Here is a 67,680-nt window from a genome sequence, read left to right as displayed (position 1 = left end):
TCAAACCACGAAAAGAGACAGAGCCACTCTTTACAGAAGTCAAGACATCCTCTCCCCAGCCAGAACCAAGAAAGATCACTGCCATCTCGACAGCCGACGATGCCGTGGATGTTCTGAAGAACCAACCCGACTATGATAGTCTCATCTCAGTTTTAGAGTTTCTGACGAGTACCAAACCTTCATCCGATAACTTTTCTCTTTCAACGCCTAGTCCCAAGAGCGCATTAATAGTGCATTTGCTCGTCTCCGAAATTGCGCCAAATTACTGGACTTTATTACTCGAAGGAAGTTTCGATGGTGTTGCCCAGTCAGCAGCAGCGCTCCCTCGAGATGCTGAGCTATTTGTTGCCTGCATTCAAAGTCTAACCGGTCTCAACGCTGTGATCACACAGATTAAAACACTTATCCAGGAGTCGCGGATGGGAGGGAAAGAAGAAAAGAGAACTGATTTATCTCTAAATGCCAACATTCTTTTGAGTGTGCTGTCTGCTATTCTTGACGGCCATGGAGCGATATCTGCAATCTGGAGTGCATCAACAAAAGGCATCTCAAACGCTGCTCTCCAGCGAGTTCAGTCTCAGAAGCTGGGGTCAATTCTGACAAATGGCCAAATCGTATCAACTTCCGCTGAAGCTTTAGAAATCATCGGCCGTGATAGAGAGAGGGACGAAACCAAGTGGATTGCTGATGGACTTCAGTACAGCAAATGGATGGGAAATAGTATTGTCTCATGGGTCAGGTCATCTCCTGAAGCAGACGCCATGACTTTTGCTTCTGATCTATTCCAGAAGTCCTTGTCCCTGCATCACTCAGGTAAATTTTACAACATCTTCGATATCAACCAACATATGCTTACTGCTCTCTTACAGAAACGCTCATTAAAACTGTCATTAACGGACTCCTTCTTTCTAAGGAGAGCTCGGTGCAGACGTTCACAAGAGTTGCCCTTAGCCAACCACGGTCTTCGAAGAAAGTCATTCATCTTTTACTACACCACCTCTCGCGCACATATTTGAATCACCTGACTCTAGATGATAATTCCCCGGACGGCAATATTTCTGCAGTAGCTGGACTGCTGAAAGAGCTAGCGTTGAACGACCAATTCAGGAGAGACATACTCATAGAATGGTGTGCGTCCTCCTCAGGCGCAGGCCTTGGAGATGGAGTGGGTATTCGCCGTGCTGTAATAGCTACGCTCTCTCAAGACCGAGAAGCCATTACATCTGTACTGGAAAAGAGCCTTGCGCAGTTTGGAGATGAGTTGTATATCAGACACTCGGCGATGCTGCAACAGGATGGTAAGGGTTGCCCGAATATCTCTGGAATGCGAACCTGCTAACGCTCTGGTAGTGCATACCCAGATCCTACTCTTGGCAGCTGGCTATATGCACAGAATATCTCCTATGAAGCTGACTTTACTTATGCGAGTTGGCACGTATATGACCACAATTTCTAACCGTATCGGTGCGACTCAATCAAAGGCACAGTTCCTCGGTCTTGTCGTTGGTGAAGCACTCTCCTCTCTCATTGATGACAACAAGCAGAGGCTAAACTTCAAGATGGAGGAGACGGATACAGAAGAAGCACAGCAGTTGAAGGGACTCACAAAGATCTCCGATCCCGTTGGGCCAATCGACCCTATCCTATCAAACATCGCGATCGAGCCAACTATACAAAAACGAAAACCTACGACATCTAGCAAACCTGTCCAGAAGAAGGCTAAGCAAAAGAAGCCCATCATCAAAGAAGTCAAGCCAAAAGCCATAATCGAAGAAATCGATTCTTCAGAGGAGGATCAGGATCTTGCTCCTTATTCCAAAGATTCAGATCCTGAGGATTCCGACGACGACGCAACTCTGGTCCAACGCAACAAACCCAAACCTCCCGTCTACGTCAGAGACCTTATTTCATACTTGAGAGACTCCGAAACCTATGACAAGCAGTTGCTTGCTCTTCAAACTGCCCCAGTCCTCATCCGACGCAAGGCCAACTATGGCACTGAAGTCAGTTTCCATGCCGATGAGCTGGCTGGGCTTTTGGTGGGTATTCAAGACAAGTTTGAGATTGAAAACTTCCAAGACTTGCGAGTGCAAGGTATGGTGGCGTTGGTGATCTCCCAGCCCAAGACAATGGCCCCTTGGTTTGCACGCACGTTCTTCGAAGGCGATTACTCCCTCTATCAGCGAACGTCAGTTCTCATTACACTGGGCTTGTCAGCTCGAGAACTGGCCGGCTTTGCGATTTCACAGTACGAGTCGGCTGCTGCCTTTCCATCAAAGCGGCTTCCTGAAAAGATGGAGCAGTTATACATTGGGCCTTCAGACGAGAACAAGGCACTGCCATCTTCTCAACTGAAAGCACTTCCGGCAAATGCTCTCGACAGTATTTCACAGTCACTAACATCGGAATTCCTCGCTCCACTAGCTGCAGAAGCTGCTGATGCGAACACGGGGCCTGATGTCCTAAAGCTTCAGACATTCACTGCACGTTACAAGTCCAAGACCAAGGCTAAACCCCGTGTCCGTGCTATCCCAAACACGACAGCAGCCCTCCTCGCTACCTCTTTCTTCTCGCCGCTTGCTGCGCACTTTCAAGTTGCTCTTCGCTCTGCGAAACCCATCATTCTCAACCACGCACTTCTGGCGCTCTATCTACAAACACTGGGTATCATCGTTCATGCCGCAGGACCTTCGACACTTTCCCTGCCGCAGCTTACATCTGAACTGTGGGATTTGCTGCTCGGCGTTCGTGTACACGTGTTGGGTGATCTCGGCGCCACAAAAGGTTGGTTGGCTGCCATGGCTTCGCTCCTTGAGGTGAACGGCGGCGACTTGAGACGGCTATGCGAGAACCAGGGAAGAGAAGTAATGGAGACAAGGCAGTGGGTCTCCATGGTGTTTGAGAGAACAAGGGGGGAGGATGGAGGGGAAGAGAACGATGTCAAGATGTTGGCGGCAGGTGTACTCATCAGGATTGGAGAGGCTATCGAAAAGTACCAAGCTTTACTTATGGGAGACATGATCGGATTTCAGTAGACACAACATCAAAGTTGACACGAGACCTGATTTTATGCTTCCTTTTCGTAATTAACCATTATGATCATACATCATTTACATACCAAGTAATTTCCGTCCCCAGATCGATGTCTCCTCCACTGCTAAATCTATCACAAATTTTGATATCACAATCTCGTAGCCCACAAGTCCAAGGGTGTATGCCTATACCAAAGCTTATCTACAATGGAGTCTCTACCGGTTCTAACCTGGTCGTACTCGCTCTTCGAAGCGGCAGACCCGACAAGCACGCATTTGCATGGCTGAGGTGGTCACTCAAGCTCATAGCCAGACGTCGAAGTTCTTCCTTGATATCTTCTGATGTGCCCTGTCCTTCCAAAACCATTGGAGCAGGCGCCGTAGGCGCAGGTGGCAGGAAAGATTGCTGTTGGAAAGAGCGTGGATAGTCATCCCGAGCTGGTGGTAGATCTGGCAAAGGCTGAAGTGGAGGAGGCTGCAATGCAAGTTCAGGAGCGGCCAGTGTATTAGGAGCAAACGACTCAGGATCCGTATCCGCGAACTCGCTAAGGGAGTATGGCCTTTCAGTCAGTGTAATTCCATTGGTCGGAGGAGATTGCGATTGGGCTGGGGGTTGTTGATATAGCGGAACCTGAGTCTGCTGGTAGTTCATCTGAGGGTCGTTGAGCGAGAGGTCCGCGACAGCGGTCGCATATTCAGAGTCGTCAGATACGTATATGGATGGTTCTCGTATACTGTTGGGCATGACATAGAGAGAAGCGTGCTTTTCCAGCTGGAAAGGATCTGCTCCCCCTATCTCCGAGCCGGCTATAGATCCTACATCAGAGTGCGAAGTTGATGGTCTGGTGTAGTCCCCCATAGAGATAGGGTCCGCCAGACTCATATCCAAGTCGATGAGACTGCCCGATGATGCTCGGTTGTTTCCAGGTGAGGGGACTGCGAGGTCGTTAAATTGAGCTGAAGGCTGGAGAGGCTCTGTAGGTGGGTGAATAAGACGACTGGTGCTTGGTCCTTCATCATCGTTGAAAGGAAACCTGAACATCTCAGGATTCGCGGAAGCGGGTGGTGCGGCCATCGACGGAAACTTCCAATCTCGTGTTCGACGGTTATTACTCATATCTGCTGGGTCGCTGAGTGGTGGTTTGTTGTAGGACACGTCGCCAAAGTCATAGTCTGTAGATGCTCTCGGGTCGCCTGCCCGAATAGTATTCAGGTCGACGAACTCGGAGAGATTACTGCCATCAAGGGACATGTCAAGGTCGATGAGAGATTCTCTCACGCCAGGAGATTGGGATGAATCGTTCCTCAATGGCAAATCTGATGCTGGGGGGGGTTGGGAGGGTTGAAAATCAGAAACAGGTGGGGGGAACGGGCGACCATAGTATGCTCGAGAGTTGTCCTCATAGTTTGATATCGTATTTGGGTCAAATAGTTTTTCCAATGGTGCCTTGACAGAAGGAAGATGAGGTGGTGGACGTCGACGTCCTTTCGGCTTTTGTGTGCGCGAAGCATCGTCAAAACCGTCGTGCCTGAAGTCAACATTGGAACCGTAAACATCAAAGACGGCTTGAGCGTCGCCGGTTTGAAGAACTTGCTGGTCGAATGCAGCAGTTGTACTGAAGTTCCACTCGTCATTATCCAAGAGCTGGAGACCTAAGTCAGAAGGTCCCTGGGCTCCTCCTGCAGAGAAGAGAGACTTGCGAACACCACCTTGTGCCTCCCACAACTTGTAGCCTCTAACCAAGTGTGCAAGATCTGAGGTAGGATACGCGTCTTGAGTGTTGTGTATATACCGGTGCCGTTGGATTTTTTCAATTGGGGGTCGTTGTTTGGGGTCGTCGACCAAGCAGTACGCCACGAGGTCTTTTAGGCCCTGGGAATATCGGTCTCCTTCGAGGCGAGGGAGATGCTGTTTGAGATAAGAGCCCAGCCTGTTGAAATCCATCATACCTGCAGCCACACTTGGGGGTAGGCCTGATGCGATCTCAAATACCATGGCACCAAAAGCCCAGATATCCACCTCTGTACCGTAGGAAGTACTGTTGTCGAAGAGCTCGGGGGCCATCCAATGAGGCGTACCAATTACGGTCGAACGCTTGTCAAATTTGGTTTCAATGACACCAGCAACTCCAAAATCGCAAAGTTGCACGTTTCCCTCTTCGGTAACCAAAATGTTGGCACATTTGATATCTCTGTGAATGATACCCTGACCATGGACCCAGTAGATGGCCTCTGCCACCTCGCGCAAGATGGGAATAATCCATTTTTCTTGAAGACCGCCTGGCGAAGTTGGTTTCATAAGAGTAGCGACACTGCCTCCGGCGCAATATTCTGTGATCATCCACATAGATTGACCAACAGGAAGAGCGTCGATGACATGGTTAATATTCTTAGCGCCGCTATCACTAAGAAGTTGCAGGGCGTTAATCTCCTTGAGCAAATCGCTGTATGTATCGGCAAGCTTGGGGTTGACGGTATCACTCTCTTCAATGTCGATAATCTTGACAGCGACAAGTTGGTTTGATGTTAGAGAAGTGGCCTTGTATACACGGCCAAAACTGCCCTTGCCGATGAGCTCTGAAAGACGGTACTGGGGAGGATCCTTTCCGACTTTTAAACACTGCTCAGCGACGAGCTTTTGCATTTTCTTTGCATCTTCAATTGCCTTTTGCTTGCCGACTGCAGAGTCGGGCCCTCTGGGTTGAAGCGACGACATTGTGGTGAATGAATAGTTGGGCGCCTGTGTTTTTGGGTTGGAGATGCTCAGCAGGGGAGGGATGCAATACAAGCCAACTAAGCTAAGCTAGCCGACTGATATGGAGAGGAGAAAGAACTGATGCGTTTGTTGATTACTTCATGATAATTTCACGCTGTGCAAGAGAAGGGAAAGAAAACTTGGGAGGAGCGAGAAGGTCGCGACCCTCGAAACAAAACAAAAAAAAAAGAGATGCGAAGCGATAAGCTCAAAGACAAGGAACCTTTTGGTGATGTTGAAACCACAAACAGCTTGAGACTGGACTGTTGCGAAAGGAGAGACCCCTTGACACTTTCCCCGTCGACAGCGGAGAGCCAATGAGTGGGGATAACCAAGTTGTGGCGGTGTACTCTAGACTAGGTAGGTAGTGGCTGACGACATAAATACATAAATAGCCCAGGCATCAACACTTCATTCTTTTGACATAGAGAATGAAATAAATCCTTCCTCGCACCGCTGGATTAACCAGCGAGAATGCAATGAAAGAGTAGTGTTTGACTCGAACAAAGGAGCCAATTTGCATCGCTTGGAGGCAGTGTGATACCAAGGACACAGTGGAGATGGTTCACCAACGCAAGCGCAGTTGTACCATCACCAGTTGATCAAAAATTAGGTCAAGAAAATAGTGTAAAGGGTTTAACCTATACAAGAACAGATACTACACTTTGATTCAAGCCAAGATGGCAAAGGGAAGTTAAGGAAGAAAAAGAAGTGATCAAAAGTTGGGACAAGACACCGTTTTTATAGGCAGCACATACCAAGACTCAAAGCCTTACAACTGAGGTCAAATAGGCAACAGTCCAGTCCAGCAAGGATGATGGCAGGCAGAAGTTGATGCTTCAATGACTCATTGGATCTCTATATCAGGAACTCTCTAGCCTCTCAAGCATCTTGCCATGGACTCCTTTCCATCCAGCCTCACAAGAGTTCTTGATCATGCCTAGCATGAGCCTTGAGCATGAGATGGTGACATTCTCAACAATCTTTGATCCTCCATCAGTAGTCTCTTCAATCTCCCAGACAGTCTCCAAAACCAAACCCATCGGGCCTCGTGTTCTCACAAAGACGCCCCTCTCCAAGTCAATGAACTCATATGTGCTGACCACGTCAGAATCCCAAAGTCCTGCAGGCAGTGTGTGAACTCTGTCTGTCACAGAATAACATTTCGGTTGCCCAACAGGCTTGAGCTCAAGCGTGTCAGGGATCGAAGGAGCAAGCTCTGGCGTCGGTAGAGCCTCGTATTTGGTCATATAGGGATCGCATTGTATGAAAAAGACATGGTCATGAAGCATTTCGACAGCTTTGGAGACTGCTGTCCCTCCTGGTACAGGCGATATGTGCTGTATCTGGGCGGTTGATCGAAACATGACCGAGGAATAGGTAATTGTAGTTTGAAGTGATAAGATGATATAAGGTATGTTTTATGGGATATCTAGTACTGGCATCGATGTTGAAAAGAGGCTAGTTGGGAAGTAGGTAGTTATTAGTTCCAAAGGGTTTGAAGATTGATTGTCGCCTATGAAGACATGGGGCAGTTCCTGTTTCATTGGGGTATCATGTTTCCAGCCGACCACCATTACATATTTTTTACCTGGAAGAAGAAACCAAGTACGGAGTATTCAGGTGATGTGTTTCAGGACATTGAGAGATTGACAGGGAGATCTACCAAGATCATAGACTCTTCTGATCAGCAGTGGCCACAAAGAAGCTCTAATAGCGTCACATGACAGCGCGATGGACCTGACTTTGCCACCTTCCGCGCTCGCGTTAACTTAGTACTCGGAGCATCCCACTTCGTTTTGGAGGGATCTATTATATGCCACAACCAGCTCAGTCTCTCCATCTGGAAGAATCAGAAGCCAGGACTTGCTCATATATTTCTTGTAACAATTGCTATTTCGAATATCCAATACTGAATTCTGTACAATACCCCAACTTTCACCATGGTTGCCCCAAAGAGACCGAATCGATCACATACACCAAAAAAGGGTTCTTCGGTTTCACAATTGCCCAAGAAGCCTGTCAAAGCCAATCAGAGTATTCTCAGCTTTTTCAAAAAGGCTGAGAAATCTGAAACCTCTCTTTTCCTGGGGGAAGCACCAGCTACTGCCGAAACCAAAGATCTTTATTCTGCCGATGACGCTGACAATTCGACCCGACACAATGAAGCCGATTCACCGAACAAACGGCGTAAACTGAGCCAAGAGCCTGAGCTCAAAATCAAGCCGGAAGCTTCGGTGAAAGTCGAAGAGGTATTGGTAGCCAAAGACTGTCCATCACCTGCCAAAAGCGACCAAGAACCACTGCGGAAACCGACGAAGCCCAAGATCAAGACTCCCTTTGTGGACTCTGACAGCGAAGACGAATCTGACGATGAGGCCAAGGCCACAAACAACAAGTCTGAAATACCAGACCAATGTACGGAACTTTCCCCGCATGAAGAGGTCCGGACGGACGGGTTGACTAAGGACCATGAAAAGAAAGAGACAGATACTAGGACCCCGGCTTTGAAACAGGAAGACTCGACATATCAGCATTTTGACAATCTAGGAGACATACCAGACGAAGAATCCCCCGATTTGAACGACTTGGAAGGAGAAGAGATGCGAGTAATGCGGTTAATGAGAGAGCAAGCACGATTAGAGGCGGAGGAAGCAGGAATATCGATCGAAGACTTAGCCGAAGACCCCCTTGACGATGATTCCATGACCGAGAGCTGCCCGATCTGCAACGGAAGTTTAGAAGGGATCTCGGTAGATGAGGCGACACGACATGTCAACTCCTGCCTGGACGGACACCCAATCCCACTGCCAAAGAAAGAGAAAACACCAGAGAAGACATCACCCGCCAAGCCTACCCCAATACACGAAGTCGAGTCAAAAGAAGTCGCCACAAGATTTGCACGGGCTGCCGTTCCCAGACCTGGCCAATCCAACCCCTTGGAGATAAAAGGTTCCGACTCTGCTCCAAAAACAGCATTTTCTAAGCTCATGTCCAACAATGCTGAAGATTCCGCATGGCAGGAGGCTGCTGCTGCTGAGAACGCTTCGCGAGGAAAGCAAGCTTACGAAAGGACGTGCCCTTTTTACAAAATTATGCCTGGTTTCTCCATTTGCGTCGATGCGTTCCGTTATGGTGCCGTTCAAGGCTGTAAAGCGTATTTCCTAAGCCATTTCCATAGCGACCACTATATCGGATTGACAGCAAGATGGTGTCACGGGCCTATATATTGCAGCAAGGTCACTGGAAGCCTTGTCAAGAATCAACTTCGTACGGCAGCAAAGTGGGTTGTCGAGCTTGAGTTTGACAAGCCCTACGATATCCCAGGGACCGAGGGTGCAACCGTCACCATGATACCAGCCAACCACTGCCCGGGAAGTTCTCTCTTCCTCTTCGAGAAGACGATGAAGCAAGGGTCCAATAGTCGTGTTCAGCGGATATTACATTGTGGAGATTTCCGAGCTTGTCCTGCGCATGTCAAACACCCTCTTCTCAAACCAGACATCGTGGATTCCATTTCTGGAAAGATCAAACAACAAAAGATCGACATCTGCTACTTAGACACAACATACCTCAATCCGAAATACTCCTTTCCACCTCAGAACGATGTCATCAAAGCTTGTGCTGACCTCTGTGGGTCTATGTCTCCTGATCCCAACTGTAAAGACGACATTTGGGAAAAGGCCAGTGGACAGGGCACTCCAGCAGTTAGCAAGTTTTTCCCAAACACAAAGTCTGACGAGAATGACAACGTCGACACAAAGAAAAAGCCCCCTCAGCGGTTGCTCGTAATTTGCGGCACCTACTCTATCGGTAAAGAGCGCATTTGTATCTCCATCGCCAAAGCTCTAAAGTCCAAGATTTTTGCAACACCCGGCAAGATTAAAATCTGCAAACAACTTGACGACCCAGAACTTTCTGCTCTTTTGACATCTGACCCCCTCGAAGCACAAGTACATATGCAAATGTTGATGGAAATTCGTGCTGAGACGCTCCAAGAGTACCTCAATAGCTACAAACCGTATTTCAGTCGCATAGTTGGACTACGACCCAGTGGTTGGAACTTTAGACCTGCAGGTAAATCATTCGGTGCCAACACTCAACCCGGCAGCATTCATACCCAACAGATCCTCCACGACAGCAATTGGCGCACAAGATTTGGATACAAAGACTTTGTCCCACAAAGAGGCAGCACCAAGGAAGCCATGTGTTTTGGGGTTCCATACTCAGAGCACAGCAGTTTTCGAGAATTGGCCATGTTTCTCATGACTTTGCGGATCGAAAAGATTGTCCCGACCGTCAACGTGGGTAGTGAACAGTCAAGAAAGCGGATGAAGGGGTGGATAGATCGTTGGCTGTCCGAGAGGAGGCGAGCAGGGTTGGTGATACCGCTCATTGAAGGTGAAGATAACGGCCAAGTAGCTGAGAAAGAACTGTGGGATGGTAAACCTGGCACGGCAGGCAAGGCGTTCTGGTAATGTTGAAATGATAAATGGCATATTCTGTATTGTAGTGAGAGATTATATGACCTTTTATGGTCTTGGACAAAGTCGACATGGGTGATGATGAATCAGTACATATCCAATTGTCACACCCAGCTCATCTTAGCATTAAATTATTCACAATGCTCAGCATATTGAAAAATAGGAAAAGAACAGCATTTCATTATCCATATCAGAAGCCAACGCCTCATGAGTCCTCCCTTTTTTGCCATCTCATCTTTGATGCAGTTCGACCTCTAAAAGTCTATCCCACATGGTTCGCTCTCTCTCTCTCATCCATCCACTTGAACCGCTCATTTCGCCTTGGCCTGTTGAGCAGCCGCTTCTGTAAAACACAAAATGTCAGTTCACCGGCCTTGCATGAAAAATCTTAGATAAATGAAGAGATCGAAAAAACTTACCTCTTCGGGTGGCGTCCTCGAGTAGCTGCGTGTCAACTGACGCACCAGGCAGGTGAACGTATCTCACGACCGAGCCTCTAATAAAGACATTCTTGACGGAGCTCTGCAAAACAATTCAGTTAATTCACCGCCGCTATATCATTGAACTGAGAAATCATGGGACTGCACGCACGAGATGGGGGTACTTAAGCTCCTCCACAACCTGAATGTCATCGAGCTTGATGTTGAGGTACTGATCCACACTCTTGAGAATGCCCTTGAGCTGAATATCGTTCTTGAGCTCAACAGTGACCTCGTGGTCAATAAGGGTCTTGAAAAAGCTATGTAGCAAAGAGCGTCAGCTTTGAGAACATGGGTGGGTGTTGGGTAGTGTGAGGTACCTGAAGAAGAGCATTGTGTCGGTGACTCTTTCACGATCGCAGCGCTTGTCTTGGACAGAATAAACGTAGTTTACGGGTATCTCTAAGGTATTGAGGTTCAGAATATCAGAGTTTCTGATAATTAATGGGCGTAGTCGTCGATGGAGGCTGTTTAGATCGTTGGTGGTGCAAGATCTCCATCATGATAGCGACTAGGTAAGGCGCTGATTGAGTATAGTCACGTGACCGATCATGGCTTGCAAGACCACGTCCAACCCTCAATACTTCTTGATCTACAGATGTCGTCCTTCTCTTTTGCAATTTAGTATAGTTATCCTCAGTATTTCGGTTCACTCAATAGCTAGTAAGTAACAGGAATGTTGGCCCAGGTTTTGAGTACTAAAATAAATGGCTAGAAGGCTGTTCAAAGGTAGTATAAGTTGGCCTACTAATTCGTCTCTTTACTTGTCCAACAGCCAACTTTCCTATTACCTTGAAAGATGGTTCTCAGTTCGGTGGGGGGACTGGTTCTTTTACAAAATCATGGTTTCAAATATCATGCCACAGGTCGCAGTGGAAACTAGCTGAGTGCAACACCTATGAATTATAGTCTTCAGCGCTTGAATTCATCGTCTGGCGCGGTAATTTACGTGGAGACTAGCAATAGCAAATATGTAATTCTACGCCTGTCCCCGAGTACCTTTCCCGCGTTCCTTTCCAACACTGCTGCAGTGTCCCATATTTACACCCATGCTTTGCAGATAAATAACAACCCTCTGCAATTTCAACGCCGTGCAAACCCGGGAAATGCCGATTCCTTTATTTCGTGATTCATGGGATTATGTGATGATAATCTGTACGTTTTATGCAACATAACGGTACAAAGATGGTGCGCCATCTTCATCAGGGCGTTCGAGGTATTCTCTGGCGATAAGATCTTCGATACGCTTTTTGATGAGGGAGACCTCAGGCTTGAAGCGACCCGACAGCTGGCTGAGAACTTCGCTGGTCAGCTGAGAATGAGAGAGCTCCTTTCGAGATCTAGGAAAGTTAGTGTCTGAAACTGAGCCGCAAAACAGGCATATGGAATGCATACTTCATGATTCTCACGATTGCTGCGTCAACAATGTGGGCTCTCGTCTGGTTGTTCTTTTCCTCAGTAGTCTTCCTCTCCGTCGTGTCTTCAACCTTTGACACTGCATTAATGATGGGTGCTTTGATTCGGATAGTCTTGCTTTGGAACGATGCGTTGAAGGTAAACTTGTCGCCCGGTTTGACTGATTTGTTGGCTGGATCCTTTAGCAGGACACGAGACTTGGGCGCTACCGCAATGGCCGTCAGCGTCCGCATGAGGTCCTGGTTTGAGATGTTCGTCTTGGCCTGAATCTCCTCAAATGTCAACGACTGATCATCTTCCAGATGGTTGAAAAGAAGCATGACGACCATGGCAAAGGTCGGCACGTTGATTTCATATCTGCGCTCTCGTGATAGAGGACCAGACTTCCCAGCAATGGCCGGGAAAGTGCACTTGATATCAGAGCTACCAGTTGTGCCAATCCAGGTAAGTTTGCGCCCATTACGATTAGTTAGGTAGAACTGCTCGAAGCTTGCCTGCAATCGGTCCAGCTCAGGTGGGTACGTGCAAGTAACGCGAGAACCGTCGCCAATCTGCGCGGTGCGTCCCATGACCTCGGGTGGCCAGTAGTTTGTGGTGAGAACGTTAATGTTGAGATCGATGGTCTTACTACCGTCTCCAACGCTGCGGATGTGATCACGGTAGCCGGTAGTAAGCTCCGTGGACGTGACCAGATCTCTGAACATGCCTTCGAATTTGCTGGTGAACTGTTGTCCAAGCTCCTGCTTCATCCGAGAGATGATTTGTTTCTCAACATCGTGGCTTTCGGACTTGCCATGAAGTAGTCGTCTAGCCAGATGTCTCTGGTAGTATGTTTGGAACAGATCCCTGTCTTGAAGGTATCTGATCAGAACAATGGCCTTTTCAAGAACAACATCCACCTCCGCTTCTGTCTTGCCCTTGATACCTCTTTTGAGGTTGTCGTCGATAAACAGGGAGACATATTCAGAGCTCCGATTGAACATGTTAATGAAGTCGGAAAAGCTCTTGGTCAGGGCGCTTTGGATGATGAGGTCGTCCTGGAAGCAACGGGTCCAGAGATTGTCAAACTTGTCCTTTAGACGAAGAACATCATCAACCCATTTTATTGCAGCAGCAGTCTGCTGCGCAGCGAGGTTCAAGGTCTTTGCCTTGTCGCCTTCGCCTTCTTCTCCATCACCTTGACCAGTCGAGAAGTCAGTGTTCTTCAGGACCTTTTCAATGTCTAAGCCAAGCTCAACCACACGGCGCTGTAGAATTTCCCGCAACGATGTCTTTGTAGAATCGACTCTAGAGACGAGCCTGTAGAGGATAGAGAGCTCTTCTACCTTGTCGTTGTCAATCATCCACTTCAAACCACTCCCTTCGAGTGCTAAAAACTCGCCCAGATGCTTGATTATAAGCTCTTGATCAATGGTCGACGTGACCTTTGGCAGTGTCTCCAGCTCTATTGTGGTTCCGCACCGATCGATCTCCTCATTCAGCCGCGTTTGGGTGTGTCGCAACCAGGCCCCGGCGTCCGATTCGCGTAGTAGCTTCTCGCATTCGGCGGCATAGTAGGCTTTGCTATTTTCAAGAAAACGGGGCTCGAAGACTGTGGAGTATAGCTTGTCGCTGTCTTTCTCGTCTTCGGTTTCGTAGAGACTGCTGAGCATTCGGGTGCAGCTTCGAATAAGATTTCTGTCTATGATATCTCCTTCGCGCTCCATGTTGATCTGCTCGAGGATAACCGATATCAGGACATCGATGACCTTGTGGTTGGTATTTAGGGATGATCGAAGGATATGCTCTCGGAACAACGCGATGGTGGTGGCGAAGATGGGGATTCGCTGTGCTTCAAGCTGGGTATAGCCACGGTCGAGGTACATCAGAATATCCGCCGTCATGTTCATAGACATGTTGTGGTCTTCCCATTTGTCGCGTAGACCTTTGAGGAATCTCTCCCCGGTCTGTCGCTTCTCGTGAATCGATCTGCTTCCGCTGTCAAGCAGACTCTTGCTGAATAGCTCTTTGATTTCAGGGATAACATGGTCGTTGAACCACTGTTCCTCAAAGCCTTTCACCTTTTCGTAGAGAAGCTCGCCTTTTTTCTTAAGGACGATTTTGTAGGCCGCTCGGTACAGTTCTTCGAAAGATAACTTGCTGCAGTTTTTCCTGTGGATGTCGTCGAGTGCTTCCCTAAGCATTTTCCAGCATACCTCAAAATCGGAACCCTCGCCAGACTCGGTGGCCTATATGCATAGTTGTCAGCCCGAACATCCAGCGCGCGCTGTGATACGAGGCTCTTGATCCTTCCGGGGTATACTTACACGCACAATACGACGAGGGGGTCTGATCCTCCCCCGAGTGCCAGCTCCTCCACGCCCCGAAATCATGATTGCTGCGAATACAAAATCTTGCCTGGCGACGTCGCCGAGTTGTTGTCTCTAAATAGGTACTAATGTTAACCTCCAAGTTTCAGGGCGTGAAAATGAGTACAAAGAATAGAAGTACAAATATTAGGTCTATATATGTACTTATCATAAACCAACTTACTGAATATCTGTTCGTAATACCCTTAGGGCTGTACAGAGCATAAAAAATAAAGTTGTCGAGAATGAACGAAGAGCTTCAGTGACCCTCTGATTGATCTGAAGGAGAAAGATGGTGGGGTAAATGAGGCAGCAGGTTACAGCTTCCAAGGCGGGGTGCGCAATGAATACTTCGCAAGAGGACAGCAGAAAGAAAACGTCTAGCGGAAAGAACTAAGGATTCCAACCCTGGGCCAGTCGAGAACAAAGGGGATGGAGAAATCCCCAGGCAAGAGGCAGGAGGCGAGCAATGAATGATGACATACTCAAGTTGGCGAGGCTGCAATTTATGGTTGCTTGTTCCCCAGCGTGCCTTGGTGAATGAACCGCGGGTCCTCTTATCGATAAGTGATCTTTTCCCCAATGGGCCACGATCAAAACAATTGTGGAGGCTCGTCCCAGGCCCTGCAGTTATAGGCCCCTAGGTCGGCTACTGTATCAAAAAAGTTGGCGGCTAGAGAGCATGGTAGACGAAACTAGTAGGTCACTGACCTCACAGTTTGGGTAAAACTTTTGGTTACTAATTTTTGAACCCAAAGCTCCTAGACCAACCTTTCTGTCACACAATAGAAGCCAAAGATGAAGACAATAGAGTATAAGGAATGCAACAGTAAATAATAGGATAGACAACTGGACAAGAGCTCTCCTACATCAAATTCAATGAAATTTCAATCGAATTTGTTTTCATTATATTTAATCTCGATATCTTGATGTTCAAAGCTTTGGGTCGAGGTTGGCATCCTTACTAACTTTCGAGATCACGTGCTGTTGCAGAAGCTCCGAACCTCGATTTTTCCGACCGACAGTTCAGGCGGTCGTGGTAGCCAGCCTCTCAGCCTCACGCCGAATCGATTTCACGACGACGCGCCCATTAAACTCCTACTTCACCACCACCACCACCAACACATTCCGCGAGTATTTCAAAGCGCATAATTCTTCCCAAGTCGCCAAGATGAAGCTCGTCAGGTACGGACAATTCCCACCCTTTGCGCTGCACCTGATTTGTGCTGAGCTTCTTTTTCAACTTGGAGCTTTTGGGCTAACTTGATTCTCCTAGATTCCTCATGAAATGCGCCAACGAGACGGTGACAATTGAGTTGAAAAATGGTACACAAAGCCCAACCCTTATCTTTTGAGCTTGTAGGAATGTAGCAGCACGCTAACTCGTTCTCAGGAACCATCATCCACGGCACAATCTCCTCCGTCTCCCCCCAGATGAACACGGCTCTTCGCAACGTCAAGATGACCATCAAGGGTCAGGAGCCCATCTCCCTCGAGACCATGAACATTCGAGGTTCTACAATCCGATACTTTATCCTTCCCGACTCACTACCTCTCGATACACTACTCATTGACGACGCGCCCAAGCCCAAGAACAAGGCCCGCAAGGAGGCAGCAGACCGTGGTGCCCGAGGAGGACGAGGTAGAGGCGGTCCCAGGGGACGTGGACGCGGCGGCGGCGGTGGTCGCGGCCGCGGAGGACGACCTTAGAAGCAACAACGCAGGAACAGATAGGAGGCCAGGCGAGAAAGGAGAGAAGGAGGATGGAAGCGTAAAGGCGCATCGTTCGTGGAGTGGCTACGATATCGAGATGATATCACATTTTAAATGGAACTTGGCGTTCGGGTTGTTTAGCCATAAAAACTGTATGAATCTGAATCCTCTTGGGGTGGGTATCGCCTTTTGGTAGGTATGGAAAGATATCTGAATACATGCATGCTCTTACAAGCCTCAAAGTCATGGCAGCAACCCTTTTTTTCTATATCTTCTTTTTTATTCCGCAGCACTCACATAGTCTCGCCATATCCGCACGATCTGCAGCTTCTCCCATCCGGCCTGCTTGCCACTTGTGCCAACAGTTTGAGCCCGCCATCCAGGTCCAAATGCCTCGATCCGACTCTTGACTTGGTCAGGCTTGTTTTGTGCGCATAAGAGGAGATAGGCACAACCACGACGGGATAGAGTTCGTGGCAATGCCTCAATCAGCCTGTCTGTTGTCTCCATGCCGTCGACACCGCCTGCGTATGACAAAGCCAGGAGGTATGAGTCGTCATCAAATGAGGTCTTTGCGGTAACTCCCAAGTCGTCTGCAACAAACGTGTCTGGCCTGGCGGGCATCTCAGGTGTTGGCACATATGGGGGGTTGAAGATGAGGACATCAATGGCGCCCTCACACAACGAGGTTGTGAGATCTCCCATACACGAGCCCAAGTACGAGGCATGAGTATCAGGATTGTCAGACTCTGCCTTTGCTACAGTCCCGACAGTCGCGCGGCATGCAAACGCATTCATGTCAACTCCAGCTGTGAGGACCTGGCGTGTGCCAAAGAGCTTTTGTGCATGCGCATGCACAAAGGCGAGGACAACCCCTGAGCCTGTACCGACCTCCACCACTAAAGGCGCAGCATCTGGGAAGGCATTATGTAGATACTCGGTCTCAGAAGCGGACGAGAGTGTGTCTAAAAGGAGATACGAGTCTTCAGCTGGTTCGTAGACCCGCTCATATGGGACGTGAGAAGTATCTGGTGTGGGAAGCATGATGTGCGGCGCGGAATGGGTAAAGATGATGTGGTTGTGGTGAGACTTCATGGATTTACAGCCGGAAAACTTGTGATGGCTCCGTGTGGACATGGCACGTGATATATCTAGCTAAAGCATGTGAGGCTAAAGGATAGATGGTAACAGGACCCAGATGTGAATCAAATTAAAAGGCAGTTGAACTCGTGATGGATCAGTAGATATGAAGGGTGGTTAACGTGGTATGGCATTCAATAGGGAGAGACCTGCTGTCCATAATCGATGTTGTTCTCGTATGTCAACCTTGAATAAACCACTTAGACCAAACGTCTTGTCGAATCCGCTCACAAAACCCATTCATCACCACAGTCCCTTATTGAATCACACACTTCATTTCACAACCCCAATCATCTCTTCCTGGTCCGACTCCCCATTTGATTCCCCATCCCATAGCCTCCACCATCCGAACCAAGTTGCGATCGTATACGCCGTGCAGTTGGCATCGCGGACAGGGCTGGCTCTTTGTGTTGTAAAACTTGGGCGGATCTTTGGCTGTGCCGTCGCAAAAGGTCGGGCAGGTGTTGAGGCCTATGTAAGGCATGCAGGGCTCTGTGAGGACGACCCAGGTGTGTTTGCATTTTTTATGCTTGAAGTAGGTGACTGCACACATATTGCGAGTCCCAGCTTGGAATTCGATGTCAAGTATCAAGAGAGGAGATTTGGTGGATTTGGGCGTAGAAGCAAAACGCGAATGCTTTTATTATTTTGTAAAGGTTTGCGGTTTGGTGGTGTAGAGGAAATTTGTTTCTGGCAGCGCTACTGAATCAGTGTTGGAACAATACCAAGCGAATAAAATGCAAAAGCTGCCTAGCTGTCCAGTACTCGTTACAAGCGTATTTCTAACATGTAATCAGACCTAACCTTGCGTAATGCTCATGACTCTTGGTCTTCCACTCTTCTAAATGAGGACTCTGCCGTGTTCTCCCCTCTCAATGTGCCGCTCTCCTCCAGCTCCGAGTCACTGATGGCGTCGTCAATAGATGGTACTAGGCGCGACAGCATAGCCTCCATGCGCCGTATCGACTTTTCCATTTTAGCCAATCGATCTGATGTCCCCTCAAACATATCATTTTCGGAGAAAGATCCACGTAGTTTCTGTGGTGGAATGCCTGGGAACATGGAGTCTCGTCTCGATGGGCGTCGGCCTCCAGGATCAGGACGAGCGTGGGCGTGGGCTTGAGGTTCAGGATTCCGCGGCTCTATCTCATTTGTAGCTCCACGCGTGAACTGGCGACGGATGAGATGGTGAGTGAGGTCATCGTCGACAGCGATATCGTCGTGTACGGTGTCAGGTGGTGGGACTTGGAACACAGCACGTAGATCTCGATGGACCGTCAACCGCCATTTCTTCCAGAACTGGCTCTTGGTCGGCGGCGGAGCTTTGATCTCGCTAGGGTCCTCAATTGTATGGGCAGGCCAGAGCAAGCGACGCTCAGCAACGGCGATGATAAGAAGCAGGGGCAGATTCAAGATCTTGACGGCTGCAACGTGAATCTTGTGGAACCAGCGCGGGCTTACAACAAATTTGAGAGGGACGAACAAGAACACAGCAAGGATATTGAAGGGGGGTTGGTATGCAAACACAGCGTCTGCTTTGACGCCTTCGAGGGTGAGCACAGCTCGTCGGAAGCTGATCTCTTGTATAGCGTTTGCAGAGATGTTACTGAAGGTGTTGGATAACATGGAGACCAGGATGGTAAGGAAGAGGGTGTTGCCTAAGAAAGCAAACGCAACCATAACACTGGGTCCCAACAGCCAGTGGAACTCGGTCTGGAAGAGATCAATTAGCAATTAGCAAAGTAAAGGGAGCAACAATTACTTACTGATCGTTGGATACCCGTGCCATCTAACCCAAACCAGATGTATATCATCCATTTCGATATTGTCCTAGTACACGTTAGTATCACGTTGCACACTGAGCGACACAATGAAACATACAGAATAGGGTGTGCTCCCTCGCCAAGCCAAAGTAGAGAAAGCAAGAAGCCCAAGAAGCACCAGGCGGAGAGGGCTGTAAGGAAGAAAAAGTCGGCCACCATTGATCTGAGAGACAAGAATACCAAGTTGTCGCTGAGCAGGTTAAAAGCCAGACGTGGAACTAGTACGGGAGCTGCGAGCGCAAGCACATCAAATGCTTGCTCGTCCAAGTTGGTATCGCCCAATTTCCAACCTAGGAATCGTAGGACGAGATATCCCCAGTAAATGAGGATAAAGGTTACATCGAGGAATGACCAGAGGTTTTGGGTATACACATTCCTATTGATAGATGTGTTAGTAATACTGAAAGAACAGAGGCGATGTCGAAACATACCATCCGTGTGCCAAAATAGTAGCAAACTGATCCAATCCCCATCCAAAGGCAAAGATGGAAAAAGCAGCTTCAGTTGGCCCATAGCGGTTCTTCCTTCTAAGAACCATGACCGCAACGTAGAGAGCGAGCAGCGTGGCAAATTGGATGGACTCGAGAACATTCCGGGTACGAGGGACGATCAGACGGTACTGGTTGAGGAGGGGCGAGTCGCGAGGGTCATAGATAGAGATGGGCTTCAGCTTGTAGTGATCGGGGATGATGTCCCAGAACGTCGAAGGAGTATAAACAATTCGACCTTCGTAGATTGCGTTGACGACCTTTTCACAAGTCGCTGAGCTGAGGAAGTGCTTGCTCTCTGTGACGATGGCAATCTCTAAAGAGGGCAGTGTCTTATAATCAACCCAGGAAGTTGTCCTTTCTGCCTCGTCCCGAATCTCGTCAGGGGCATTCTGGAAGGGTTCGAAGCCTGCAACGAGGATATGAGCGAGTAAGAGGAGGCCGTCGTGGCCGTCATCGTGCATTTCACCAAAGCGGCGTAGGATGCGCGTAGCAATGAGCTCACATAGAGTGGCACGGGTGAAGTTAACATTGTGGCGATTGTTCAGGTGAGATTGCTCATCCAGGAACTGTGCACGATTGACCAGCAAGCAGTAGACTGAAGTGGTTAGTAAAGGGTATCTACAGTCCAATCTTCACTTGTCTTTGTCTTACTGATAGAAATGTCGTTGAGGCCGAAGAACTTATCAACCAGTGGCCGGACGACTGTCACATTAATTCTCAGGTCCTGCAGCTGGGCGAGGCTCAGGTAATCCTCAACGACGCTGATGATATCGCGACGGATACGATGAATGTTGGTATACACGGGCAAATGGCTATGGGGGTCTGTCATGCAGCTATACAGGGCTTCGCGGTTCTCTGGGCCGACGCCAGTACTGAGCCTACTCGGTAACAAAGGACGGCGTTCATCCGCTGAAGGGTCCGGCAATGTGATGCGCCGGCGAGTATTGCCCGCCATGAATTGAGGCGTCCAGTGAGTGAGTAAGTCAATGTAATGTCTAGGTCATAAGGAGTAGTAGGTTGGTAAATAGGACTAGGACCAGGACTAGGACCAGGCTCAATTGTATTGAAGGATGTCGCGTTGTCGGGGGGGTTTTAGTTAAGTTAAATCAAGTTTTGGCCCTTTTTAGCGTTAGCGAGCGATAAGCTTGATTGATGCCCGCTGCTGTGTTGTAAAACGATCCTCCAAAAGATTCGCGCTATGGGGCATGTATAAAAGTGTCTATCATCAGTTGGCGGTGAAGACAAGATGGAGTTTAATTGACCAATCTGAAAAACGAATTAAAGTCATGTTATCAAGGGAAAATGTGTTGATCGCAAAGTCTAACGTCATAAGCTCTCGACTCCTGGCTATTGGATTTCCATGTTTCAGATTTGAACCTTGGGGTGTTGCAACCCAAAACACCAGCCACCACTTCATAGATACGAGAATAGTAGCCAGACTCAAGTACACAGCAGGGGACTTTGTAACCTGTAGCTGCAGTGGCACAATCATGTACTCAAGACAACCGTACGAGGCATCAAAGCAAACATCATACATTACGCTGTGATACAATAAACATCCTACAACTTTGCCACAGTCTCATCAGCGCCAGCCTCTTGAGCCAGAGCCCAGGCAAACTCGGCCAACAATCCCCTCGTCTCAGCATGCTGTCTCGCCTTTTCACTGCTCGCCTGCCTAAGCGCATAACGCGCTGCAATGCCCTGACACACACCCGCCAGCTTCCAGATGCTAAATGACATGCCCCACGGCACCTCCGGCCGAGCGTCATAGCCACTTTCCTCTGCGTACCACTTTAGGATCTTCTCCGGCTGCGGAAGACCATCCGTCTTGTCGGGGAGGAATCCTGATGCGTCGTATGGAATTACACCGGGGGACCTGGCCGAATAGAAATTGGTGAGAAAGTTGCAGATGTCAGAGAGAGGATGACCAATGGTAGACATTTCCCAACTATAAGTATCGTTAGTATCGCCAATCTCATGGTAGGTATAATAAAGGAAGGGAAAGCATACTCCAATATTCCAATCACTCTCGGCTCCGTCTTGTGAAACACCAGATTGTCAATCTTGTAATCGCCATGCACAAGCGTTGCCCGATCCTTGGGCTGGTGTCGCTCATTCTTAAAGAAACGCACAGTCTCTTCAAAGTGCGGCAACTTCCCAACTGGTTCCTTGGTCTCGATATCGACAGCCTTTTCCTGGTTTCCGCAAATCGTCACCCAAGTATTGATCTGTCGAGGATAGAAACCCGACGGTTTACCAAACTTCTCCAACCCAACCTTCTTGTAATCAACTGCATGGAACCGAGCCAGGGTTAACACAGCATCGCGCCACATGGCCTCACGCTCTACAGGCTCTACGCCAGGCATCGTGAAGTCCTCAAAAATACGGCCATCGAGAAACTCCATGATATAAAATGGTGTTCCGATAACTGAGTCATCCTCGCATAAGCAGTACGTCTTGGGGACAGCGACATCTGTATTCTCGAGAGCATGCATGATGCGGTACTCGCGCTCAACTTTGTGAGCTGTCTTGGAGAGAAGCTTTCCAGGTGGCTTCTTGCGCATCACGAAACGCTGGCCATCGGAAGTGGTGATTTGATATGTTGGGTTGGACTGACCAAAGCCAAACTAGTCTGGTGTGAGATGTAGTTTCATGTATAGGGACAAATGGCCACTCACTTGTTTGAGGTCAATTGGTGTTTTGATCTCAGGTACATTTTCAGAAATGAACTTCTCCAGCGCCGCCTCGTCGACGGGCTGCCGAATCCTGCCAGCCATGAGAACAAATTGATATGAAAGTCGACAAGATAGAGATGGCTGAATGTTCGATGAACAATTACGCGTTTACTTATAATGAACAGAAATGTAGCGAGGTGTTAAATGGCAAATTATTGAAATGTAGTTTCGCGAATGAAAGAGAGAAAGAAAGATGTCAACTACCACTCCGTAAGAAAGTCAACATTCAGCCCAAGGTTGCAATATGAGATGCCGAGGTTCATGTCTGGGGGATACCGTAACTAATTAGCTCCTAGCCTCTGCAGCTCATGCGGCCCCTCTTCCCCAATGTGTCTCCACAATCCCCAGTTCCGTCCCTCGGTTCATGCATTCCCTGTTAACAGTATCGACTTTCAGCTACATAGTACAGAGTAGGCACTGAATATAAAATGATTTCACTCCATCAACCAACACAATCAGATCATCACGCAATCGGTAAGCATATCACAACAACTTTCAACTTCATGCTATAAACATTGAGATCCTTCCTTCATTATCAGGAAACCCGAAGCCTCTTTGGCCCAAGTATGTCATCCCCCCAGTCATTCCCATTCCCATTCCCCATACCCCTACTGGGTTCGATCCGTCTCTTAACAAACTATCGGCATGCACACATAATCGAGGCGCCATATACAAGCTCCCACCACGGACCAGCCGAAGCAGAATACCGCCATTCAAGAAACAAGCAAACGGTATATAAAAGAGTATTCCTCCCTGCTCCCTCCCTGTCTTACACCCTCGCCGACACAATACATGATATGGAGTAAAACACTCATGCCCAACAAGAAAAACCCAGACAAATGAAACGAACAAGGGAAACCATGGTGACAAGCCCTCCAAATAGCTATGTGGCCCAGGGTCAAGAGAGCAGAAAATTCCGTGGTATCAGTATCCATAACGCCAAGCCCTTCCGTCTGATGTGGTCGTAGTACATGGATCAATATATGTCGAGATGTTTTTGTGGTCTAGAGTCGTATTGTCGTTATAGATCATTTACCAGCCCTTCTTGCGAGCGAAGCGCTTATTTCAACAATGCCAACACCTTTGGTACGTTGAACTGCACGTATTCCAGGTCAAGGTCATCTTGGTTATCTTTCTGCATTTCAAGCAAATCATCCAGCTTGAGATCCAACTCGAGCAATCCTCTGTTGCGGCCTGTCTCGGGTTAGTGTTATTACGCATGACTGGATTCCGGTGCAACTTACCCTTGTAGTGCAACGAGATAACAAATGTTCCCGGCAATGGACTAGTGAAGTTGAAGTAGATGTTGGCCCGTCTGTTATCGGGAACATTACTCTTCTGAATGACACCCTCCTTCTCGAGTTGCTGATGAGTGAACTTGTATGGACCAAGAACTTGCTGCTTCTGCTGCTTTCTCTTGGTACCCTCACTTTGTGATCGGACGTTGTGCAGGTAGCTCTTGTAAGTCTCAAGCTGTCCGTTGAGATACACGTTGTGGTCACGGATGGTCTTGTAGACCTCCTGCAACTTCGAGGTTTCCGCGATCACACCTTCCTTCAGGGAGCCAAGATGCTGAAGCTCTTGCTCAACTTCGTCGCGGAGGAGGCTAAACTGGTCGGTTTTGTCTATAACATGCATTTCCTGAAGCTGAGAAAGCAATTCCATGGCACGGATACCCTTGCGCACCATCACTGCATCACTGCGGTTTGTGGCTGCAGCATCAGCAATGCGTTCCAGCCGTAGCGGACGCCTGGCTACGCCACTCGTTGATGGAATCGATCGCATGACTTGGACGAAAATCGACTTGGCTTCCATGAAATACACTTCCTCTTGGGTAATATCCAAAGCCGCCGTAAGATCACCAATGGCTGATTCCCAACGACTGAACAAGGGCAAGTTGATGACTCTGTTCTCTTTGCGTGGTAGCTGAGGAGGTGATGATCCTAGTTCCGACATGATAATGGCGAGATGCGAATTGTCATCCTTCCACAGTTCGCTATGGTGCTTGTCGATCAGCGAGTGCATGGCATAAACTTCATTGAGAGTGATCTCAAGCTCGAGGTCCTTCTTTGAAAGAGCGACGTAGTTGTCCATCTCGAGACTCTCGTAGAAGTCCTGTACTTCGCAAAGATCAATCATGAATTTGTTGATCCTGTCCTTGTTCTGGTGGATGAACGGCTGGAGCTTAGCCATGTACGGCTCCTTGGCGTATGATGGCTTGTTCGCAAGGTTCTGAAGCATCTTGGCGATATAAGTCAGAGTTCGTCGAGGTCGCTCGGCCGGGGTTCCATCGATAAGCATGTACGACTTGGGAGTAACAATCGCAGGGTTGATAAAGCGCAGGAAGAAGAATCCGCCGATTAAAGTACAGATGACCTGGTCATTAGCATCAGGATACTTGCGTTTAGTCAAGCTCCTAATCTGCTTGCAAATCCAGCGGATACCATAAGGCGCTTCCTCGAGGCCCTCGATGATGGTGGTCAAGAAGCCATTAGCAATCTCGGTCAACATAGTCAGGCGGGGCTCGATGATGGCCTGGACCTGGGGGTTCTCAGCAGCCTGCTCGCCCGTGATTCCCTTGGGAAGATGAGGGGGCAGTTGGCCAGTATCCTCCTCAATCTGTTCGATCATTCGCTCATAAACTTTGAGCGGGTTGATTTCGAGATCAAGATCCTTCAATTCGATCAAGCCATTGATTCTATCAGCAAGTACCGACTTGAGGAAACTTTGACCAGGTCCTCTTCGAGTGTATGTTGTCATCATTCGGGAAACGGGTGTGTTGGCGCGAAGCAAGGAGGAGTAGTCGGGAGTGTTGTCGAATTGATATGTCAAAACGGACTAAACTTGTGAGAATTCATTCAATAGCTTAATGTGCGATGACTTCTAAACGTACCTGAAACATAGTAAGAAGAAGATGTTCTTCACGACTCTCGTATTGGTTTCCGTAGATGGTGAACATGACTGTCTGAAGCAGTGAGTCAATCTCGGACATGGAAACCAATCTGCAAAGATGAGCAATATGTCTAGGCTCAGACTGCAGAAGAAAGAGAAGGTTTCCGTATTTTTGCGTCTTATCGTCGTTTGGGAAACCACCCTGCTGCATTTCAAGAGCATCTTCAAGATGGCTGGCGACTTCATTTTGCTAGTGGCTTGTGAGAATTCGTTCATTCAATTGTCAAAGTAAGCGTACCTCTTCCAAAGCCATACGGTTCTGGATAAGCAGTGCGATTCGGGAGTCCAGGTACCGAACATCCTTCTCCAAGACGAAGTTCTTCTTGGATTGTGATGAAATTTTCGATTTGAGATCTCGCAACGACTTTTGAGCTAGAAGGGGAGTCAGTGGCTCAATTTCTCACCATGCAGAATGGCTGGCACCTACCTTTGGCAAGTTCATCTTCGATTTGGAGGTCTCCTTCATTGGCAGAAATCGACATATACAATGCCGACATAGAATAGCGCTTCGACTGGCGCGCAGAGCGCGAACCGTCGTAGGAAGACATGGTGTTCTGGCGTGATATGGGCTGGAAGGAAGAGGAGGAGGCGGTAGAAGCTCGAGATGGTGTTTGTAACATGACTGACATAGTGTGTCTGCTACAATTCGGGAGGGACAAGGTTCAGGCTCATATGCCTGTTGAAACCCAGATAGGGCTTCGTTATTACAGTCGTACTGAGCTAATGTTACTCAGCTGCCCCAGACAGTCGAAGGCGTGCCAGTTTGTTCTGACTGTGAGTCGAGACAGAATCCGTTGGTGGTAATGAGACAAGTCGTCGAGTGGTGGCGGGTAGCCAGGCGTGTGGACAGCGATGCCTGTCTATGTGTTGATGGACTGCAGCAATACGATCAAAAGGGCGGAAAAGAATCGATCTTGCGACAAGTAGGTCGGGTTCGTCGGCAGTTATGAGTTGTGAATGGCGGTTTGGGCGCGCAATTAGGGTACGGTCGATCGGAAGAGCCAAAAGAGGAGAGGACACAAGCGATGATGGAAAACGGAAAGCAATGACAGTGACAGCAAATCGATGGGGGGCGACAGTATGTCGCGAAGCAAAGTCCTGGGAGTAAAAACCTCGATCTCACGAGGAGCGCAGGATAATACGATCAAGCAAGAAAGAAGCGCAAAATAGAGGACAAAAAGACAACGGATTGATCGATGGTGATAACGAAAGTGGAGGTGGTAGCGGTGGTAGTGGTAGTGATAATGGTGGCAGACAGGCAGATGTTTGGAAGGGGAAGGGGGGCCGGTGATAGAATTGTACAGGTACAGGCGACACAACAACGAACAGACCAAGTACCTGAACTAAGGAGGTACCTGTCCTGGGGTGGTTCAGGTAGTGGAGTGCAAGGTACCGGACAAGGGTGTAATCTGTATCGTCGGGCAGATTTATGCACGGCTGAGACGCGGACTTCAGGAGGGAGAGACGGCGCGTGGGACGGTCGGTGGATCGTTGGCGTTGGAAGCTGCAGGGACGGACGTGCGTTGTGGGTTTTAGGCTTGGGCTTCTTGTGTGTCTAGTGTGTGTGTGTGTGTGTGGGGAGAAAAAAGATAGGAGGAGATGGAGGAGGAACAGAATAGTAGAGAACGCGAAACAAGCGATGGTGGATGTAAGGATGGCTGCTGTCCCTGTATCTGAATCGTATAGACAGGTACGTAGATTGATGTTGATTGATGAGCAGCGATCGCCGTTGAATAAGGCGTTAGAAGCGGAAGGAGGAGGTTATCGAGAAACGTGACAAATAACATGCGCATGTGGCTTTACAGTGAGTGGAAGCAGGTACTTAACTGCCTCTTACCTCGCAGGTATCAATTTAAAAAAAAGGCAGGAATCAGGGGTCAAGTATTATCTGAAAGTCAGGCACAGATAATGGAAACAAATCAGGGTCAGGAGTGGGAAGCCACAGATACTATCTTAGGCAGGTACAGCACGGGTTGGTATTGTCCCTTATTAGCTGAGAGGCAATAGTGGTGGATGATACCCTGCAAAGGACATTTATAAGTGATGGTTGGCGTTGGTTATATTCGTCAGAATATCTAAACTACCTACCTCGGTAACGTGGCCGGAGTTTTAGTCTAAGTATTTGACAGACTACAGTGTAGTGGATGCAGAAGTCTTGAAGCTAAAACGTCAACCAAATGAACTGTTGTTGACAGTAGGCGAACCTAGGTTGCTATTGGATACTTCGACGATGACCTCGTAACCAAGGCGCGGTGGTGTTTAGCAGCAACATAATATTATCACAACCACCCGCAGCATCCTTCAACAAATAGGTGCCCTTGCTATTACAATTCTGGCTGTTTCCAGACACAACATCCACATGCATACAAAAAGGGAAGATAAGGGGACAGGCAGAACACCAAGCCCGGAAGGGTTCCATAGACTGGCTGGGATCAGGGGGGCAGAGAGGTAGAGAGGGACGACGAAACCTCGCCGGACCTGGAGACAGAGACAAAAAAAAACAGAGTGGATGTGAAAACATGATCGTTTTTAGACCGGGCTCTCGCATCGCAGCGGGAACCGACAGGGGCCCATGACAGATCAGCAGCAACCTGCCATCGTTGTTGGTGATGGTACGGGATATTGCAAGGTATAGAATACCTCAACGGTCACGGTAAACGAGACCGTTGGAACGCTGCAGACGAGCAACAAAGAACCCTCTCGTTTAATTACCTTGTCCCCGTTTTGATGCCAGCTTCCACGGATATCGGGTTGATTCTGCGCTGCGATACAATTATAACAGAATTATAGCGCCTTCAGTATGTGTGTCGCTAATAAAGAAAAAGGACCTGAGTAGTAGTCCGGACAGTCGCCTCTTGAATCTGTGTGGAACGAAGGCGTCGCAAAGGCGGGCGTTGGCGGGGTTTCTTTGACAGAAGGTAGCCCAGTTTGTGGTGGTACAAACGACTAACCATCCGTGCTAACAAATCGTCTATCTCGTTTGAACTTGAACCCAAACTTCTCAGGCAGGGTCTGGGTAATGATTGGAATTGATCATCCTGTCGTCGCCAGACCGCCACAATTATTTAAACTTGTTCTGGCTGATCGGTGGCGATGATCTATGTATCAACCAGTGCCGTATGGTTTCGATATCTTGGTCCTTGAAAGGTTTGGTCTTGTGTGCGTGTGTGTGTGCTGTACTAGTTGGGTCCCTGGTCCATGTTAGGGATTTTCCTCAAGCATGACCAGCCAAAGAACAAAACTCTGGGTAAACTCCCGTTGTTTTGGAACTCGGTCAACTGAAGGGTCCGACCCTCGACACAACAGCGCTAGGTTAATTACCAGCACTTATCAAAAAAAAAAAAAAAAAAAGCTGTGGCTTTGTTGGTATCCAAACTAGCAGGTTGAAGCGAACAAGCACAGAGCTTCATGTTCAAAACCAAACCCAGAGGAGACAAGTCAAGGAGGGTGTCGGCGATCACCTCTCAGTTGTTCTGCTCTGCTCACTGGACAGACAGTCAGAACCTGGAGGCGCCAAAGGCCAAACCAGTCCCCGTGCCTGGATAAGTTTTGTTGCAGTAACTACATACGTAGTATCAACTAGCGGTTGTCGAGGAAGAGCGAAGCGAGAAGAGAAAAGACAAGACGCCCAGAGGGGCCAGAGGGACCAGAGAGGGACCAGAGGGACCTTAGAAGAGGGGGGCGTCAGTCATTCATCCTTGCGTGCCAAGCCAGGGGTAGATTAGACCTTGGCCCGTTTCGGGCTAGACAGAGAGACAAGGCACAGGGCTCAGGCTCTACTAAAGTGCCTGCACCTGCTTATGCATTCACTGACGGGTCATGGTGGATGCCCTCCAAGTCCATGATGGAGGGGGGTCTATGATGTGTGTTTCTCCTCTGTAATTGTTTTGTGTAGTAGAGATATCTTGAGGGATGGTCTTGGTCTTGTAGTGTCAACAGCGAGTTGTTCTGAATTGCTTCACAAACTCTTGGATATTCGCCAATTCTTCCAAGCCTGGAATATCATGAGATAGCGTTTAGAGTCCATTCATCGGAGGTCCGCCCGTGTGACTGTATGAGGTCATAATACTCTTTAGCGAGAGAAAAGTGACTTGACTTTGATAGGGAAATGATGAGAATCACATCAGCTCCAGTGAAACCCCGATAATAGCAGCTAGTAGTATTTAACCCAGTTTTTATCTTATAAAGAAAAAGAAAAAGCAAAAGAGATTGAAGATCCTCAATCATCTCTGTGCGTCAATAATAAGGATTCTTGATCTGTTCCTATTGGTCTAAATATCAACCTCCATGTTGTCTTGTTAACCTCAATTATCAGTACATAGTACACATCATATCGTCGCATTCCAAGCGCAGCATGTCTCGCATCACATTGTCTCTTCCTTTCTCTCTCCATGTACCTTTCTTCACTAACAACCAGCCCAAAGACCCATGTCTCTGGCGTGCTGTGCCTTTATTCCCTCTCCTTCCAGGTCCCCCTGTCTGCCATGTACATTCCCCTGTTCACTTCGTAAAGTACACCAATTCAAAAGGTACTTCCATAATGACCTGGTTTCTGGCCTCCCTGTAGAAAACAAAAGCGTTGCGGGCTGCAATTGTCGTTTGACCTAACTTAATCATTGTCGATCACCAGCAGAGAGACACGATGCAACGACAAACGGCTGCAGAGTTTTGAAGATCGCCATCTTGGGCACTATCACAGCACAGGAACCAACCCCCTAGTCACAAGGCGGGAGATCGAGTTCTATTTTTTCCTTGCTTTTCTTTTCTTTTTCTTCCTTTGCCTTTGGCGAATGCGAGGCTCTTGCTTGGCGGTTTGGATTATACGGTCTCATGCCACCAAGCCCGTGCCATGATCGTCAATATCACGTCCTTCTCATATACTTCAGTGGCTCTCTTATCGAAAAGTGGAAACCAAGGTTCGCATGGTATGTATGTATGTCAATTTTGATGTTGGATAACCGACCATGACAAGTCATTCTCACGAAGCGAAATGCTTTCTCTCCGCATTCTAAGGCTCATCAGTGCAACGTAAGCCACAGTCTGGCAATAACGGCAATGTCTTTGACCGATGGCGGCATGTTCACTTGCTCTCAAGAAATCATTGTTTCCCTCGAGTGGCTGAGTTGATACAAGATCCAGACAACGCCAGACCCCTAATCTTAGTGTTGATGGCTTGGGTCTTTGGGTATTAGCCGTTGTTTCTACCAATCACTAGTTGTCCTAGCTACATCAAACAAGAATGAACTGCCGACTCGAATCCTTCAACAGCCTTAAAGCCTGTGTTACGCATCCATCAGCATTTAGTTGGGAGCCTGATACCTTGTGTCTTCAACTCACAGTTCAGTCTGTCGGGTCGCAAGCCTCCAGGAAAAAGCAAGCAAGCAAAGTAAGCGTCAAAGCGGGTGATAGAGTGCATGGAGCTAGTAGATGCACATCAGCATGTATCGCCAGGTTGAGCCGGGGAATTGGAACCAACGTTCAAGACCCAGCTAACGTTTATGTCCTCCAATGATGATCGTTGCTGTCCACTTGCACAAGCACTCCTTGCTTGTCAGCTTGGGTGGCTTGTTCACATTTAGGCCTATCACTTCTAACCTCAGATCATTATCGTCCTCAGTCCAAGACACAAACTTTACCATCGGAATCGAAAATAGGTTTCCCACATGCTTCTAACTAACAGTAATGTCATCTCGATCTCGTGTTTGTACCCCCTGCATACATGGGAGTGGTAAGCTGACTGACTCCAAGTTGCAAGCTCTTATATCGGCCTATGGGAGAATTGTGCCTGACATGCGGCACAGGCTCGTCGATGCTATCATCTTACACGTCAACTCCACTAGTTAGCTGGGAGAATTAAACAGCCTAGCCGAGGACCGAGGACAATCCGAATACGCAAGGAGGCATTTGCTTTTTTTACTTCTTGACGTGATCGAACAAAGCACAGATGATGTGATTTCTGCCACTGTTTCCCCTACCAGGCAGGGTTCAATATGTCGTCGGCCGATCGAATCCTTGATCAATTCTGAAACGAAGACCACTTTGTTCACGGGACGAGCCTAGTTTGTCTCCATTATGTATCAAAATACATGCATCATTGCATACATGCGAGTGCAGGTCATGTCACGTTTATGTAACAACCCACACCCAGGCTCGGTTGGTTCCGGTATCAGATTGCCAAACCCTCAACATCGGCTTTGCCGGCTGTCTCGAAGCATGTTTATCGCATTATGCTTGTCTTATCCTTGTGTCTGACAAGGGCAGTTCAGTCAATGCTGACGATGTATACCATGAAGTATATGTGATGAACTATTGAAAACAACGCACTATCATGCTAAGCCTCTTGAAACGGTAGCGACCATGTGAGTCTGTTCTGTGACCAGATGGTATGAATGGTTTTCAGGAGTATACAGACTGTTCCCCTGCTGGTATATGGCTAGTACATGGCTAGTATGTCGAGCATTTAATACTGTTGCATTTAAAGTGAAATACTATTATAACCACTGCACTTTTTCTTTTTACAATTATCGATAGTGCATCGCCATACGCATCAAACGACCGATAGCAAGTCGCACTGCACCGTAAAACCAAGTGTTTCCAGCTTTCAAAGCATGTTTCTGCAACTTCGACTACCTCACATGGTGAATTCGTGACGTTTTGGTATGTTATTTGTGTGTGTTGCCATGAATTATCTGCATATATCACCGTCCTAATACTTGTGGTATAGCCATGGAGCAACTCAGTTGTCTGACTTGTGTTTCACTATAGTAGAGATCCCACAGTAGATAGTATCACGAACGGCGGTGTTCTCCCGTCCGCGCTCCTGGAACACTCCCCTCTCATCAATATACCAGTCGTTCGGTTCCTCCTCTACCAACAGATTATGTGTTCCCAACACTTGGATCACGGCTGTTACCCAGCCGGCCGAGTCCTTATGGGGCAACTCCTGGTCATCATCGTTTCGGTATCCCCACGGAACTGAATCGGTGCGGTTTCTGTCTTGAGGTAGAGGTACAAGACCGAGGAGTCGATTGAAAGAAGTTTCGTGGTCCTTCTTGTACATGCAACCGATCGCACACTCAGAGTCAAGATGCGGGTGATGGGCCAGGTTATCCTACTCCTGGCTTACAAGCGTATATTGACCTGAATCTGGGCTCTGAACGGGCATTAAAAGGCGGCCATGCATTTTAGTGATGTGCGTCTGGATGAATATACCACTTTGCATGTCTCCTTTATTTCTTTCGTGGATTTGGCTGACTCTGAAGTCAACAGTATGAACCACATGAGAATGTCGGTACCAAGTAGGCAACGTGTATTTCAGAGTCTGATCTAATGGCGACGAAACCTCGCTTGATCCATCTCGATCGTTGTTCTTGTTCTTGTATCGATCGCTTCCCTGGATCAAAGGGCGTTTGACGATCCACGTTGAGTCTATGAGACTCGCAAGATCCATGGTCGCTATTCCTAGGCAAGCATCTCCGACGATTCGGTTCGTTATCGGTGGTTAAGACTAGTTACCTAAAGTTGATGAGCCTGAGTTCCATGTATTTATAGATATAGTAGCCTTATTAACTCACGATAAGGGCGGCTGGTCAGTGTGCAAGGGGTTGCTTGTTCATACTTGGATTAAGAGACATCATTCTGGGAAGAGAATTTATCCTGCTTGTTAACCTGGATCTCTGCGTTGACAGTGAATCATTTCAGTGAGTGTCAATCACAAGAAACAGTAACTCACACAAAGACAAGTGCTTCAGTACCGCTAGCATCGGCAGGCACTTCAACATATCTGCCTAGTATCGTACCAACTTAGGCAGCATCTCGGTTTGTTTGTCAGTCAACATATTTTAAACTGACTGCTCAGTAGGTCAGCAGGTCATCTCAGACCCTCGGCATGTTAGTAAAGAAAGAGAATGGGCATTAAGATTTTCTACGTATAAATTCGAACTGGATATTAAGGTTATAGCTGACAAAGCTGTAATGAGGACAGTTTTCTGATCTTTTTTTCACCATCTAGCTTTCTTCACATCGGATCAATTTGCCCATGGCAAAAAGCATCAATAAATAAATATTTTGATGAAACATACAGCTCTCAACCAAAGCTAAAAGCTGTGGGGCTCGATGTGATGTCATTAAGCTCATATTTATGCAGGTAAGTAGCTAAGCTCCTCAGAGCTACAAAGCTCCACCCCCGAACATCGCACAGCAATTGTCGACTTGTACGTACCCAAACCAAACAATACACCTCACGAATCGCCTCAATACGCATCTAGCCATGTCTCTCCGAGCTCCTCTCCGTCGAGTCGCCTTCGCCAAGCCCACTTCTCCTATCTCCGTCGCTGCTCGAAGCTTCCACTCGACCCCTCGGGCCTCCGTCCGTGTTGGCCAAGAGATCCCCAACACCGACGTTCTCCTTGAGGATTCACCCGGAAACAAAGTCAATCTCGCCGAGGAGTTCAAGACATCCAATGGATACATCGTTGGAGTCCCTGCCGCCTTCTCGGGCACCTGCTCCAGCAAGCATATCCCCTCATACATCAACCACCCCAAGCTTAAGCAGGCCGGACAGGTCTTTGTCGTCTCGGTCAACGACCCCTTTGTGTAAGATTTGTTCCCCTCTATACTTCCTTCTATCATAAAGTTTGTCTTGCGTGATTCTAACTCTCCCCATAGCATGAAGGCCTGGAGCGACCAACTTGACCCCGCAAAGCAGACTGGAGTAAGTCAATGTCGATATATATATATACATGATTCGCCTCATTCGAGGCTCTACGTGCTCCTCTAACACATGCAAGATCCGATTCCTTGGTGACCCAACTGGTGAGTTCACCAAGGCCCTGGACCTCGGCTTCGAGGCATACGCCGTCTTCGGTGGTATGCGAGGTAAGCGATACGCTCTCAAGGTCGAGGACGGCAAGGTCAGCAAGGCCTACGTCGAGCCTGACAACACTGGAAGTGCAGGTAAGTGGTATATTCTGTGGCTACATTGCTCGGGATGCTAATTTACATCGATCAGTGTCCATGGCCGAGCAGGTTCTCGATTAAGTGCTATGACTATTATCCTGAGGCACGCCGTCTTATCTACGTCTTCTAGTATTCATCCATATGTAGGAGAACCTTCGGGATACCAAAGAATATACCTTCTAAGAACACAAGGCGAAGAACCTAATCGCCAAATGTGCACTCTCGATCAGACATGCTATGGTGACCTCGGCTATACCTATCACTGCATAACCACCACCAAAGCTTGCCATTGACATCAACACATGTTGCCACCACAACAAGTGCACAGTCTTGTCAGTCCCATACAGCCTTCTGCTGTGTTGAAAATGTGACATGGCCCAGCTTAAGTTCAGCCTTGGGTCAGTCTCCAAGTTCATGTGACCTTTATAGATGTCATACGGGCGAGTTTATACCTTCATGGCAATCCTCTGCGTCGTACGTGCACTTCAGAAACTAACACTGATTTCGTATAAGCATGGTGCTAAAGTCCTGACCACATCAGGTCTACGAACTTTGAATATCATTCCTAAATCATAACTCTTGGAGGTCAACATGGCTGGGCCAGCTCTGGTCTTGGAACTGTACCTGCATCCATGGAGATTGTGGCGGAGATTGGCAACAATAACCTTGTGCATCAGTGCCTGCAGTGACCTGTTTCTTTCTCTTTCTATAATCCTCATCCTCCCATCTTATTATGGTTGGAAAGTTTCTGTGTACATCCTGTTTGACCCCGTTCGTTATACACACAATCCATGAACCCACTTGTGGCTTCTAAAGACACACACGCAAAGGTAAATAAAAACTCTGCAACAGTTTATCTATCTGAAAGGTATTACTCACAGCCTACATACCTCGACGAGTGTGTTTGGTGACTCACTAGCGATCTTTAAAAATGATATGAACTTAAGAACCGTACTCAGAAGTACAACAGTAAGTAGAGACATCGGTAAGTAGAGATAACAGAAAGTAGAGACAACAGTAAGTGGTCAAGATCAGTAAAACCACAAGGCTCAGCCTCGGTCAGTACTGAACGTGAAGAAAATGCACAGTGGCCAACCGTGTTTGGTTGCAGTAGTTTCAACCGGGACTTCAGCCAGTATAATGTTTGGCAGGTCTTGAGGCATGCAGATATACCAATATTGAATATCTTGACTACACGTACATAATTAAATCTTCATTGAACTCCTTTCAGTTAATTTCTATCTAGATAGCAGCACTAGGTAGGCAGGTCCAAGCTTGGTGAATATTGCGGTTGCTTTTAAGTTTTTAACTTCATGCGAACGGAGCACGACTACGTCGTGATGTTCTAGTTATTAGCTGCTTCCCTGTATTCTGGTTCTTTCGATGCTATGAGGTGGCGAGTTATCCTCCCAAGTTAAACAAAAGGTGATGCTCAACCGTACCACACCAGGAGCTTAGTATAAAAAATAACATTTCGGTAAGGCCATAAAGGTGCCTTATTGTAAAACTCCATTTCAGAATGAAGTCTGCGAAACTCACAATAACAGCCTACGCTTTCTTCATCTAATAAAATAACGAAGAGAGATAAGTACGAGAACGAGCAGAAGAGCAAGTTTTTAGTTCCAAGATACCCTTTATTGAAACGATTGCTAACCCTTATAGATTGGAAGGTTTATTTAACTTTATTAAGGTAAGTGATTTATATATATTAACTGAATATCTCTTCACAGATCGAATGAGTACTTCATTGACTTCATTGATATATTAACTGAAAACTTCCGATAAGTGAGTATTCGACCGGACAAAGTCAGCGCAAAGCTCAACACGACTGACAGTACATCAAGAGTCTTTGGCATCAATGGTAGAAAGATGTTTTGTGACACTGTGACTGTACATGCCATTCACTTATCGTGGGGGCTTGATACTGTAAAGTAATTTCCAGAAAACGCCTTCAATTGACTTTTACATGAGAATTCTCCAAACAAACAATAAAGCTAGTCATGATGCTCGCCAAAGATCGCATCATGAGTTTAGGGGACGATTGTTCATCCGATAGCCGAATTGGATCCATTAAAAGACATGGAAATAATATTAGTAGCAATAATATGTCGCGACGGAAAAGAAGCTAGGACCGAGATAATGATCGACGGGTCGTGCCGTCCAAGGGCCCCAAGCCCACAGGCCCAAGAGGAGTCCATTGCTGAGGAGCTTCAACGGTGGCAGCGAATGAGAAACCATCGCAAGGGCTTCAGCTCATCACCTCAAATGAGCTGAAGCTAGGCAGGGACGAAACAGAGACTAATGAAGGGCTTAGGCCAGGGGCAGGGACGCGTCTCGGACGTGATGCTGGGAGGAGCTTCATATCAGTGGGTGAATTAAGCGCGCAACAAGGGCATTGGATGAAAATCAGACATGATTAACAGCGAATCAGAGCCGTACGATGCTTGGGTGATGCCCCAATATGTGACGGTCTCGTACACTCCGGGCTTAGTTTCGGGCGAATAGTTAATTCTAGAATGGCCGCGATTGTAAATGAAGTCAAATCTCTCATCATGTTATTGTGATAGTGATGAGGTCAAGGCCGACACGACCGGCATTAGAGCCTGGAAGCAGAAATTGCGGCTGATGTGACACCGGACATTGCAATTGTGACAAAGAGTGGCAGTGGCAACGTAAACAACAAGCCAGGCCTCATCTCAGTCCAAGACAGGGCTGTCGCATGTACATGATATCGCAGCAACTTGACCCAACCCAAGGTTTCATGACGAAGGGATGGTGCACGCATGGCTCATCAGGCCGGTCTATGCCGTACGTACTCAAGATGGGCCGATGCTGAAAAGTCACCGACGTCAGGCATTGTAGTTGGGTTACCGCCGAGCAGCTTGTGTCAAAGACGCGGATGACATCTGGCTGATCCGAACCCGAGGCAAACAGGCTGAATCGAACTGTCCAGCTCATTAGGCTCCATATCGGTGCGCTGTGTGCTATTGCCTAGGTAGGTAGGTGGTCGTCTCAGAACTGTTACGACATGGCTGTCGAAATTGGGCTGGTATACATGCCGTCCCAGATCATAGGGCGACTGCATGCATTGATGTTGGGAAATGGAATGATTGGGATGCAATCCATCATGGCACAGGTATCCCGTCATCTGCTGCATAGTCTTGGGTACTGTACTCTGTGTATTTCCAACTGAATGCCCAATGTAGATATACGTCAAGGCCAATCGGAAGATTATCGATCCCTGGTACAAGCTGGTAACCAATCGATCCAGGTCGAAGCCTCAATTCCGTGTCAATAGAGGCACCATGTTCAAGCTTACAACAAACTCTCTTTCTGCGTCAGAAATAACGGAGAGAAGAGGGAGGCGAGATGACGGGTCTCTCTACCCAACCACACCATCATAATCTTGTCCAGCCGCAAACCAAATTGTGACAACTGGCCAACCATGCGCATGCATCTAGTCCTCTACGGACCGCAACACGGCCACCACCATTGCCAGCAACAGAGGCAGCAGTAGAGCAAGACATAATTAGGGACACACACCATTTAAGCCCCCACCATCCGAGACGATGTGCGATACACGAAGAAGCAAGCAGGGCACGGTAGGTATAACAAGGTGGTAATATGGCCCTGCACTCCTGTAATCATGGATAGGCATTGCAGCTATCGTAGTGCAATAGATGTTGGTACATTATTGGATTTTTCACAATTTTGGTTTTTATATGATCGTTCTCCAAGTCAGTACTTCAGAATCCAAGCAGCCAAGGTCATAAATACTAGTAGCATCAGTCTGGAAACAAAGCGACGTCAATTGAAGGTACGCGCCGCGTCCGCGTGCGACAGGGCACACAGAGCTCCTCGCCCACATACGGAGCTCTCGGCAGCTTATCCCGCATATTCCCATTGAGGTACGACGGCCGTGTTACCTGATGGCGATCCACAAAGCCAAGGATCATGGCCACTCACCGACTCCATAGGTCTTACGTACGAACTGCAGCCAGCATTAGCAGCTTTCCAGGACTGAACACATTGACGACAGGGCTTGACGGCAGTAACCTGAGAAGAAGAAAGGAATCAGCACATCTGCCTCTATCCTGCCAACAATTTGGACTACTAGTCTTGTACCGTACTATGTACCCTCGCACTCATCATGCATGGGTCTTTTCGACGCGATCGAAGGTTGTTGCTCGCGTATACTCGCAGTAGGTACTTAGGTACTCTCTGTAAAGGCACTGCAACGGTCCAAGGGATTCTGCACGTGGATCATGGTGCTGTGGAGCTAGATTCAAGGAGCGAACAAACAATTGATGCAGGATCCAAGCCCAGTCGATAATGAGCAATGAGGCTTGGAAATGTCTCTGATCTCCAACATGCAACATACGACCAGTGACGAGGAGGTCCAGATCGCCGGATTTATCTTGAGAAAGTGCCGACAATAATACACCGACATTTGCCAATGATTTTCCAGGACCGTCATGTGGTGTCAGTTATCTCATGGAACTGTAGAGCTTCTATGGAAGAATGGCACATGGCAGCATGGCACCAATGTTAAATTCTAGGCGACTTAATGATACTATCCATTGCAACGAAGTCTATTTCGTTCTGACTGATAGCATTATCAAAGTTGATATATGTAAAATGACCTCGAACATGCCCGCAGCTAGTCACCGCTCTTCGTGCGCCAAAATTGGCTACCTTTTTTTGGCCTTGACCCTGGGAGCGCATTAGAAGAAAAAAAACCCAGCTTAAATCGAGCAAAATCTTGTATTCTATTTTGTCGACCGTCGAGAGCATGTAAGAGCTCGGGCTAATTTTAGCCCTTCCGGATTGCCAGCTCATCCATACACCATCCACGGATAATGATCGTCCGACGACAGAGAGGGGTGGGAAAGTCTAGGTAAAAAGCAGGTGAATTTTGGTTGTGATACCTGTCGTCACATCTTGCTTGCTACCCGAGACCTCGTCTTTACATGGGGAAAAAAGTAATAATTAATTGCGTTGAGTGTATAGGCACGAGGAAGCAGCTTGAATCTGGGATTTGCATAATAAGAAAGTAATTAAACATACGTGTGTGTTGTATACTTGCTATCTGGGTGAATCGGATAAGAAACCGAAGGACTTGAACAGGAAGAAAACGACGTTTTGTTTAAAGTATCCCACCACTTCAGTGGCTTTCAGCCGTCAAGCATCTGTGCGGGTGCAAGGTATCATTGAATGGACTATTGGGATGCATGTGATGAATAAATGAGGGATAGTACACTTAGCTGGACAAGAATATAAACAGTATGTATTCATACAAAAATACGAACATGATGCTGTGACAGATCTCGACACTCGGACTTTCCACTTTTCTAGATTAACACCACTCCCAGCCCCCTCTATATCGCAGTTTCACCCCCGCACAAGGGGGGCTCCTACCAAAAGAAAAGAAAAAAAGCCTGCCCGTTTAATGGGAGGTGCGCTGGAGGACTAAATATTACGCGTTGCGTCATGGTCCGGCTTGCCCAATCAGAGCTCTAACATGGGGGTTGGGTCCACATTGATTACTGTCGGCCAGTCAAAAAGTGTAGAAGTAGTCAGGAGCCCGCCCCTCAAATCACCTTCTCGCATTTCCTCGTCCTCTCGCGGGCTTCTCTCCTCCATGACCAATCAATCCTTCTGCTCCCATCCACTCAAAGCAGATTTGTCCCAGGCCTCTCGTCGAAACATTAATTTGATTTGATCGAGCTGTGTCGCTATTATCCTCTGGCCATTCACAATTCACAAGCAATCTCAACTCCGGTCTTGATTGGATCGCACCCGCGCGCAAATCGCCCATTAACAACCGCAAGGTTTAAACGCTCTGTCCGCACTGCCAGCTTTGGTTGGCCGACAAAACGACGACAAGCTCTGACTCTTGTCATTCGCTCAGCGCCTTGTCAAATCACCTTAACAGGCAACACACAACTAAAGCTACAGCCACTTCATTCAGCCTTACCGACAGCTGCATAGCAACATTGACTTAACCGTCTGGAAATTCAATATCAATATTTACGGGTTCTGTCTCGGTATTATCGTCACTTCATCACAAGTCGGCTTGTCACTTTTCGCCCCTGCTCACAGTCCAACCCCTCAGCTCAAGCTTCTCTAATACCCATCGCACCATAACCTCCTTAACACAAACCTTTTCTTTCTTTCTTCTTCCTTCCTTTTCGCCTTACCCAGCCCCCACATTGCTATTACCTATTGTTGTACGTACATAGGTAGAGACTTTGTTAGCTTTTGGCATTGTCACACAAGATCACGAAAACCACCCAAGACGGCATCTTACTTTCTTCTTTCTTTCTCTTATTCGCAGTAGCTGTTTCCGATCTACATTGGAAACGTGAAACCCCCTTGGCTTGCTGTTTCTGAGCTGCCTGCCATCAAATTGCAAACACGAGCTACTAGCAGCACTTGCCGCGCGACAAGACTAGCCATCGCTCGTTTGAGACAACCCACCCACCCCGGTTCGAACCAAACCCACACTGCCCCGACAGCAAATCAGCACTCTTCTGCATTTCGCTTCGCCTTTTCAACTCACGACTTTGAAGCCTATCATCGTCGCCAGTATCGTCTTGTCTATATTCATTGGCCGCATCGTCTATCACCTGACGGTTCTTGTCTGCGGATACAGATTATACCCCAGATTCGAGCTGTGTTGTTAATCGACATTGAAAGGGACGTTGTACAATCGGATCAAGCTTGAGTGTGCTCAACAAGGCTCCATCCGTTTCAACTGTGTACCCGCGTTCGTGTGTGCCACGAAGCATCTCGCAGCACAAAGGGTACATTGAGGTTCGACACATATTGCGCTTTGTAAGTACTGCACATCGTTTTCGTTATTATCACTGGTATTTCCTCATTTTTCTTTTTAATCTGATGCTCGTCGTCTGCCCGTCCCTGAACAGCAAGCGCGTCGTGTCGCGGTGACTGTCAGATCGTGTCAGCATTGCTTGCTATCACTTTGTTGGCAAAACGCGTCTTTTATTTTAAAAGATTGCGCCCGACGCGTGTGTTGTATGTCATCATTGATAGCTTGTGGTACATCAAGTATCCTGGGCTTCATTGGTGGCTACTTGCACTTGCACTTGCACTTGCACTTGCACTGGCACTGGCACTGGCACTGGCACTGGCACTGGCACTGGCACTGGCACTTAATTGTCGTTTCTTGCGCGCACATCCCCGACTTAGGCTGACATTAATAGCCGTTCAAGCAACAGTTCCTGTGGTCAGATAAACCATCAATATGTACGTATCACATCTCCTCTTTGTATTTCTCTCCTTTCTACCTCGTTCATACATCTATCGTGGTCACTTTTCGCTCCTTCATCATGAAACGACGCAGTCGAGTGTCTATCTTGTGCTGCGGTTGATGAAGTTGGGAAAATGCGTATGCCCCTAGCCTTTTCCGTTTGCTCTTACTCTTGCTTCACAAGCCTTGGCGTGCGCAGCTATGCTATACAAGTCTTCTCCCCTTCTAGCGAGCCAATACCCCGCTTCCGGACCCTGTTACGAGGCGCAAAACCGCAGTTGTCCAGAGTTCTGGAAGAGAATAAGTCATGGCAGCCAATCATTTTGATTGTCGCCTGCCCTTGCTTGTTTAAAGCTCACAACGCAAGTCTGGACGACGCTGTTCAAGGACTATTGTCGATATCTGCATCGCAGAGTTAATCGACGCCTCGCAGACTATGATATGTCTATGCAGGCAAGGCAGGTCAATGACATCAAACGCCGTGCTGGAAGTCTAGGCAAAGCTACATTCTATCCCAGAGCCTCAAATCTGCCCAACGAAGGAAGTATCCTACTTTGAGGCCCCGAGAATCAATTCTTACAGCCCATGCAACTCTGAGCAAATGACTTGTGGGCTGCCTGGCTGGAAGGTGTGGGCCCGTCCTTTGCTGCATATTCCGTCATGCATGAGACTCTGGGTTGCCAACGCATCAAGAGTGGCTTTCCAAACGCGCATCTGCACCTCAATCGTTCCCGCCCCCGTTTTTACGCCGTTCCTCGTACCCTAGCTTGACCTATATACACTTGAGCTAACGCCTATGGTTGGACAGATCTTTTAAGACAATCAACCGACCAGCCAGTGCTGTCCTGTCGCCGTTTCTTGTCTTGTGTTTGTTGATATTCTTCAAACTCGATATTCTTGCTGGTGTGGCTGTGTAAATCGCCATATTCACCTACCGCCACCAGAAGCAGAACCAAGCCACAACGACATCTACTCGGCTTATCCTGCCAGCTCACGTACGCGTGCCCAATTACTATATTGTTGCTGCTTCTAGGGAATCTTCAATTCGCTCCAATACGCCACCAGCTCAATAAGCCCGAGACTGTATCCAAACAAGCATTGATTCCAGACAGGATCGATCAATTAGGCTGTTCTTTTCTCGATATTCCCTCATTTTCGTAACGAGGGTATAGTATCACGCGTCAAGGATCAAGACAAAACCGTGTTGATACTACGCGTGGTGTAAGGATAACGCGACGGGGACGTTCCTCAACACTTGTCGACGAGACTGTACTTAGTGGATGATGGATTACAGTCAATATCAACAACAGGGACAAAATACAAATTCGGGCTACACAAACTCGGCTGCTGCTAATAACATCACATCGCCAACGAACAACATCTCCCAGCACCCAGTGCAATCGTCGCCCATTGTCGCTTCCCAGCAACAGCAAGGTCAAACTCAAGGTCACGGCATGTACCAACCACCATACGGAGTGCCGCAGCAGGGTATGCAGCAAGTCCACTATGGAATGCCTGGGATACAGGCGGCCGCAATGGCCGCAACCGCTGCTGCCTCTGGCGCAAACTATCCCTATATGCCTTCGGATCCCAACATGCCCCAAAGCTCACCTCGCACGGGCACCAACGCTAAGAATGATGGACGCCAATCTCCTCGCATGAACAGCATGTCTCAATTACCTGGCCGCAGGATGAGTCAGGTTACGAGCCCCGGCGTTGCTACTGCACCGATGATGAGCCATGCCGGCGCGCGACCAGGCGTCGCCCCACCGCAGATGCCGACCGCACAGATGCAACATCCACAATCGCCCGACATGCCGGCCGCTAGCGGTGCGGAAGAATCGCCCTTGTATGTGAACGCCAAGCAATTCCACCGCATCCTCAAGCGCCGCGTTGCCCGACAAAAGCTCGAAGAACAACTGCGATTGACGTCAAAAGGACGGAAGCCATATCTCCACGAATCACGACACAACCATGCTATGCGAAGACCTCGTGGCCCTGGCGGTCGCTTTCTCACTGCGGAAGAGGTTGCGGCTATGGAACGTGATGGTGAGAAGAGCGCCGATGGAAAAGACAACTCTGCTGGGGAGAACTCTGGGAACGCTGGAACAAAGCGCAAGTCTGAAGCTGGCTCTGCAACCTCGAATAAAAAAGCTAAGACGGACACAGCGAGCCCAGGGGATGACGAAGATGAGGACGAGGGTTAATATGTTGCTTGAGTGCGCCCATGACCCATTTCCCCCCTTCAAACCCCTTTGCGGTTTACGACGTCATGAAAATACGATTCTTACTTCATTCTGCCGGTATCTCATTTCCTAGGCGATCTCAAAGGACCTAAGTGGTGCGAACAACTTTCTGTTAACCTGGTGAGCGTGCCTCACATTGATCAATACTTGGTCAAAGTCTACATGAAAGCTGCGTCTTCCGCACACTATTGGACGGGACATGCTTTTTTGGGAGTCTCATTTAATAAAGCTTTCATCTGGCGACAGGTGTGTCAGATGGGCGTGATCACAAGGGATGTTAGACGGGCAGAATGCATGATCGATACCCCTCTTCATATTTTACCCATTCGTTCAGCTCATTCTCCCAAAGCCTTCGTTATTTCATATTCTCTATTTTTCTTGGAAGGGAGGAGTGGGTGATCGAGACTAGATTGTTCGCAACGCTTATAACTGTTCGCCTGTCTACTCATGGCGATTCAGTTGACGTTTTATTTTATGTACACTGTATGGGAAAGAGGAGGCGGGAAACACAGAAATGCGAAGAAAAGCAAAACAAAAGAAAGAAAGACAGCGCTAAAGGGGGTAGATGATGAGAAGTGCACCAAGCTGCTTGCCTGACTGAGTATCTAGGGCTACGTCTCGCTATTGACCCGAGGTCTTCTCTCGTGTGCGTGTGTGTGTATGGACAGGTCTCTATAGAGTTTAGGGCGTTGGACGAAGTTATTGATGGGTGTCGTGTTTATGAATCAAAGTTTTTATATGATTGTTGTTGATTTTAACAATCTGCGTTGTGAAATGCCGCCATTGATGATCATACCCAGCATATAATTTCCGAGTAGACCAGGTTTGATGCATATGTTGATTTTATATATTCTAGACTAGAATATTGGGTTGTTTATGTTTTATCCCAACTCACGATCAGCTAAACTGAAAGCCTCCTACCCTCTCATATCTCATAAGTCGTGAATGAAGATCGTAATTGCAATAATGTAGGTATCAAACTAGAAATACAAACACCAGCTGAGGAAAGAAAAACACATCACGATACCTGGCCAGTGCATCATGAATGCACAAACTCCAAAGGGAACCGCAGTTAAGAGCACTATCTACATTGAACGCTCCCCGACTCCGCCCTTCTCCAAGTCCTCGATTCGTTCTCGAGTCCATGTCGGTACCCTCAGTGACCATGTGCCACTACTAGTCCTTGGTGCGACGGCCGCGACAGACCGATTGTCAGAAACATCGGCAGAATCTCGTGCGTGGCGCCGAAGACTATTGAAAATGCGAGCGACCGCGCCACCTATGGCACCGAGTTTACGCAGCAAGACACCAAAGGAGCGGGTTTGAAGGAACGTGATGAGGAGCATAAAGGGGACGCAAACGAGTATCATTGTAAGAGCGAAACGCCAGTCTGTTGCCGGAATCGTAAAGACAGTCATGCCAAAGACGGACTGTATCATGTTAGCAATTGTTATCATAAAACTGGCATCAAAGAAATTGGAGAACGTACCGTTACAAAAGTAAGGGGTAGAAATATCATGCTGATCATGGTGAGTATTCTAATGTTGTCACCCTGCTCAATTGCTCTTCGGCTCTCCTTGATCGAGCTTCCGCTGAAGAGCTGATCCCTCAAATTCTCAATCTCCTTTCGTGTGCGCTCATTGCGCTTGAGAACCTCGGTGAGCTCCTGAACAACCTTGTCGAGTTCGAGACGTACGGAGGCCATGCGCTCACGATAAGCTACGCCATCGGGCGTATCAGGGTATCGATGCGACCACAAGATTGGATGCGTTCCAGCCCAGAAACTGTCAGTGAATGTGTCAACATACGCAGCTATCATTGACTTGATGCCCGTGTTGACAACGGCTAGAGTGTTGTACGACCAAAAGTATCGGCGAATAAACGTGAAATGCCTATCTTCAAAGAGAAGCTTGTCACGGAGCTTGGGGTCGAACATGAACTCGGGCTTCAAATAATTAGTAAGGATTTCGAATTAAAATGGGAAACACATTGAAGACGTACAGGAGGAGTGATGAGTTTGGTAATTCGCTCATGGAGAATTAGGTTTCGTTTTGTCGCATCACGATACTCGGAGATGAGCAAGTCCAAGAATGCATGTGGACCATTAACGTACTTGTTATTCTCTTTGATGAACTCTTCCCCTCGAACCGTGTGGGCGTTGTCGGGAAAACTTTGAATAGCAAGTAGCTGCCATGGTCCAAAAGTGTTGAAGACAAAACCTTCGCGTGGACGTTCTCTTCTCAATCGCCAGGTAGGAGCCTTTTCAGGCTCTCCACCGAGAGACAGAGCCAGAACAGAGCCACACTCTGCAATGTCAATGTGGTCTCCAAGACGAGCCTCGGAAGGTCGCTTATCGAACCGCTGCCAGGAAGCCGGTTCTAGAGAGGGTTTGACCACAGTGTAGTACTTGAACACAAAGAAGAATGATTTCTGGCGGACGTTGCATAAGGAACTTGGTACGGCTGGGAGCGAAGATGGGATTGGAGACTGTGGTCGCTCATAAGCACGGTTCATAAAGGCGCGAGTACGGCCACGGTTAGGCTCATCGGAAAGGAGATGGGTGAGGAGTTCAGTCATATCAAAGTGCTTGGACATGGTCAGATGAAGAGCTGCAAGGATTAAAGGGGTGGGCTCTTGGACTATTCTAAGTAATGTTAGTTGCAATAAGATACATGAAGGGGGCTGAGAACTTACGTGATTCTGCCTACTGAATGTTTGTTGCTGTTGACAGATCGAATAGTCTCCCAGACTGTGGGCGCATCTACAGAATCAGCTGAGTTCTCAAGTTGCCCATCACTGGTATCTGACGATGGTTCATCCCCATTCCCATCAGCGCTGAGCTTGACAGGTATGCAGTTATGCCCAACCTCGTAGACCTCAAACGTGGACTGGCTGTACTGCTCCTTCTCGTACGCTGCAAAATCACGAAAGGTAGTGCTTCGATCATTCTCATCTGGGATCTCGGGGCGACGCTTGATCATCTCGTCGAGAAGAACAGTCATCTCTGAAGAAAAATCAGTGCCACGAAGGTGCTGGAAGAGTTGTTTATCAGACCAGCTTTCTAGAGCGAGATGGCTCAGGACTTTGTTGCGAGAATAGTCCTCGGCCTTCTTCGCAGTAGTAATGTCGAGCAGAGGGACGAAGTGTCCGTACTGATCATCTTGTGGGAAGCCGACATGAGGACTGTCGCTTGACGAGCCCATCAAAGGCCAAGACTGGAGGGAAAGAGATCTTCTTGCATCGACACTCTCAAAGGTATCTGCTCGAGGCCGTTTGCCCAACGGGGAGAGGGGGCGGCTCTCTATGGCGAATGTTGGGTCATCACAAGCTCTGAGGGGTGTCTCAATGGTACCGGGAGACTCATGGGAGATGCTGTTTTGGACAGGGGATTCAACTGCATCTATCCGATGAGAGGCAGAACCACCCCCATGATTTGCCAGGGGGTGTTGATGCTTCTGGTAGACGGGCTCAGGTGCTCTGATGAGTTTGTCTAGAGCATGGTAGGATGTGTTTGTGGTCATTGACACGTGAATAATATATTTTGATATGATGTTTAACAAAATGTAAAGTTGGTTCTAAACTATGTGAAACAACTATCTACCAGAATGAATATATTGGGGACGATGGAGGTTTATTTCTACTTCTTCATCCCACGCACCTGATGCCTCTATCGGCGTGCCCCGATGCATATTGCGGCTGAGTCCTGCTCGGTCAACATCCATGGTTAATGCTGTAACAAGGCAGGGCAAGCGAAGATCCATGAAGCAGATAAGCAATGCTTCTAGCGTGCCAAGCAACACGGATCCTAACAAGCTGTATGACTCCGTGACCAACAGTTGCCCATCTGCATGTCACACATTCCCATTCACGGGTATCTGAGACAAGCAAGACCTTATTTTCAAGCTAATATGGTTAGGTAACAGAGGTATCCGATTCAAACACCCCGTTAGCAATCTCTCTTTGAAGAGCTCGCTGTTGGTAAAGCTGATGATTCTCGTGACATCACAACAGTAAATAGATGGGTGGGATGCCAGAAGATCGCAGCTCAATCTGTTCACGTGGAAGGATATATCACTTATGATAGGGCTGTCATGAGTCACAAGCCTTGTTATCAAGATGGAAACTTGCTGGAATCTCAATGGCAGATCGTCAAGCTCTTGAACATGAAATGACAAACAGAGTTTCTAGGACTTTGATAGTGAGGCTTGAAGCAACAAAGGTGCTTGGTAGATCATCAACGCTTATGAGCGCCTTTAAACGGTTGCCAACGGGTATCATGATGGTGGCAGTGCGGAATGGATTTTGAGGCATCTACTTTGCTACCTTCAGCCGTCTGTATTTCCAATACCGTACGTCATGCACCTCCTTCTTCTCACAGCCCGGGCGACCCTGAACATGGATGGTTATGATATCGCGGGGGTAAAGCTTTATTACATCCCACGTGCTGAAAGCCATCATGAGCAAACCTTAGATTATCGCCGACGAATCCTGTCTCGGTAGAGCAAATTCAATTACGTTTAGTATGTCCCGTCCAATGTTGACGTCTCCGACAACGATAGCTTCAATTCTCACAAGGATCAAGATGGATGTTTTGGTATAATCAATAACTGCACATCTTACAGTAACAATGTACACTTTTTACACGTCCGCGTAGTACGGCACATGTCCAATCCTGACGACCACCGACCGTAGCTCCATACCCAAGCCGTCCGTCTGATATCATTCCCTTTCATGTCCTCATAACCTTCTATAAACAATTGAATCCCTGCTCGAATATTAAAAGCCTTTAAAAGCAATGTCCAACACCTGGTTAGTATGAATGCCAACGTGATTCCCGGCGCCATAAATGTGTTTAGGACGCGACGCTGACGGGCTTGGCTGTCGATGCGGCGGGCTTCTCGGCGCTGTCTACCTCCATAGCATCACCGTCGGCCTCAGCCTCAGCCTCGCCTTCACCCTCTTCCTCCTCCTCGAGATCATCCTCACTTTCGCCTTCGATGTCGACACTGCCATCGTCCGACAGCTCGTCCTCATCAGCGGCGTTCTCTCCCTCGTGCTCGACGCCAGCCATTTCTGCGTCTTCTCCGCTGGAGGCCTTGCCCTTAGACTTGGCCTCCTCTTCGGCCTCCTCAGCAGCCTCTTCGTCAGCCTCCTCGGCACCGTATTCGTCACCATCGGCGACAAGGTCAGCCTCGGGTTGCTCAGGAGGGTACTCGGCGGGGGCAGAAGCCTCGGAGTCCCTGAAGGCACGTTAGTTTGAAGTGTCTCCATAAGTCGTTGCTGTTCACTTACCACTTTATGGCAAATCGAGTCACTCGGGGCTTCTCTGCAAGCACATTACGCTTCACCCGCTCGATGATAGGCTTGGCGGGGGGCTCGGCGTTGAGCTCCTCGGAGTCATATTCATTGTTGACGTAGTAACCAACGCGAATGAATTCACGTCCATCGTAGGCGCATGTCAGGAGAATGACGGTGACACCAAGGATTTCGGCATCAGGGATGCGGGAGGTGTTGGGAGCGTCGGCCTCGAAAATGAATTTGTTGACTCCGACAGGAATAGGACCGACGAGAAGGGAGTCGAGTTCTTGGTCATACTGATCGCTGAAAGGTGTTAGAAGAAGCGGTGTGAGAGATCGCGGTCAAGCTCTTGCGTACCTAGTAGCGGACCCAACGTAGGTGAGCTTCCACTCGAGATCTGGTCCACGTTAGCGCTGTGATTTTTGTAGTCTGTGTGAAAAAACACGAACCCTTCTCCAGTTGCTCGAGGCATTCGAATGTAATCTCGAACTCATACTTGTCGATGAACTTGGCAGGGTTGTTCAGGACGTTGACACCCAGAAGTGAGACGACAGACATTTTGATAAAAGGCAGGTGGGAGAAAGCCGTAATCAAGAGCACGCAGTGTAAAAGGCGACTGTGATAGAAGACCGAATAAACGAGAAAAGATACGTAAAATAGTATCTGAGTCTTTGAGACGAGAAAAAGTTGATGCGGGAACAAGTACGATGAGAGTTGTGAGATGCAAGATGCAAGATGCAGGAGGAGGGAGAAGGAGACAACAGAGTGGATGGTGGATGGAGTATTTGATGGAAAGCGGCCAACTAGTCTTAATACCGTAGCCTTAGCACCTGAACTTGGAGGGGGACCAGGAGTAAGAGCAGGAGCATGGGTAAAAGAAAACAAGAGCGGATCGATTCTTGGTTGCGATGGGCGATGACTTGCCCTGAGCGCTCCAAAATGTGAGGAGTGGTAGTGGGACGCGTTAGGCGGTCACACCCCGCGTAGAGAGGTTGCGTTGAATAGAACGCGACTCAAGTGTTGCATTCTCCAAATTGATTGGTTCTCAGGTCCTTTACAGGGGGGTAAAGATACTACCTAGGCAGGTATGTACAGCTATCAGGTAGGTAGCTGGATAAATTCCATCTCAAAGAGCATCAAACAACTTGACTGACGAGAGCATCAGAAACAAAATATGAAACAGTTTATGATATGTAAGATCGGGCCGTAAGCGTCTGTTTTTTCGATCTCGACCCGATAAACCGGGCTTGTATTATCTGACACGAAGATATGGTAGGAAAAACTAGGCTAAAATCCATTCACTCAACTATACAATAAAATCCTGGCAACGAGTGAACTTCCCACCAGATGATCACATTCATCGCTATACACAAGGTAACAATTGAATTTATATCCAAATGTATATATCTATAACCCTCAAAAAACAGCTGCCTCTGTATATACAGCGATAAATGAACTATAATACACATAACCTGTAAAGCAACTGCTTCGTTGTACGCAAAGCAATCGCTCCGCTCTCTTTCACCATCAGTTCTTTCAACTTCCACTTTATATCTACATAGGTAGGCAGTGGATTGATGAGCTGAGAAAGCCTTTCATACCTCGACAATCAATTACAATTCATTATCTTATAGCAGAAACTCGAACCTCTTATTTTTTCCAAGTGTCCTATCACGCGACCCACTAAAGTGCGGCTCTTCTATTGAACTGCCCATTACTGCGACGTCACCGCCTTGACAACACTAAACCTGTCTAGGAGTTCTGCCGTAGCTGCTTTGTTCAAAGCACATTCTTTGCTGGAGCTATCAGACTTTGAGGCGCTGCTCCAAAAAAACATCCGCGCGCAGCTCAACAAACGACAACTCGATCTCCCTCGACACGGCATATTTTTCATTCCTGCCTGTTTCGCCGTTTCCGACTTCGAATCGCGAGCGCTGCAATTGTTCAGCGCCAATCCCTCCGGAGCAAGCTGGCGCAGCTCCTTGAGCTTGCCGTGTTCGCGACAGATCTCACTAGATCGTCACTCGTATCATCAAGAATCGCACTTTCTTGGTCGGGTGCATCGCGCCTCTTCGACTGAGACACCCGCGATCTCTCCAAGTAGCCACCGCTGGTCTTTTTGCATTACCGCGCTTTCGTCGACTCAGACTTGATTGTACCTGGTCCTGCGGTCTCCAGCGACGCGCCCATTAAAATTGCCAACAAATCGCGACCGAGTACATTGCAACACAATCCGAGTCTGAAATTTTGCAGGATGGCTTCCGAAGGTACTTCATGGGGTGCGGAGGATATTGGGGCGCAGGGTGATCAAGTTCAGCATAGTGAGGAACAAGTTGATAACTATGCTCATGACTCTCTTGCCTCTGGTGATGCTGATGCAGCGGATAATGGTACAGAAGATGACGGCGGAGAATATGACCCAGAGTCGGTCACCATTGGTACACCTGCCATGGTTCCCGAGCCAGCTTCTTCGGGCACTCAACGTCAGACATCAAAGCCCAAGATGTCAGGTGGCTTCATAGTTGAGGCTTCCGATGACGAGGATGAAGATGAGGACGAGGACGAAGATGAAGATGAGCAGCCTGCCAGTGCCGTTCCTCAAACCGATGCAGTCTCTACCCAAAACCACCCTGGCCCTTCCACTACGTCTGATGAACACGTTCCTGCAGCTCCAACTCATGCTCCCGTCCCTCCTGCTGTTCCTTCCAATGTGACACCGGTTCTTCCTGGTTTCGGCCCTGTTGATCTCCTTGAATTTCGTGTCAAGGAAGACCCTCGTGGCGATATGGATGCTTGGCAAGAGTTGATTGCCTCTCACAGAGACTTCAGCCCACTGGAAAAGGCTCGAAGTACTTATAACCGCTTCGTAGAGATCTTCCCACAAGCTGTGAGTAAACCTGTCTCTTATATGTAATATATGCTAACGACTTTAACAGGCTGATAAATGGGTTGAATGGATTGAACTGGAGCTGAAATATAACAATTTTGTCGATGTCGAGCAGCTATTTGGAAGATGTCTCATGACGGTTCCCAACGTGAAGCTGTGGACAGTCTATCTAGACTATATTCGCCGTCGCAACGACTTGAACAATGACCCGTCTGGCCAGGCTCGCCGCACCGTTACTCAGTCCTACGAATTTGTGATTGACAACATTGGCGTGGACCGAGATTCTGGTAACATCTGGCAGCAGTATGTCCAGTTCGTTAAGAATGGGCCGGGTCAAATCGACGGGACAGACTGGCAAGACCGACAAAAGATGGATCAGTTGCGCGGGATATACCGACGCGCTGTCGCCGTTCCCATGTCGACCGTCAATAACCTCTGGAAGGAGTATGATCAATTCGAAATGGGATTGAACAAGATGACTGTAAGTTTCATAGCCCCGCTACCTGCGACAAAAGCTAACATAAAAAGGGTCGCAAATTCATTCAGGAACGTTCGCCAGTCTACATGTCAGCCAAGAGCGCCAACATTGCTCTGGACAATATCACCCGGCATCTTGACCGCACAAACCTTCCAAGGCTCCCACCTGCTCCAGGTTTCAACGGCGACCAGGAATTCCGAGATCAAATTGAAATGTGGAAGAAGTGGATTGCCTGGGAAAAGGAAGACCCGCTCGTCCTGAAGTCTGATGAGCCCAAGGCGTACAACCAGCGAGTTCTCCATGTCTACAAGCAAGCATTGATGGCACTTCGATTCTGGCCTGAAATCTGGGTTGATGCAGCGGAATGGTGTTTCCAAAATGATATCCGTGAAAACGACAAAGAGATGGGCACGGAACTGCTAGTGGAGGGCATCAAGGCAAACCGCGAGAGTGTGTTGCTTGCATTGAAGCACGCGGACCATATCGAGGTTAACTATCCAGGCAAGGAGGTCGACAAGGCGGAGTTTGCGCAAGCTGTTCGCAAGCCTTACGATGACGTGCTAGAAACTCTGTACGAGATGGGCGACAAAGTCAAGGAGCGGGAAAAGCTGGAAATTTCAACACTGAAGCAGGCGGCGGCCCAAGATCCAGTCCAAGCATCCATCGAGGAAAACGATGATGACCAAGACAACACACCCAAACGTTCACCCACGGAGGAGCGCATCCTTGCCATCCAGAAGGGATATGCTGCCGAAACACAACTTCTATCCAGGACAATCTCATATGTATGGATTGCTCTGGCACGGGCCATGCGTCGCATTCAAGGCAAAGGTAGTCAAGCAGAAGGTGGCTTGCGCAAAGTCTTCACCGATGCTCGCCAAAAGGGACGACTCACGAGTGATGTTTACGTCGCCGTGGCATTACTCGAGTCTGTTGTCTACAAGGATCCTGTAGGCGCCAAAATCTTTGAAAGGGGTGCGCGTTTATTCCCCAACGATGAGATGTTCATGATAGAATACTTGAAGTATCTCCACTCGAAGGATGACACAACCAGCAAGTCAAATCCATTCTATATGCAGATGAATGAAACTAACAATTTGTAGATGCCCGTGTTGTTTTTGAGACCTGTATCAACCGCCTGGTTTCGAATCCAGACACCTTGGCAAAGGCCAAGCCGCTTTACGCTTATTTTCATAAGTACGAATCGCAGTATGGCGAGTTGTCGCAGATTTCCAAGTTGGAGGACCGAATGGCGGAGCTATTCCCAGAGGATCCCAAGCTCAAGTCCTTTGTAGACCGATTCTCGACTGAGAAGTTTGATCCGATTGCTACCCCCATCATAATCTCCAAGACAGCTCAGATGCGTCCAAAGCAGATTGTCCCTGTGGTTCAACATCAACATCAGCAATCCATCTCACTGCGAAACAGTCCCATGCCAGTTCGGCAGGAACAAAATCCCCGTCCTCAGTATGTTCGGGCAACTGCTTCACCTAAACGGCCTCTTGCTGTTGATGATGAAGAGCTCAACCCACCCAAGCGACTTGCCAGAGGCGCTTCGCCGCTCAAGGGCGCTGCAGGACGCCGCCTTGACCAACAACGACGGAACCAGGCATCGGCGTTACACAGAGACATCACTTTCTTGCTCAACATCCTACCGTCGTCGCAAAGCTATGATGCCCAACGTTTCAACTCTGCAGCCTTGGTATCCATTCTCCGAGATACTGAAATCCCTGACTTTGCTACACTGAAAGCTGCCGGTGGTGGCCAACCGCGCTTTGGCAATCCCACCCATACACGACAGCCATCGGGAGAGTTTGTCAATCGACCACTGAGCCCATACGGAAGGATGTCAGCCGCAGCTGGTGGGTACAGGAACTCGCCATTGCGGCCGGAGACGGGAAATGCCTATCAATCAAACCCGTACCCTCCGCCTGAAGCAAGTGGCCAGCAATCCACATGGCCACAAGCACCTGGCGGATACGGTGCGCCAGCGCCAGGACAATTCGGAGGGTATCGATACTGAGACAGAGTCTTTAACAAGGGTTCTTGATAGAATGCTCAGCGGCGAAAGACTTTGGGCCGGAAATGACACTACCTAATAACACTGCCAAAAAGGGATTCTTTTGGATGATGCTAATGGTTGGGCTGGGATTGTCTTTGCCTCGCATTCTATGCATGGTATGGCGTTTGGGGGAATTGATGGCAGAAGCAAGTGGTGATTGCTATAGGTATGTTATGCTGGGATGATTTTCAAGGCAGAGATTCCTCGCCTACTCATTTCTAAACTTTGTAGCTTTAGCAAGCTCATGTAATAGACAAACCTATTTATTCAAACAACGTGTGCTTTTCTTTTCTTTGTGATTGTAATACTATTTGATGAGCAGAGGTATATGCAGAAGCAGTCCCCAACTGGTTAAGCATGTTGCTATTCCTGACAGCAATGCAACTAGTATTTGCCCTGTTTGTCCGGGTATGCAGTGCAAGCATCCGATGCCGCTACTTCTCTTTTGGTGCTATGTTTGTCACTTATATCACAGTGCTTTGATATAAACAATAAATGCCCCAAACCAAGTAGTGGCCCCTGCATACAGAGCGAAATACAATGCCGTAACTCGTCATTTATAACCACCTCGACATCTTTACAGGTTTGAATTGTATTCTAATACATTGTAAAAGAGCTCTTTATTACGTGTAGATAATGGAATATGAGATTAGATCCTTCGTTGTAGTAAATTTGCATATTGGGAACCTGCTTGGGTCTCGTGATTTAGCCTGCCAGTGCCCGTCTCCTTCCTCAAATCTCAGAACAAATCCCACACCTGCTTGTTGTTATCCGATATCGGTTATGCAGGATCATTAGTGCTTGGTGGTTGCCTACGTGATTTGTTTTTATTTTCTCCAGTTCTCATCCAAACCTCCTCCTTCTCTCCTTGTGCACCTCCCTCCCTCATTGCCACCACCCTAAGAGGAGCAGCACATCTCCCCTGCCTTAGGAAGCTCCCCTAAACTTAGGATTCCCGCCTTCCTCTTTACCTCTTGGGCATTCTTACAGTGAGTCATTAACCCCCTCTGCTCTGTGTGATATCCTGGCTATAAAATCCCCTCTTCCTCGCCTCTTCCTCTCTTCTTCTTTCTTCCCTCATCACCACCCACCACATCTCTTCCTCCTTGAACAAGCCTAGCAACAACCTTTCAAGCTTGGTCAAACATATCACAAACAACAGCTTCTATTATCCTCTTCAAACACAAGCCCCTATTGCCCTGCATCGCATTCTCACATTCGCCAGCTTTCAGCATCTGTATTCTCGCTCGAGCGCGAGCACAAACACCACCTCTGCGACCGGTAAGTCCTTTCTCTTTCATCTCTCCAAAGTTCAGACATCTTGTCTCCTTTGGCTATAAATACCCCCCTCTTTCCCCTCAGAAGTCTCTCTTCATACACTCTTCTTTCACACTTCTACCACACACATTCATCACACACTTCTCCATACTCCAACTTCACTTGAAACACACGCGCACACATCGACTAACTTCTTCAGACTCATCTGTCACCATGTCTGACAGAGGCCGTTCACCCTCTCCGGGGGGTCCCTCAGGGCCTGGAAGACGACCTTCCCAGTCCCCAGCCCGATCTGCGACTGGCTCTGGTAGTGGACCTGCTGGCGGCTATGCAAAGCCCCTGGGCTACGATCCTGCGAAGCCTCCAAAGCAGGAGGACCAGGGAAACACACGAATGGAACTACCTCCAGATGCGTACATCTCCGAGACCAAGAAGGATATGTTCACTCTGCGAAACGGTCGTTTCAACACTGAGGGAAAGCCTGAGCACATCGAGGTCAACCAGTACCGAATGACCAAGTTCGACTTCAACAAGAAGATCTACCAGTACGATGTAAGTATCTATCGAATTCATTAGTGCTGGCCCATGCTAATGACAACTTCAGGTTGTACTTTCGCCTAGCCCTGACAAGATCGGACCGGTCATGAAGAAGATTTGGGCCCATCCTGTTACCGTGAAGACCATGAAGCCTTACAAGCTTGAGATGTGGCTTTTCGACGGTAAGAAACTGGCATGGAGCCCCGCGCTTGTCGACCGCGGTGAACTTCGGTTCAGTGTCGATCTAGACGAAGGCCAACGTCCTCCTGGAGCCAAGCCTCGGGATGGTGGCAAGTTCCTGGTCACTATTCGAAAGACCACCGAGATCCAAGTTGCTGCTCTGCAGGGCTATCTGTCTCACAAGATGTCGTTCAACAACAGTGTTCAGGAGGCACTGAACTTCATTGATCACCTTGTTCGACAGTTCCCCTCCAAGAACCTACTTGCTATCAAGCGAAACTTTTACCAAACTGGTCGACCTGGAGCTCCTCTTCAAGACGGGGCCATCGTTGAAGTCCACAAGGGAACCTACGCTTCAATCCGAATGAGTGACAACTTGAAGCAAGGTGGTGTCGGACTTGGCTACAACATTGATGTCGCCAACACCTGTTTCTGGATTGGCAACCAGCCATTGGACAGGATGGCCTGCAACTTTCTTGCTACCATTGACCCAAACAAGTTCCGAGGACACACTCCTGCGACTCTCAATGAGATCCTCAAGCCGGTCAGGAACAGGAGTGGCGGGTGGGAGTCATCTGATGGCTTCAAGCAGCTTCGCAAGTTGCGACGCCTCAAATTCAAGATCAAGCACAAGGGCCGCCCAAACGAAGACAAGCTGTACACGATCATGGACTTTGCATTCGATGCCAAGTTTGGTGAAGCTGGTCACACTTCTCGCACTCACACCTTTGAGAAGGATGGAAAGGACATCAGCGTCTATGACTACTACAAGAAGATGTACAATGTCACTCTGCGACTTTCCCACCTTCCTCTTATCAACGCTGGAAAGGGTGGCTTCATTCCCATGGAGCTTGCCTTCGTTGAGAGCATGCAGCGATACCCTTTCAAGCTCAACCCAGAACAGACATCTGCGATGATCAAGATCGCTGTTACCCGCCCTAACGTCCGCAAAGCCGACATCCAAAAGGGAGCTGCCGCTCTTCAGATCGGCCAAGATCCTTATCTGAGGGAGTATGGTGTCAATTTCGAAGCCCAATTTGCGAAGACCGAGGCTCGTATCTTGCCTCCCCCTACTGTCAGGTTTGGCCAGGGCACAGCGGAACCCAAGTTCGCTGGTCGCTGGGACTTGAGAGGAAAGAAGTTCTTCAAGCAGAACACCGCCCCCCTCCAGAACTGGGGCTTTGTTGCCTGTGAAGCACCTGTCCCACAGGCTGTTCTTTCAGCATTCGCCACAACATTCAAGACCACTTTTCTTGGTCACGGCGGCAAGGTGATTGGAGACCCCATGCTTCTCAATGCACCTGCCGGCCTGCGTTTTGAACCCGGAAAGCTGGTCGAGTGGGCTCACGAGGAGATCACTCGCCGAAAGGGCTACACACAACTCTTGTTCATCGTCGTGTCCAAGAAGAACAGTGGTACCTACGAGCGCCTCAAGAAGTCTGCTGATTGCAGATACGGCATTCTCAGTCAGGTTGTCCTTGGCAGCCATGTGCAGAAGAACAATGGCCAATACCACTCCAACGTTTGCATGAAGGTGAACGCCAAGCTTGGTGGTGCCACTGCCTGCACGCCTCCTCTGTGGAAGACTCCTACATTCTTCCCCGACAGCCGCCCAACCATCATTGTAGGCTGCGATGTCTCCCACGCTGCTCCCGGTGGTGCGACTGCTTCAGTTGCTTCCATGACCATGTCTGTGGACCCCAATGCCACTCGATACGCCGCAGTCGCTCAGACAAACGGATATCGCGTCGAGATGCTTACCCCCAGCAACATTCGACTCATGTTTGCAGAACTCCTCCCTCAGTGGCGACACAACCACCCAGGAAAGATACCTGCTCATCTGATCTACATGCGAGATGGCGTTAGTGAAGGCCAGTTCGCTCATGTATTGGAGCAGGAGGTATCCGAAATCAAGAAATTCTTTGGAAGCAGCCTCCCCCCCGACAAGATTCCCAAGATGACGGTCATTATCGCCACGAAGCGTCACCATGTACGCTTCTTTCCACAGAAGGGTGACAAGAACGGAAATCCCTTGCCCGGTACTCTGGTTGAGAAGGAAGTTACCCACCCTTTCATGTTTGACTTCTACCTCAACTCCCATGTTGCTATCCAGGGAACTGCACGCCCCGTGCACTACTCGGTGATTCTGGATGAGATGGCTATGCCCGTGAATGATCTGCAGAAGATGATTTACCAGCAGTGCTATTCCTACGCCCGCTCAACCACCCCCGTCTCCCTTCACCCGGCGGTCTACTACGCGCATCTCGCTAGCAACCGAGCTCGCGCACACGAGAACGTCGCAACCAGTGATGGATTCAGAACCGGTGCCAAGGGGCATGAGATTATTCGGGAGAAGCAAGCCCATGGCATCACCTCAACCGCTCCTAACAGGACCGCTGATGCACCCCCCCTGATCCGTCTGGGAGGTCCTTGTGGACAGACTCCTGCTGATGGCGAGAAGCGCCAGCGAGATTTCTTCCGCAGTACCATGTGGTACATCTAACCAGAACAATGGCGTTGATGCAAGCTATGAATGAGATTCATAGACGTGCAACGGGGGACGGACAGTGATGAACAACAATGAACGGTGAAGGATGATGATGGAGAGAGAGAGGCGATCGCTAGGGAGGAGGGACGGGCATGGACAATGCAAGCGATCTTATCTCTGAAGCATAGCGGGTACTTAAGCAGCGACAGCAGTACAGAAAGACAAAAACTAAAAGGGGCGACCGGTTTGGCGGGAAGTGGCGGCGGAGGTTGATTTTACTTGTTTTACCTACAATAGTTCGAGATCAATTCTAACCATGTGATCTGGCAAATGTCTTTTATTGCTTCGTGAAGTATAGGATGCCGAATCGTATTAGCAGGAAGTGCTATCCAAGAACAGTCGAAGCTGTGAGATATTGCAGTGTCTTCTCAGAATCCAGATAGAGACTTGGGCTAGACCTTGTTCTCCTACGCTGGTTTGCTGTACCTAAAGAGATTGAGGGCCACGATAATTTTGCGTGTGTCGATGGACAGTTGTAATATTTATTAGAGGTCCGGAAGCAAAATACTGGGTCAGACAAGATGCTTGCGGTAGTGGCAAATGTCTCAGTCAATATGGACGGGGCCATTTCAGATGCCAACCTCCTTTGCTTCAAGCAGTAAAGCCTTCGGAGATTAACAGTTCAGTGAGAGAGATACATTAAGTAAAGGTCATCAAAACAGTAGAAAAATGGTAACTCTACGAGAAAGACGACCAATGCTAATGACGGAGAGAAGCAGGCAAATCTAGGCGCAGACATGAATGAACTTCAAAGTGGGCATACAAGTCAATGGCAGCGACGTTACTGATATACCGTACCATCATCCAGAAAAGCATAACTTGAGATATTCTACTACATCCTTCATTGTAGGGTAAACACAGACAGATGCTCTGTCTCCAAGCGTGGCTCAAGATCGACGGCGCTGATCGATGAAGTGAAACACGCCCATTCCTAACGTCGACGAAATGACCTCGATGAGATCTTCGGCATGACCCGTTTACGAGAACTAGTTGTCTCAGACCTCTTCCACGAGCCTGAAAGCGGCTGATCGGTGCATCAGAAACCCAAAAGCAGTACTTGGATCCAGGCTGTGCTGATGGATGGTTCCGGAGTCTGGTCAACTTGAAGCATCATAACAATAGAAAGTCTCAAGGCCAAGAGTTTTGAAGAAGAAATAAATACCAACTCTTTCTCGATCTTTTGGTTTCGAATCATCTCGTTCACTCACCCAGTCACTCACTCATTCTTTGTGCATTTGAAGTCATTCAGTCAGTCACTCTTTATTTTTCCTTCCTTCTAGTATTCTACACTGTCAAAATGTTCCCATCACTTTTCTTTGCCAGTATCCTGGCCGCTGGCATCTATGCCCAATCAATCCCCGACCCTGCTCTCACGGCCAACGGGGCCTTCCAACACCTCGGCTGCGTGGCCATCAGGCCTGGAACCTTTCCTCGACAGTTCAACCTGGGCCAGACGGGATGTGCTTCAACTTGCTCATCGAACGGAAATATCATCGGATTTCGTGGAAACAGCTGTGTCTGTGACCGGCTTGACCTGTCCGATCGCCCTATCACCTACCGCGTTGTCAAGGTTGACAATGCTCTCTGTACTCAATGGTGCGACCCAGCCGACAAGTCCAAGGGGACATGCGGAGGCGCCTCGGTGCAAGGCTGGCCCATCTACGATCTATACAAGAGAAACAACGCCCAGATCGTTTATGAGAACTTCCCGAGTGCTACACCAACTCCCATGTCAAGTGCCTACCCTGTTCAGACTGGCGGACCCAAGCCCGGCGACGTCTGGCACGAATGCCCCCCAAACGTTGTCAACTGCCCTTACCGCAACAAGTGTCCCAGTGGGAACTGTCATCCTGTCCACAAGCCCATTGTGAAGTCTTGCTATGGGTGTTCTTACAACGGTACCGGTAACTGGACGGCTCCTACTTGCCCCCCTGGTGGCTGCGGCAATGGTGGTAAGCCTGCTCCTGCGCCCGTGCCTGTTCCCGTCCCCGTCCCCAACCCTCCTTGCAAGAAATGCAACAATGGAAACGGAGGCAATGGAGGTAATGGCGGAAACGGGGGCAACGGTGGAAATGGAAACAATGGAGGAAACGGTGGTAACGGAGGCTCTGGGGGTAACGGCGGAGATGGTGGCTCAGGGGGAAACGGTGGTAGTGGTGGCAGCGGAGGCAACGGCGGGAACGGAGGTAACGGCGGCAATGGCAACAATGGAGGAAACGGAGGCTCTGGGGGTAACGGTGGCAATGGAGGATCAGGTGGTGATGACAGCTCAGGCAATGGCTCTGACGGTCAAAATGGTTCTGATGGAAACGGCAACGGAAACGGAGGCGACACATCTCCTGTCATCGTCAACTCGGCGATCAAGATCCAAAGCGCAAGCTTTATATTCTTCTTTCTAACATTCTCTTTGGCCTTCATTCTTTTATAGGCTCTGGAGATGGTTTTCTTATTCATAGGGGGTTAGATGTGGCGCATGTGTCTTTTCCTTTACACTCGAAGCATAGAAAAGGGGTAATGGGCGGCTGGCATAGAGCTTTGGCTTAATATAATATCACATCACATTGCATCATCGACATGAACAATATTGCAGTACTTGAGTGTCATTAAGCTTTTATTTATTTCTTTGTTTCATTTTACTTTACTTTTAGTGTTGCGGTTCATGTGACTCCTCAAATGGCTGGAAATTGCTCACGGCCTTGTATGATGCCTCTGTCCGCGGTATTTTTAAGTCGCTTAAGCAATGATCTTCTCCTTGCACTCAATACTATAATTTGTCAGTAACTGCGTTAAAAAATTGAGATTGGGAGTACTGACCCGTAGTTGTTCTTGAGCTCGTTCATCAATGTTCGGGCAAGGCTGGGGTACACAGGGGCGACAACACCCTTGTCAGTGATGGTGCCGTCGAGGACCATCTTGGTGGCTGTTGACATGTCAGTATATCTAAGACATCAATCATGGAAGGGGGAGAATGAACGTACCAACACCGCAAGGAACTCCGACCAGTCTGGACATGGCGGAGAAACCACCGGAGCCCTCAGGAGCACCGTACTCAACGAGAGTGGATGTCCAGGTGTTCTGGCTGCCGTCCTTGTTGATGACCTCGAAAGTGTGTTGGAGGAAGACAATGTCACGCTCGCCCTTCTCGTAAGCCATCTTCTGCTCAAGAGAAGCGCAAAGGGTGTCGAGAGCGGTTCCGCGGGGGGTGGTCTTGACATCGGAGAAGACGCCGACTGTGGTATAATATCAGCATACGCTCAGATGACTGGCAAGTATATCAACGTACTCCACTTGAGTCCAGCCAGCACTTGGTTCTTAACAGACTCGTCCTTGAATGAGGTCTTGGAGAGGACAGCCTTGGTCAGGTCTTCCTCGCTTGATGAGTTGGCACCAATGAACTTCTGGAGAGCGTCCTTCCAGGGGATGGACTGCTTGAAGAAGTCCTGATCGTCGGTGCTGAGGAAACCAATGTCGACAAGAGCCTTGACGAATTGAGGGAAGCCGTTGTAACGCATGGTTCCTCGGACGACGGTCTCGGCATCGGGGATTCGGTATCTACTAAAGTTAGTCACTGCCGTTGAATGGAGTACTTTATAACGTACCGCTCGCGGTAACCGGTGCTGTCTCGGTTGCCGTAGGCGACAAAGTTGAATCCCAAGTATCCACTGTGGTAAGGCTGAGCGGTGCTCATGAGGTCGACACCGGAGATGTCAACCAGCTTGTTGTCTTCGTAGTACTTGGCATTGTTCTTGAGGGCCAGAAGGACACCGCGGCTGCTCCAGCTGAACTTGTATCCTGTATATAATTAGTGGCTGAACTGGGTGTAGCAATTGAAGCTCGAGTTACCTAGGGGGTTGTTGGAGTCTATGATGTGGTTAGTTTTGGGAACAGTGAGGCATTGGGACGAATTGCGTACTCTCAGGGGCGGGAAGACCACCGCAGTAGCTCTTGAAGGACTTGATCTTGCCTCCCTCCTGTTGGATACGGTCGATGAAGTCAACGGCGTAAAGGTGGTCGACACTGCAGAGAGTTAGTGAACGGACAGGGGCGATGATGTCTGTCGAAGAACATACCCAGGGTCAACCTATAGTTGTCAGCAAGCTACAATTGAAGCATTGGGGGATCAACTTACACCAATCTCGTTCAGGACGGTGATACCAGCGGCCTTGGCCTCCTCGTGGAGCTCCTCCATAGCAGGGGAGACGTAAGAGGTGGTGACGACATTCTTCTTAGCCTTGATAGCGGCCTTGATAACGGCAGCGTGGAAAGTGTAAGGGATTAGAGAAATGGTGATGTCGTGCTCAGAGACGGCTTTCTCGAGAGCGGCGGAATCGTTAACGTCGAGGCTGACGGCCTTGGTGTTGTCGAAAGTACCGGCGAGGTTCTTGGCCGAAGCGAGAGTACGGCAAGCAACAGTGACGTGAACACCGGCCTTGGAGAGGACCTCGACGGCGGGAGTGGCAACGAAGCCGGAACCGAGAAGAAGGGCTGATTGAGGCATTGTTGACTTTGACGATATGTTCGTTACAGATGTTAATGAAAAAAAGATTCTCCAAAGCTAAAGCAAGCAAAAGAATTTCAAGCACCTCTTTCCCTTTCTTGTCAGTCAAGCTTGACGTTCGTTGGCTGGCCCCGCATAACGAGGGGCAGCAATAATACGTAGGTAGTTCCGGCCATCGGAGAGTCCGGGGGGCATCCCACCCGATGTCGGGCGATTCGCTGGGGAAGAGGAATAAACCCGTAGGAAAGCGTTGATTTGAAACGCTAAATTGTTAAAAGCCTGGGGCTGGTCCAGTTGAATTGTTTTACTATGACGAAACTACGGGTAAAAGTGGACATTGAATGTTGATAGATTATGAGTCCTTACCGGTAACAAGTCCAAAGAGGCATGCGATACCGATGGGAGTGTTGACTTTTCTGTGCTTAACCTGTAGAACTTGTCAGTAATACTTAAAGTTCAAATATGTATTCATTGCTTGATAAGTATAAAGTTCATCAAAAAGGCAGTAGAAAAGTATAATAGGTAATGCTTGTGTGGCGATTGCTCTCTACTATGTTGTCTCACTCGTCAACATGACAGACGATTTCATCAACAACTTAACACAAAGAGCATGAACAATTTATTTGTTCGATTGACTATCCATCTCATGCAAGTATGCTTTAATTGATTTGCCAAAACACTCATTAACATCTGCCAGAGACAGGGATAACTCACCACTGTGGTTGTTGTCATGCGAGAAATGTCTCCAGGCGGCCAGAATATTACTCCAGAAGACATCATACACTTTAAATAAGCATACTAAGAGACGAAACTGTTGACAATCGTTATGCAGATTGCAATATACATTGCATACCATCCTAACTTTATCGTGGGCAGCCCCAGCGTTGAGGCTAACATCTAACGACTAAACTCAATCACGACTTTAATCCAACGACGACCTTGCGCAAGTTCATTAGGGTCGAATAGACCTTGTAAAACTAAAGGTCTTGTCCTGTTCAAATATTGTATCAATGTGCAGACACTGAAAGCCTTGCGGTAGGCTGTGCACTTTGTGAGAATGAGTTGGCAGGCAGTGAGTTTCATCAGGCGCCCGACAACTCTCGTGATTTAATTCATTTGATCCATTATGGGGCGCGTTTCAAGTTTCACAGGGAAAAGGCTAAAAAAAGTGTATTAACTTGGACGTCAGTTTGTTGGGTCAGATAAAAGGCCATTTGGCGGTCACCAGCTTGGCCTTTGGATTTGGAATTAGGCAAATACAAACAAAGACAATACAACACTGCCCCAGAATAGCTCGACTCCAAACACAATTCTTTATGAACCCGCCTTATAATCTTACAAGCTGCTATACCCAGATGAGATTGATAGTTTGCCCCTGTTATGTAACGGGCGCAAAAGTCATGGCCGGCTTCTCAGGAGCTTCTCCCGAGCGAACATCTGTGGCCCGATCCGCCCGCTGACAATTTCAAGATTGGTCCCCAAGATTCTAATTAAAGCCTGTTGAAACTTGTAGAAAAGCTACTGCAAGTTGCCTCCCACCTTCAAGACCGGATTTGGATTCATATGCGCCGCAAACGGAAAGTCGGACTGGGTCGGTGAGACCTGGTTCCCAGCCAACTCTGACGATTTGGTTGATCGATAGAGGTGAAGGATGCCACTCACAACGTGAAAGAAATGATGCGGAGGACAGCAGTCATGGTTAATCTCGTAAAATGTGAGCCTGGAGGGTGGGCTTTCTTACTTCTCAAACACTCCTCGAGTCAGTTCCCAGGTAATGGTGGCTGGGCAAGGCTAACCAGAAAGAAAAGAGGGCAACACTTTGCGGACTGTTGGTTGATAGCCAATTTGCCTGCTGTTGGTTGCGATGGGTATTCCTTGGTAGGAGTGCAGTGTCTTGAGCACGCCCCTATCTTCCCTAACGGGACAACGGATACATCGCAGGCTCTCCAACACATGGACCAGCCTTACTTTACGGACCTGAATCCTCATCGCAAGCATTAGTCTAGCTGCATAATGCAATCTTATGACCTGCCTGATGGTTGACTATAGGCCAACGAGAACCCTACCGCAGCGGTGAGGCGAGTTTGATATGGATTGAAGGTACTGGCATGCTGGGTACAAAGCAAGCCGCCACCGCGGGAAGCTTGTGTCTTCCCTCCCTTGGACTATTGGGGAGTCACTCATCTTCTTTCCTCTTTCCTCTTTCATGTCTCCATCAACTTGATGCTCTCACATTGCCGACTCTATCATTTCATCTTGTCTCTTGTCTCACTTGCTTCTTAAAACCTTATTATTGTTGAGTCCTTATGCCACACCCCATTTGATCGTCGCGACATAACCTCCGATAGCGACACGCGAGAAATCTTAGACATGGCGATGACTCTGGGACAACAAGTCTCAACTTGTCTCAGTTCCTGTCAGCTCATCGAACTACTCCAGCTGGACCACAGAAACTCGACGCCATCAACACACGCCCCCTGGCCATGCAACATCGTCACCTTCGACAGTACCTGCCCAGGTGGGTTGCATAAAAACCGGTACTGATTTAGTAGTTGATACAAATATTAGACCACTCTTGGTATATGTATTGCCTAAGAGTGGACTAATGATTTCGTCTGTACTGCTTCAAGTCCCTATTTTTTAGCAACCCGCCTTTTGCCTCTGGGTGCGATCCACAATCACTTTCATCCATATACATATCGTCTACATGCTACCTGGTAGTGTCTGGAAAAAGACGCGCTCACGCTTCTGAGAGTATTTAAAAGACATGTCTCCGGCACATCAGCGGTAGACACCACTTAAACACGACCGAGACAACTGCAGCCATCAGCTTATACCATCCTCCAGTTCGAAGCCGAAGTTAAGGAATCAGCCTTTCCCACTCGTGTGTAAATGGCAGAGACGATCAATGATAACATTGATGGCGATGCATACTCATGGTAGGCCTTCCTCGCCCCCCTTTGTTACTAAGACAATGTCACTACTTCGACCCTTCTGGACCTATCTTTGTCTGAACCATTCACTGACTGATACGCACTCGACTAGCTGTGCTAGTTGCGAAAATCAGAACTCTGTAGTTTCTGGAAGCAAATCCGATTCCTCTGCAGCCGAACAGTATCAGTCCCGACTTGATGCCTTTGTCGAAGCCCCCCTCCAGTGTGATCCATTCTCAGCCCGAACTGTCAGCGATGCGCGTCTTGGACGATCCTCTATCTTCCTACATACCTTTGATTTGTGGCTATATCATTTCTTCCCATACTTGAATCGCCCACGTCGACACGTACTCGCATTCTGGAACGAAGGGCACAACGTGGCTGGACCTTTTGGGGGACCACCACAGAGCTGGCTGGTTGGAACATATACCGAAGATATCCAATTTGAATTGATTGGTGTCGGCACTCAGTTCGGTGATTACTGATTGCATATATCCCTTCTGGCGTCTCTATATCGTGGACAGTATGCATTGCGACTTGGACAGACACACAAAACACCATTAGTATCGCTACTACAACACGAAAGCGAGATCTTCCTATACAACGGCAAGGTTTCTGTCAAGGCACATGCTTAATGTAGCTTACAGTCATCCAACTCTCAATCTCCTTGGACAATTCGCGCCAAAGTCCTTACTCGACCGGCTCGAATCTACCGATGACGACTTCTACATATCATGTCAGGGGATCTACAAGCGATCACTGGCATACGGCTGATTGATTAGGCGCCTCAAGGATACTACATGTTGATTGCTTTGTCAACTTGCTTGTTTCTTTTCAGTTCTCGTATCTATTCCCAAACTTGATGCCCCCTTCTCCTGCGTCGCTCCATTTCCGAGCCGACACATACTATTTTACTACACCAAGCACTCTTAATTTTCCTATTTTATATCGCTCCCATGCAACTCTTCTGTCACACATCGGCTTCTCTTATATGAACATCATTCTGGATAAAGACATGTACTGTACTACTATTAATCCAATTTTAAAGGCTGTACGCCTCCCCCAAATGTACAAGAACCCCCACGCTCCATATCATCTCTAGTGACGCCATGAACGGTGTACAGTACAGCCCCTGA

At 48.3% G+C, this 67,680-nt stretch overlaps 20 protein-coding genes across 20 annotated transcripts in view, besides 4 other annotated features; 9 read left to right on the top strand and 11 right to left on the bottom strand.

Annotated features, from left to right (window-relative positions):
- The window catches only part of FPSE_00022 (uncharacterized protein), a gene marked incomplete at both ends in the record, with an annotated part of 3,072 nt that extends 37 nt beyond the window's left edge, over nt 1–3,035 (top strand). The window contains 3 exons of the mRNA XM_009253142.1: nt 1–813; nt 870–1,298; nt 1,351–3,035. The exon at nt 1–813 is cut by the window's left edge and continues 37 nt beyond it. Coding sequence (XP_009251417.1) covers nt 1–813; nt 870–1,298; nt 1,351–3,035 — 2,927 coding nt within the window. The remainder of the gene's footprint in view (nt 814–869; nt 1,299–1,350) is intronic.
- Nucleotides 3,036–3,234: 199 nt separating this feature from the next.
- FPSE_00021 (uncharacterized protein) lies at nt 3,235–5,748 on the bottom strand (the record flags this gene model as incomplete). Its single annotated transcript, XM_009253141.1, has 1 exon — nt 3,235–5,748. The coding sequence occupies one exon, from the start codon at nt 5,746–5,748 to the stop codon at nt 3,235–3,237; it is 2,514 nt and encodes an 837-aa protein (XP_009251416.1).
- A 902-nt stretch (nt 5,749–6,650) lies between these two features.
- Nucleotides 6,651–7,079, bottom strand: FPSE_00020 (uncharacterized protein; the record flags this gene model as incomplete). Its single annotated transcript, XM_009253140.1, has 1 exon — nt 6,651–7,079. One exon carries the CDS (start codon nt 7,077–7,079, stop codon nt 6,651–6,653), a length of 429 nt encoding a protein of 142 aa, XP_009251415.1.
- A 651-nt stretch (nt 7,080–7,730) lies between these two features.
- FPSE_00019 (uncharacterized protein) lies at nt 7,731–10,265 on the top strand (the record flags this gene model as incomplete). Its single annotated transcript, XM_009253139.1, has 1 exon — nt 7,731–10,265. One exon carries the CDS (start codon nt 7,731–7,733, stop codon nt 10,263–10,265), a length of 2,535 nt encoding a protein of 844 aa, XP_009251414.1.
- Nucleotides 10,266–10,582: 317 nt separating this feature from the next.
- Nucleotides 10,583–11,084, bottom strand: FPSE_00018 (uncharacterized protein; the record flags this gene model as incomplete). The annotated part of the gene is made up of 4 exons (XM_009253138.1): nt 10,583–10,614; nt 10,691–10,793; nt 10,863–11,010; nt 11,071–11,084. The coding sequence occupies 4 exons, from the start codon at nt 11,082–11,084 to the stop codon at nt 10,583–10,585; spliced, it is 297 nt and encodes a 98-aa protein (XP_009251413.1).
- Nucleotides 11,085–11,912: 828 nt separating this feature from the next.
- FPSE_00017 (uncharacterized protein) lies at nt 11,913–14,538 on the bottom strand (the record flags this gene model as incomplete). The annotated part of the gene is made up of 3 exons (XM_009253137.1): nt 11,913–12,090; nt 12,146–14,394; nt 14,473–14,538. 3 exons carry the CDS (start codon nt 14,536–14,538, stop codon nt 11,913–11,915), a joined length of 2,493 nt encoding a protein of 830 aa, XP_009251412.1.
- Nucleotides 14,539–15,685: 1,147 nt separating this feature from the next.
- On the top strand, nt 15,686–16,224 carry FPSE_00016 (uncharacterized protein; the record flags this gene model as incomplete). The annotated part of the gene is made up of 3 exons (XM_009253136.1): nt 15,686–15,699; nt 15,791–15,840; nt 15,908–16,224. 3 exons carry the CDS (start codon nt 15,686–15,688, stop codon nt 16,222–16,224), a joined length of 381 nt encoding a protein of 126 aa, XP_009251411.1.
- A 282-nt stretch (nt 16,225–16,506) lies between these two features.
- FPSE_00015 (uncharacterized protein) lies at nt 16,507–17,271 on the bottom strand (the record flags this gene model as incomplete). Its single annotated transcript, XM_009253135.1, has 1 exon — nt 16,507–17,271. The coding sequence occupies one exon, from the start codon at nt 17,269–17,271 to the stop codon at nt 16,507–16,509; it is 765 nt and encodes a 254-aa protein (XP_009251410.1).
- A 912-nt stretch (nt 17,272–18,183) lies between these two features.
- Nucleotides 18,184–22,458, bottom strand: FPSE_00014 (uncharacterized protein; the record flags this gene model as incomplete). Its single annotated transcript, XM_009253134.1, has 8 exons — nt 18,184–19,080; nt 19,134–19,197; nt 19,249–19,566; nt 19,622–20,276; nt 20,333–20,676; nt 21,246–21,629; nt 21,692–22,308; nt 22,360–22,458. 8 exons carry the CDS (start codon nt 22,456–22,458, stop codon nt 18,184–18,186), a joined length of 3,378 nt encoding a protein of 1,125 aa, XP_009251409.1.
- A 1,018-nt stretch (nt 22,459–23,476) lies between these two features.
- Nucleotides 23,477–25,916, bottom strand: FPSE_00013 (uncharacterized protein; the record flags this gene model as incomplete). The annotated part of the gene is made up of 5 exons (XM_009253133.1): nt 23,477–23,610; nt 23,661–25,254; nt 25,310–25,558; nt 25,607–25,740; nt 25,796–25,916. The coding sequence occupies 5 exons, from the start codon at nt 25,914–25,916 to the stop codon at nt 23,477–23,479; spliced, it is 2,232 nt and encodes a 743-aa protein (XP_009251408.1).
- A 647-nt stretch (nt 25,917–26,563) lies between these two features.
- Nucleotides 26,564–26,619: a microsatellite.
- Nucleotides 26,620–30,114: 3,495 nt separating this feature from the next.
- Nucleotides 30,115–30,147: a repeat region.
- Nucleotides 30,148–32,104: 1,957 nt separating this feature from the next.
- On the bottom strand, nt 32,105–32,818 carry FPSE_00012 (uncharacterized protein; the record flags this gene model as incomplete). Its single annotated transcript, XM_009253132.1, has 2 exons — nt 32,105–32,443; nt 32,495–32,818. The coding sequence occupies 2 exons, from the start codon at nt 32,816–32,818 to the stop codon at nt 32,105–32,107; spliced, it is 663 nt and encodes a 220-aa protein (XP_009251407.1).
- Nucleotides 32,819–33,637: 819 nt separating this feature from the next.
- FPSE_00011 (uncharacterized protein) lies at nt 33,638–34,407 on the top strand (the record flags this gene model as incomplete). Its single annotated transcript, XM_009253131.1, has 4 exons — nt 33,638–33,963; nt 34,036–34,081; nt 34,158–34,323; nt 34,379–34,407. The coding sequence occupies 4 exons, from the start codon at nt 33,638–33,640 to the stop codon at nt 34,405–34,407; spliced, it is 567 nt and encodes a 188-aa protein (XP_009251406.1).
- Nucleotides 34,408–42,882: 8,475 nt separating this feature from the next.
- Nucleotides 42,883–43,806, top strand: FPSE_00010 (uncharacterized protein; the record flags this gene model as incomplete). The annotated part of the gene is made up of 1 exon (XM_009253130.1): nt 42,883–43,806. The coding sequence occupies one exon, from the start codon at nt 42,883–42,885 to the stop codon at nt 43,804–43,806; it is 924 nt and encodes a 307-aa protein (XP_009251405.1).
- Nucleotides 43,807–44,930: 1,124 nt separating this feature from the next.
- On the bottom strand, nt 44,931–47,567 carry FPSE_00009 (uncharacterized protein; the record flags this gene model as incomplete). The annotated part of the gene is made up of 5 exons (XM_009253129.1): nt 44,931–45,275; nt 45,335–45,790; nt 45,847–46,489; nt 46,540–47,335; nt 47,504–47,567. The coding sequence occupies 5 exons, from the start codon at nt 47,565–47,567 to the stop codon at nt 44,931–44,933; spliced, it is 2,304 nt and encodes a 767-aa protein (XP_009251404.1).
- Nucleotides 47,568–48,697: 1,130 nt separating this feature from the next.
- On the bottom strand, nt 48,698–49,701 carry FPSE_00008 (uncharacterized protein; the record flags this gene model as incomplete). Its single annotated transcript, XM_009253128.1, has 4 exons — nt 48,698–49,085; nt 49,138–49,446; nt 49,501–49,540; nt 49,593–49,701. The coding sequence occupies 4 exons, from the start codon at nt 49,699–49,701 to the stop codon at nt 48,698–48,700; spliced, it is 846 nt and encodes a 281-aa protein (XP_009251403.1).
- Nucleotides 49,702–51,397: 1,696 nt separating this feature from the next.
- FPSE_00007 (uncharacterized protein) lies at nt 51,398–54,531 on the top strand (the record flags this gene model as incomplete). The annotated part of the gene is made up of 4 exons (XM_009253127.1): nt 51,398–52,030; nt 52,080–52,511; nt 52,559–53,483; nt 53,612–54,531. The coding sequence occupies 4 exons, from the start codon at nt 51,398–51,400 to the stop codon at nt 54,529–54,531; spliced, it is 2,910 nt and encodes a 969-aa protein (XP_009251402.1).
- A 1,530-nt stretch (nt 54,532–56,061) lies between these two features.
- FPSE_00006 (uncharacterized protein) lies at nt 56,062–59,068 on the top strand (the record flags this gene model as incomplete). Its single annotated transcript, XM_009253126.1, has 2 exons — nt 56,062–56,400; nt 56,453–59,068. The coding sequence occupies 2 exons, from the start codon at nt 56,062–56,064 to the stop codon at nt 59,066–59,068; spliced, it is 2,955 nt and encodes a 984-aa protein (XP_009251401.1).
- A 1,236-nt stretch (nt 59,069–60,304) lies between these two features.
- Nucleotides 60,305–60,390: a microsatellite.
- A 20-nt stretch (nt 60,391–60,410) lies between these two features.
- Nucleotides 60,411–61,541, top strand: FPSE_00005 (uncharacterized protein; the record flags this gene model as incomplete). The annotated part of the gene is made up of 1 exon (XM_009253125.1): nt 60,411–61,541. The coding sequence occupies one exon, from the start codon at nt 60,411–60,413 to the stop codon at nt 61,539–61,541; it is 1,131 nt and encodes a 376-aa protein (XP_009251400.1).
- Nucleotides 61,142–61,363: a microsatellite.
- Nucleotides 61,542–61,846: 305 nt separating the features above from the next.
- On the bottom strand, nt 61,847–63,611 carry FPSE_00004 (uncharacterized protein; the record flags this gene model as incomplete). Its single annotated transcript, XM_009253124.1, has 9 exons — nt 61,847–61,877; nt 61,928–62,033; nt 62,092–62,343; nt 62,397–62,665; nt 62,713–62,905; nt 62,957–62,974; nt 63,027–63,130; nt 63,184–63,194; nt 63,243–63,611. 9 exons carry the CDS (start codon nt 63,609–63,611, stop codon nt 61,847–61,849), a joined length of 1,353 nt encoding a protein of 450 aa, XP_009251399.1.
- A 2,974-nt stretch (nt 63,612–66,585) lies between these two features.
- Nucleotides 66,586–67,029, top strand: FPSE_00003 (uncharacterized protein; the record flags this gene model as incomplete). Its single annotated transcript, XM_009253123.1, has 1 exon — nt 66,586–67,029. The coding sequence occupies one exon, from the start codon at nt 66,586–66,588 to the stop codon at nt 67,027–67,029; it is 444 nt and encodes a 147-aa protein (XP_009251398.1).
- Nucleotides 67,030–67,680: the final 651 nt, after the last annotated feature.

This window comes from Fusarium pseudograminearum, chromosome 1, assembly GCF_000303195.2.
Source record: "Fusarium pseudograminearum CS3096 chromosome 1, whole genome shotgun sequence".
In the NCBI taxonomy this organism is placed as follows: Eukaryota; Fungi; Ascomycota; class Sordariomycetes; order Hypocreales; family Nectriaceae; genus Fusarium; species Fusarium pseudograminearum.
Note: the sequence above shows the minus strand (reverse complement) of the source record. Positions and strands in the feature narration are given on the sequence as shown.